Genomic DNA, 69,991 nt, shown 5'->3' on the forward strand with positions numbered 1-69,991 from the left:
TCTTGAACTCCTGTCCTCTCGGCTGATCCACCCGCCTCAGCCTCCCAAAGTGCTGGGATTACAGGCATGAGCCACCACGCCCAGCCTTGTTTGTTTGTTTATTTATTTATTTAGAGACAGAGTCTCACTCTGTCCCCCAGGCTGGAGTGCACTGGTGAGATCTCGGCTCACTCAATCTCCGCCTCCCAGGTTCAAGTGATTCTCCTGCCTCAGCCTCCCTAGTAGCTGGGATTTCAGGAACGTACCACCATTCCCAGCTAGTTTTTTTTTTTTTTTTTTTTAGTAGAGATGGCGCTACTGCACTCCAGCCTGGGTGACTACTGAGACCTTGTCTCAATAAATAAGGCCAGACGCAGTGGCTCACATCTGTAATCCCAGCACTCTGGGAGGCTGAGGCAGGCAGATCATCTGAGTTCAGGAGTTCGAGACTAGCCTGGCCAACATGGTGAAACCCTGTCTCTACTAAAAATATAAAAAATTAGCTGGGTGTGCTGGCGGGCACCTGTAATCCTAGACACTCAGGAGGCTAAGGCAGAAGAATTGCTTGAATCTAGGAGTTGAAGATTGCAGTGAGCTGAGATTGAGCCACTGTACTCTAGCCTGGAGGACGGAGCGAGACTCTGTCTTAAAAAAAATAAGGCTGGGCGCGGTGGCTCAAGCCTGTAATCCCAGCACTTTGGGAGGCCGAGTCGGGCGGATCACGAGGTCAGGAGATCGAGACCATCCTGGCTAACCCGGTGAAACCCCGTCTCTACTAAAAAATACAAAAAACTAGCCGGGCAAGGTGGCGGGCGCCTGTAGTCCCAGCTACTCGGGAGGCTGAGGCAGGAGAATGGCGTAAACCCGGGAGGTGGAGCTTGCAGTGAGCTGAGATCTGGCCACTGCACTCCAGCCTGGGCTACAGAGCGAGACTCCGTCTCAAAAATAAAATAAAATAAAATATAAAAATAAAATAAAATGTTTAAATAGGGTGGGCACAGTGGCTCACACCTGTAATCCCAGCACTTTGGGAGGCTGAGATGGGTGGATCACTTGAGGTCAGGAGTTTGAGACCAGCCTGGCCAACATAGTGAAACCCTGTCTCTACTAAAAATACAAAAAAATAGCTGGGTGTGGTGGTGGGCACCTGTAATCCCAGTTATTTAGGAGACTGAACCAGGAGAATCGGTTGAACCCAGGAGGTGGAGGTTGCAGTGAGCCGAGATCGAGCCACTGCACCCAGCCTGGGGGACAGAGAGAGACTCCGTCTTAAAATAAAAATAAAATAAAATAAAATGTTTACATAGGCTGGGCACAGTGGCTCATGACTGTAATTCCAGAACTTTGGGAGTCCCATATAGGAGGATCCCTTGAGCCCAGGAGTTTGAGATCAGCATGCACAACGTCGGGAGACGCTCGCTGTATGCTGTCACTATTTGTTTTTTATTGGAGATGGAGTCTCCCTCTGTCGCCCAGGCTGGAGTGCAGCAGCATGATCTAAGCTCAATGCAACCTCCATCTCCTGGGTTCAAGCGATTATCCTACTTCAGTTTCCCCACTTGCTGGGATTACAGGTGCGCCCCATCACACCTGGCTATTGTATTTTTAGTAGAGATGGTGGCTCTCGCCTGTAATTCCAGCACTTTGGGAGGCTGAGGCGGGCAGATCACGAGGTCAAGAAATGGAGACCATCCTGGTCCATATGGTGAAACACCGTCTCTACTAAAAATACAAAAATTAGCTGGGCGTGGTGGCGCCCACCTGTAGTTCCAGCTACTAGGCAGACTGAAGCAGGAGAATCACTTGGACCTGGGAGGTGGAGGTTGCAGTGAGCTGAGATCGCGCCACTGCACTCCAGCCTGGTGACAGAGCGAGACTCCATCTCAAAAACAAAAAAGTACAAAGGCTACCAGGGAAACAAGGCCAGTAGTGTGAGATTTCAAATTCCAAATTCCCCAATTTTTTTTTTTTTTTTTTTTGAGACGGAGCCTCTGTTTCCCAGGCCGGAGTGCAGTGGTGCGATCTCGGCTTACTGCAAGCTCTGCCTCCGGGGTTCACACCATTCTCCTGCCTCAGCCTCTGGTGTAGCTGACAGTACAGGTGCCTGCCACCACGCCCGGCTAATTTTTTGTATTTATTTTTTAAATTTTATTTATTTATTTGAGACAGAGTCTTCCTCTGTCACCAGGCTGGAGTGCAGTGGCATGATCTTGGCTCACTGTAACCTCCGCCTCCCGGGTTCAAGCCATTCTCCTGGCTCAGCCTCCCGAGTAGCTGGGATTACAGGCACACACCACCACGCCCAGCTAATTTTTGTATTTTTCGTAGAGACGGGGTTTCAGCATGTTGGCCAGGATGGTCTCGATCTCCTGACCTTGTGATTCACCCGCCTCAGTCTCCCAAAGTGCTGGGATTACAGGCGTGAGGCACCGCGCCCAGCCATTTATTTATTTATTTATTTAAAACGGAGTCTCGCTCGGTCTACAGGCTGGAGTGCAGTGGCGCGATCTTGGCCCACTGCAATCTTCGCCTCCCGCGTTCAAGCGATTCTCCTGCCTCAGCCTCCCCAGTAGCTGGGATTACAAGGCATGCGCCACCACACCTAATTTTTTTTTTTAGTAGAGACGAGGTTTCACCATGTTGGCTAGGCTGGTCTGGAACTCCTGACCTTGTGACCTGCCCGCCTCAGCCTCCCAAAGTGTTGGTATTATAAGCCTGAGGCACTGCGCCCGGCCCCATCTTTATTTATTATTTATTTATTAATTTATTTATTTAGAGATGGAGTCTCGCTCTGTCCCCCAAGCTGGAGTGCAGTGGTGTGATCTCGGCTCACTGCAAGCTCCGCCTCCCGGGTTTACGCCATTCTCCTCCCTCAGCCTCTTGAGTAGCTAGGGGTACAGGCGTCCGCCACCTCTCCTGGCTAGTTTTTTGTATTTTTTAGTAGAGACAGGGTTTCACCGTGTTAGGATGGTCTCGATCTCCTGACCTTGTGATCCGCCCGTCTCGGCCTCCCAAAGTGCTGGGATTACAGGCTTGAGCCACCGCGCCCGGCCCAATCTTTACTTTTAAAAAGCCAAGACAGGCCTCTGCGGGAACCAGAGACTTTTGGGGGGCAGAGGTTTTCATCCCACAACGGTTGGGTGGGGGCGCGCCCTCTAGTGGTGACAAGAGTTAAGTTTCACCTCGCCGACCTGCAATGTCACATGCTTGTCACTCATTGCTGTCTCTCCCATAGTTATTCATTCAACAAAAAAATTACTGAGCACCGATTGTATGCAGAGGAATATTCTAGATGCTAAGGGTAGAGCTGTGAAGCTGATAGTAAAGGTCCCTGCCCCGGAGCTGACCTCCTAGGAGACATTCCCTAGCACAGTCCTGCATACACCCCCACCTCACCTCTGCTCCCCAAAATTGGCCTTCCAATGCTCCAACAGCTAAATATCCCTGCTTCAGGGTCTTGGCATGAGCAGTTTCCCTGGAAAGCTAGATCCTGTCTGCATGGCGGGCTCTGGTCTCAGCTTAAATGTGACCTAAGTCAGAAAGGTGTGACCTTGCTTATTTCCTGCCCCTCTCCACACCCCACTATAATATTCGGGCCAGGCCGGGCGCAGTGGCTCACGCCTGTAATCCCAGCACTTTGGGAGGCCGAGACAGGCAGATCACGAGGTCAGGAGATCGAGACCATCCTGGCTCACATGGTGAAACCCCCGTCTCTACTAAAATACAAAAAAAAAAAAAAAAAAAAAAAAAAACTAGCCAGGCGTGGTGGAGGGCGCCTGTAGTCCCAGCTACTCGGGACGCTGAGGCAGGAGAATGGCCTGAACCTGGGAGGCGGAGCTTGCAGTGAGCTGAGATCCGGCCACTGCACTCCAGCCTGGGCGACAGAGCGAGACTCCGTCTCATAAAAAAAAAAAAAATATATATATATATATATATATTTGGGCCGGGCGTGGTGGCTCATGTCTGTAATCCCAGCACTTTGGGAGGCCGAGGCGGGCGGATCAACTGAGGTCAGGAGTTCGAGGCTAGCCTGTCCAACATGGCAAAAATCCGTCTCTACTAAAAATACAAAACTTAGCCAGGTGTGGTGGCGGGCGCCTGTAATCCCAGCTATGCAGCAGGCTGAGGCAGGAGAATCGCTTGAACCAGGAGGTGGAGGTCGCAGTGAGCCAAGATCGCGCCATTGCACTCCAGCCTGGGCGACAAGAGCAAAATTGTCTCAAAAAAAACAAAAACAAAAACAAAATATACACACACACACACACAAACACATATATATAAAATACTCAATGAAGGCTTTCATTTTCCTGGAATCCCTCAGCATAGCACTTAATAGTTGCTCAGAAGACACTTGCTGAATAGGTTTGAAGATTCACTGGTTTAAAAAATATCAGGAGGCTGGGCACGGTGGCTCACGCCTGTAATCCCAGCACTTTGTGAGGCTGAGGCGGGCGGATCACGGTCAGGAGTTTCAGACCAGCCTGGCCAACATGGTGAAACCCCATCTCTACTAAAAATACAAAAATTAGCAGGGCATGGTGGCGGGCGCCTGTAATCCTAGCTACTAGGGAGGCTGAGGCAGGAGAATCGCTTGAACTGAGGAGGTGGAGGTTGCAGTGAGCCCAGATCGCATCACTGCACTCCAGTCTGGGCGACAGAGCTAGACTCCGTCTCAAAAACAAACAAACAAACAAAAAAACCAGGAACCGGTCACCTCAATACGTATCAGATGCTGGTGAACACAGGTGGACAAAGTGGTCAACAGACCAAAAATCCCTACCCTAAAAAAATAAAAGAAAAACCTCCCTGCCCTGAATCCGAGTATTTTAAAATTAAAATTGCAGCCCCCGCACTACCCACCTCCTTCAGCCCGCTTTATTTTTTCTCCACCTTTTCACCTTCTAAACTATTATAAAATCGACTCATTGGTGTTTGTGTGTCTTCCCCTACAGAATGCAGCCTCCAAGAGGGCATGGAATTTTGTCCATCTCGTTCATCACCCTACCCAGCCTCAGCACCTAGACCAGTGTTGGCACCCAGTGGGCGCCAAATAAACACTGACGGCTTGAACTCTAGACCTCGGCCGCTCTTTTTCCTACAGACCTTGAACCACCTTGTTCCAAAGGGGATATTGGCCTCAGGAGGCGCCCAGAGGTGACCTCAGGCGGCCCGACCCAGGAGTCCAAGCTCCGGGAGCAGGGCCACAGGAGCAGCTGCGGAGAGGGGCGGTGCCAGGAGCCGGAACGGGCAGTCGGGCGTTTCCTGGAAGAGGTGCGGACGGCGGCGAGCCAGTGACCGTGGGCGGTGCCGTCTGAGCGGGCGGGTCACGTGACGCCCACAACAACGCCCACCTCCTGGTGGGCGGGGCACAGGTGGGCGGGGAGCATGCAAAACAGCCCAGGGCGGCGGCCAATCGCGGCGCGCGCCGGGGGTCCCAGCTCCGGGGATCCGGGACGCCACCCTCGCGCAGTCTCGGGTCGCTGTAGCCCGGGGGCTTTTGCCAGCGGCGCCGGGGAACTGTGTGCTGGGGCAGCGGGCGCTCCCTTGACCTCGTCCTCCTCATCCTGTGCGGCCGGCCGGGTGAGGCCGGGCCCGCGTAGGGGGCAGGCGGCGGCTGCCTCCGGCGGAGGTGCCTCGCGGCTCCCGGGCGGGCCCGCGCCTCGGCGGCGTGCTCCATGCATCCGGAGCCCGCCCCGCCCCCGAGCCGCAGCAGCCCCGAGCTTCCCCCGAGCGGCGGCAGCACCACCAGCGGCAGCCGCCGGAGCCGCCGCCGCAGCGGGGACGGGGAGCCTCCGGGAGCCCCGCCGCCGCCGCCGCCGCCGCCTGCTGTCACCTACCCGGACTGGATCGGCCAGAGTTACTCCGAGGTGATGAGTCTCAACGAGCACTCCATGCAGGCGCTGTCCTGGCGCAAGCTCTATTTGAGCCGCGCCAAGCTCAAAGCCTCCAGCCGGACCTCGGCTCTGCTCTCCGGCTTCGCCATGGTGAGCTCGGGCCACCTTGCCCTCCCCTTTCTGCTGTCCCGGCTGCTCCCTCCCGCAGCCCCGACGGGGCCCACTGGGGAGCGGGCTGGGCGGGCCGGGCGGGCCGGGGTGAGGGGAAGAGCTGGGAGAAGCCGTCGTGAGCGCTGCGCAAGGGGCAGAGGTGCTGCTGGACGTGAGCACTAGTGGGCGCCGAGTACTCCGATCTGGGGTGGTGACAAGCCATACCAGAGTCCGGGCTTTGGGGGCTTGGGTGCCTCCACATGGACTTGCCTGCCCCAGCAAGAGTGGTAGATGGCATCCCGAAGTTAGCTCTGTAAGAAGCCCGCCCCACGTGCGTTCAGTGGGGAAAGAAGGGACTCAAAAACTAACCCAGCTGGGGGCGTCAGGAGGTGGGGACGAGGACCAAGACCTTGAGCTGTCTTGTGCCCCCGCACCCGAGGCCGGAAGGGTTAGCCCTGTTCTTTTATCAACTCGTAGAGGGGATTTCCTGACACCCCTTTTCCACCGCATTTTCCGAGAGCCTCAGCCTGGGGGTTTGACAACCAGTCCGCACCCTCAGTTTTTCCTCCAGAAACTTGCCACTGAGTCACTGAGTGTGAGGGAGTAGAGAGGGACGTGTTCCCGTTGAATGGGCTCTTTATTTTTTCTTTTTTCCAAGACGGAGTCTCTGTCTGTCGCCCAGGCTGGAGTGCAGTGGTGCAATCCCGGCTCACTGAAACCTCCACCTCCCGGGTTCAAGCGATTCTCATGCCTCAGCCTCCTGAGTAGCTGGGATTACAGACACCACGCCCAGCTAATTTTTGTATTCTTAGTGGAGACAGGGTTTCACCGTGTTGGCCAGGCTGGTCTTGAACTCTTGACCTCATGATCTGCCCACCTTGGCCTCCCAAAGTGCTGTGATTACAGGCGTGAGCCACCTCCCCCGGCCCAGTGGGCTCTTTCTTGATCTAGGGGATAGGCTTGCTTTCCTTTCCCTACCATCCTAAGGAGCTGGAGTGGGAAGCCTCTGAGGTGTGGGGTGGGTGAGGCTGCCGATGGGCCTGAGAAGTGGCTCTGGGGATACCCTCAGGCTTGGCATATTGAAGTTTCTCCGGAAGCAGGGGACTACATAATAACTACATTATTACCACTTTCGGTGATATCAGCCTTTGTGAATGGACTCAGCCCCCGCCCCCCAGTTCTGTAGACCAGAGCACTCCTGCCCCCGCCACCAGTGAGCTAAGCCCTTGGCCTTGAGGGAGGGAGTGGCTGCACCCTTCGTGTTTTCTTGGGAAGGGAGTGTGTCTGGAACTCTCCCTGCTTTGCCTTGCAGCAGAGCCTGAATTTTTTAAGGCCCAGAGCGGGCTGGGCCACGTGGAAAGGCCGGGAGATGGGGAGTGGGCAGCAGCCCTCCCTGCTCAGCGACTTGCTGCCTGTGTGACCTCAAGCAACCCACTCTCCCTGTCTCGCCTCAATTCCTGAATGGATCAAAGAAGGCTGCTACTCCAGAGTTTCTGTTTGGGAATACAACTGAGGGAGCGCCTGAGAGGGGATCAGGGAGTGTGTGTATAGACAGCACTCTCAGTTTTAGTTTATACGGCAGGGAATTCTGCTCTGTTAGTTTCAAATCCCGAGAGACCAGGTTCTGCCTCGTGCCTGAAGAATCTCTAAACGCAGCCGGCATCTACTAAACACTCAGTGCTAGGTGCCTTATCTCCTGGGCTTACTCCTCAGCAACCCTCTGTGATGGTTTTGTCAAAGGGCTTTCCCAAGACCGCACAGCCAGTCCGGTGGAGCAGGATTTGAACCCGGGTCTGTTAGTGTTCAGAACTTGCTCAGGCACTTGTACCCATTGCGGTGTATAGGCACTCTGATGTCCAGCCAGGGACATGTTAAGACAGGCCTAGGAAATGAGAAATAGGGCAAAAGAGTTTCTTTTAAGCCAAAGAAAGTTTTATAGTTGGTGGTGGGCAGGGAGCTACCAGCTGTCAGCTTTTCCCTGCAGGCTCTGGGTTTAACATAATGGCTCCCCCTTTTCTTACGGTCATGAGTTTATAGCTGCCCCAAGCTCCTTCTCACTCCTGAGGGGTGAGATCCAGATGAATGACATTTTCCTGCCTTCTCAAGTCCCCTCTTCCTTTCAAAGACAGGCCTCAGGCCTCATGGTCAAATGTCACCTCCTTCCTCTTGCTAAAAACAGTGTGAGGAAGTCAGGAGACTGGGGCAGCCAGTGACTTGGAGTGGGCTTTGGCCCACCCTGTCTGTCTCTTGGGGACTTTTCTTTTCCCCTTCCTGGGTGGAGAAGGCTTGCCGGCTCTGCCGATGGAGTCCCCAAAGTTCTGCAGGCAGGGAAGGACCAAACCCCAGGATGCTCTCCATTCTGCCGTTACAAGAGGGTAACTGCATGTGCCATGAAGCTGGAAATCTACAGGAGGGATGGGATTGGGTGCAGGGTCTGACCATGCCCCACTCCCACTTAGACACCCAGCCTGTAAGTGAGCTTCAGAGAGGAGGGGGTGCCAGCAGCCCCAGCGCCATGGTAACAGAGCGACAAGTTTCCTGAATGACTCTCCCTTGGCCTGTGAGTCAGCATAACCAACTTCCTGCCCCCAGAGGGCTTCCTTCCCAGAGACCTGGAAAGTCAAGGGATGGGGTCACCAGGTGAGATTGAGGGAGGGTCTCCCACAAAGCCTGGAGGGGATTGAGAGGTTCCCCACTTCACAGGTAGAAGGGTCTGGCCAGGTGGCCAGGAAGTGTTGGGGATGGCCGGTGAGTGACCTCAGGCAAGAGGCTTTACCTCTTTGAGGCCAGTTTTCTTTTCTTTTTTTTTTTTTCCTTTGAGACGGAGATTCCTCTTTGTTGCCCAGGCTGGAGTGCAATGATGTGATCTTGGCTCACTGCAACCTCCGCCTCCTGGGTTCATGCGATTCTCCTGTCTCAGCCTCCTGAGTAGCTGGGATTACAGGCACACGCCACCTCACCCGGCCTCTCATTTTTGTATTTTTAGTAGAGATGGGGTTTCACCATGTTGGCCAGGCTGGTCTCAAACTCCTGACCTCAGGTGATCCACCTGCCTTGGCCTCCCAAAGTGCTGGGATTACAGGTGTGAGCCACCGCACCTGGCTGAAGCCAGTTTTTTTTATGTGTACGGAGATGGCACATATCCTGCTCTCCCATGGACTTGCATGAAGATTCATTGTAAGACCAGACCGGGCCCATGAAACACAGAGGAATTTTCAGGGTCTGATGACGCACACCTTGCCTGGACCCTCTCTGATCTGCAGATGAGATTCTTGCTCCAGACGGCAATTCTAGGAACAGCAGGCCTCAGGCGCGCCATCCTCCAAACTCTAACGAGAGATACAAAGCAAGGCGGCCTGGACGTAGCATGGGATCAACATCCTGTAGAGCTCCTTAAGCCCACAGTACTCTTGTGGGCTTTGAATCACGCCCTCTGTGCCTCAGTTTACACTTCATTGAGAGGCAGCCAGCCTCAGCCTGACCCCGTCCCCTGCAGGACTGGTGAGCATATGTGGTGATCTCGTCTGCTGGGGAAGGCAGGCTGTAACATTAGCCTAAGCAGAAGATAATTAGGAAGGTCAGTCTGCTGCTGTAAACAAAATGCTTTCCATGACCTGGGATCAATTATTTTTGGATTATCTGCCTCCTCAGTTCTCTGCCTGCCAGCACCCTTTTGTTCCCAAGTTCTAGAGCTGGTTCAGAAGTTGCCTGTAATTTCTTTTCTTTTTTTTTTTTTTTTTTTTGAGACGGAGTCTCGCTCTGTCGCCCAGGATAGAGTGCAGTGGCCGGATCTCAGCTCACTGCAAGCTTCACCTCCCAGGTTTACGCCATTCTCCTGCCTCAGCCTCCTGAGTAGCTGCGATTACAGGCGCCCGCCACCTCGCTCGGCTAGTTTTTTGTATTTTTTAGTAGAGACGGGGTTTCACTGTGTTAGCCAGGATGGTCTCGATCTCCTGACCTCGTGATCCGCCCGTCTCGGCCTCCCAAAGTACTGGGATTACAGGCTTGAGCCACCGCGCCCGGCCTAGAAGTTGCCTGTAATTTCTATGAAAATGAGTTGAAAGGGAAAGACTCAAATCATAAGACACTGAGCCTCTGTGACATGTTCCGAGTTCAGGGACCATGTCAATGAGCAAGAAACTGCTATTACTGTTCCTAGTACTGATCACCGATAGTAATTATTATTGCTGTTGTTGATTGGGCTGTTGCCGTAGGCTAGATGGTGTCCCACGTAGCATGTTGTGTGATCTTCCTATAACCAGGTGAGTATAGGTGGTCATTGAGAGGAAAGACTTGCCCATGGTCACCTGGCTGGGAAGCTGCAGAGCCCTGTGGCTGTGGTGTAGCACCCTTGCTGTGGGAGAGGAAGCATCAGAGAGTGTAGGAGAACAGAGCTGAGAAGGTCAAGCAGAGCAAGGTCAGAACAGACACCTGAGCAAGACAAGTTGGTTCAGATCCCAGCTCTACCTCTTATAAGGGCAAGACCTTAGGTAAGTCATTTAACCTTTCTCGGTCTCAGTTTCCTCATCTTTAAAATGGAGTACAGCTGGGCACTTTGGCTCACACTTGTAATCCTAGCACTTTGGGAGGCTGAGGCGGGTCAATCACCTGAGGTCAGGAGTTGGAGACCAGCCTGGCCAATATGGTGAAACCCCATCTCTACTAAAAATACAAAAATTAGCCGGGTGTGGTTGTGCATTCCTGTGATTCCAGCTACTTGGGAGGCTGAGGCAGGAGAATTGCTTCAACCCAGGAGGCGGAGGTTGCAATGAGTAGAGATCGCACCACTGCACTCCAGCCTGGGCAACAAACAGAGTAAGACTCCATCTCAAAAAAAGAAAAAAAATTGCAAAGCACTTACAGTATCTGACCCAAGTATCCCAGATACTTGCTTACCCTTTTTTCCATGGTGTTAGGGCTACTAAGGGTTAACTGAGTTAAAATAATCTGGTTCTTGCCGAGCCTTGAGTGTGGTGGAGTTAGGACTTGAGAAAGAGCCTTCAAGTCACAGGAAATGGCAGGAACAGTTAAAGATGAGAAATGACAGGGCCTAGGGGAAAGGTACAGGGGCTGTGGTTGGGGTTGAGGGTCTTCAGGAAGTAGTAGAGAACGGTGAATTTAGCCAGGCAAGATGATGGAGGGCCTTGATTGGGTGGGAAATTTGAACTCTTGGATCAGCAGCAGGGAGCCATTGAAGGTTTTAGACAGGAGTTACATGATGAATTCTATGATGGTGGTGGTGGTGGTTGTGGTTACTGTTTACTGAAACCCTGTCATGCCAGGCATGAGCCTGAACGCTCTTCTTTCATTCTTACTGAATCCTCACCATAGCTCTTAAAGTATGTACTATAAACAGGAAAACGAAGGCTCCTAGAGGTTAAGATTCTCCAGCTAGTAGCATTCAAGCTCTGGTCTGTCTGGCTGGGAGCCATTTCCACTTTACCACCCTCTGGTTTCCACCACCCATGCAAGTTATTAACTGGGCCTTTGAGATCTTCCAGACGTGAGACTCGGCGTGCTGGATTTGCACGCTGGGCTATGGAGAAAGGGAATTATGCTGTGTTCCCCAAGGGGAGGGTGCTTCCTGCCTAGCAGAGAAGACGTTTGTAAAATTTCACAAGTGCCTGTGGCACATTTTTGGAATTTTGACCAAGAGCAGTGTTGAGCTCCACTGACTGCCCGGTCCCTGGCTAATGAAGGATAACTCTGAGTAGGTTTCTAAGACAGCCCTAAGGGAATCAGTGTGGGGTGGGGGTGAAGGGTAGAGTTCCTGTAGAGAAATAAAACTGAATATAAAGTTTAAACATTGACAGCAGGCCAGGTGTAGTGGCTCACGCCTGTAATCCCAGTACTTTGAGAGGCCAAGGTAGGAAGATAGCCGGAGCCTAGGAGTTGGAGACCAGCCTGGGCAACATAGGGAGACCCCGTCTCTACAAATAAAAAAAAAAAAATTAGTCAGGCATGGTGGCAGATGCCTGTGGTCCCAAGTACTTGGGAGGCTGAGGCAGGAGGATCACTTGAGCCCAGAAGGTCGAGGCTGCAGTGAGCTGTAAGGGTGCCACACTCCAATCTGGGTGACAGAGTGAGACTCTATCTCACAACAAATAAAATAAACATAGACAGCAGATTTCTCTCTGATGGGGTTTCTAAGGGTTCTTTAATATGATCTCTGGAAGGAACATCTCAGACTGCTAAGACCACAGACTTTTCTTCAGATGGTAATCTTGTGGGACTATTATTTGATAGCCCTCTTTGGGGATCATTGATGTCACCCAGGGGTCAGCTGGCTTTTTGTGGAAAGGAGCCGCCAGGTCTCAGTGGTAACTCTTCAACTCTGCTGTTGTAGCTGGAAAGCAGCACGGATAATAGGTGAGTGAGTGGGCATGGCTGTGTGCCAATAAAACTTAATTTACAAAAACTACTGTCTTGGCCGGGCGCGGTCGCTCAAGCCTGTAATCCCAGCACTTTGGGAGGCCGAGACAGGCGGATCACGAGGTCAGGAGATCGAGACCATCCTGGCTAACACGGTGAAACCCCGTCTCTACTAAAAAATACAAAAAAAAACTAGCCGGGCAAGGTGGCAGGCGCCTGTAGTCCCGGCTACTCGGCAGGCTGAGGCAGGAGAATGGCGGGAACCTGGGAGGCGGAGCTTGCAGTGAGCTGAGATCCGGCCACAGCACTCCAGCCTGGGCGACAGAGCGAGACTCCGTCTCAAAAAAAAAAAAAAAAAAACTACTGTCTGCAGGCTCTAGTTTGCTGACCTCTGATCTAAGCCCATCTTTTTTTTTTTTTTGAGACTGAGTTTTGCTCTTGTTGCCCAGGTTTGAGTAGAATGGTGCGATCTTGGCTCACTGCAGCCTCTGCCTCCTGGGTTCAAGCGATTCTTCAGGCTCAGCCTCCCGAGTAGCTGGGGTTATAGGCAGGCGCCACCATGCCCGGCTAATTTTGTATTTTTAGTAGAGATGGGGTTTCTCCATGTTGGTCAGGCTGGTCTCGAACTCCCAGCCTCAGATGATCCGCCCAGCTCGACCTCCCAAAGTGCTGGGATTATAGGTGTGAGCCACCGTGCCCGGCCCTGTCTCCAAACTTTTGAGCTTATACCCTTATCAAAAAATATTTATGGCTGGGCACGATGGCTCACACCTGTAATCCCAGCAGTTTGGGAGGCTGAGGCTGGCGGATCCCGAGGTCAGGAGATCGAGACCATCCTGGCTAACACGGTGAAACCCCGTCTCTACTAAAAAACACAAAAAATTAGCCGGGCGTGGTGGTGGGTGCCTGTAGTCCCAGCTACTTGGGAGGCTGAGGCAGGAGAATGGCGTGAACACGGGAGGCGGAGGTTGCAGTGAGCTGAGATCGCACCACTGCACTCCAGCCTGGGTGACAGAGTGAGACTCCGTCTCAAAAAAAAAAAAAAAAAATTAACCAGGCGTGTTGGTGTGTGCCTCCAGTCCCAGCTGTTTGGGATGCTGAGATGGGAGGATCACTGAACCCGAGAGGTTGAGGCTGCCGTGAGCTGTGATTACCCAATTGCACCCCAGCGTGGGCGACAGAGTGAGACCCTGCCTCAAAAAAAGAATTAGCCGGTTGAAGAGAAAGTCTGGGTCTGTGCCCCCCGACCCTGTATGCAAATTCAGCCTATTCATGGCTTGTAACAAATTTAGTAAGTTGCAACCAGCACATTTTGTTGTTTCTTTCTTTTGATAACTTTGGTACCAAGCTCCTGGCCGTTTTTAGAATGAGATAAGGATGAAATGAAACAAAGCCGCAGCACACATTGCATCTTGCAAGACCTTATTGGCCTGCTGTAAGGCTAAATGTTGACTGGCGAAACTTTTGTTTCTGTTATAAACGCATGTGTGTCTATTTATAGAAACGTGGAGTCCTGGACTGTCATGGTCAAGACTTTGTAAACCACTGCACACTAGACCTCAATACCCTCTTCAGAGATGGTTTGCGTTTGAGGTGGGGCCGGCAGGCTCAGACAGCTCCGGGTGACCCTGCATGATTGCGGCTTAGAGGCCCTCATGTTCCAGGCTGCAGCCACCCACCCTCCTAAAAGGGTGGTCAAGAAAAGAACTAGGCCAGGGGAGGGAAGGCTGTGGGAGCTGAGGTCAGGCCCAGCATGGGAGGGCTGCCTCAGAGGGCCTGGACTTGCAGGTGCCCGGTGCCCAGGGTCTCCATGGAGCCCAGCTATCGCTGGCACTCGGGCGAGGTGGGCTGACGCCTGGTACAGTCTGCCAGGGCCACCCAGGCCCTGCCCTTCGCAGAATTATGTAACCCTCTTCTTGGCCCTTGCTAAGGTTTGGCATCTCTAGCCAAAATCCTCCTGGGGGATCCATGGACTAGCGTGAGGTGGGGCTGGTGGTCTTTCGCCTCTCCTATCCCTTATAGGGTTTGCCTCGCCAGGTTCAGGCGGCCAGTGGCTGGCTGGGGGCTGTTTATTTTGGGCTGACGGGCTATATTTACCTTGTGAAGCTGCATGCGATCTGATCTGATCCAACCTCGCTGGGGCTCAGCTGGGGATCTGGCAGTCAGCTGCCAGATCTGCAGGGCCCCTGGGCCCTCACCCTCCCCACCCGAGGGGAGATTTCCAGAGCAAGAAGTATCCTGGAAAAAGTGGTGGTATTTATTCCTGTGAATTTTTCATCCAGCTCCGTGACACGTACCAGCCGTTCCTTTCTTCTCACTTTGAATCATTCTTTTACACAGCCCCCTGAACCCTGTGGCATTGAACTTGGTCCCAAGTGTGGGCACATACAGCCTGCCTATGTGCATGGAGTTGCAGGAATCGTAGGGTCCAGTGAGGGTAATGGGGTTTCTTCCGGAGCCGGGCAGCAGGCCCTTTCTTCTCCCTCGGAGAGCCTCTCCCCTCTCCGCAGCCCAAGACCTCAGAGAGAGCTGGCGACTGTGGGTGTCCCCGGGCCGTGTGCATCCCCACAGCTACACTGCTTTCTGGCCCTGAAGCCTGTGGGTGTGACTAACAGTGTGGAACATGGTGGTCTGTGTCCTATGGAGGCAGCCATCAGGCCAGGTGTGGCGTGGGGTACACATCCTTGTGGCTGGGATTTGGAGCTGGAACTGCCTCTAAATATAGCAAGTGAGGTCCAGAGTCGGGGTTGGAAGGTGGGCATATGGGGTCCCTGTCTCCAGCCTGAGCTGAGGGTATCCAGGCACTATTTCTCTTCCATGGACTTCAAGCTCTGTTTTTCTCCTTTTTTCTTTTCTTTTCTTTTCCTTTTTTTTTTTTTTTTTTTTTTGAGACAGAGTCTCGCTCTGTCGCCGGGGCTGGAGTGCAGTGGCCGGATCTCAGCTCACTGCAAGCTCCGCCTCCCGGGTTCACGCCATTCTCCTGCCTCAGCCTCCCGAGTAGCTGGGACTACAGGCGCCCGCCACCTGGCCCGGCTAGTTTTTTTGTAGTTTTAGTAGAGACGGGGTTTCACCGTGTTAGCCAGGATGGTCTCGATCTCCTGACCTCGTGATCCGCCCGTCTCGGCCTCCCAAAGTGCTGGGATTACAGGCTTGAGCCACCGCGCCTGGCCTCTTTTCTTTTTTTTTAGAGATAGAGTCTTGCTCTGTTGCCCATTGTGTAGTGTAGTGATGCGATCATAGCTCACTGCAGCCTCGAACTCCTGGGCTCAAGGGATCCTCCTGCCTTAGCCTCTCAAGTAGCCGGGACTGGCTGGGCACAGTGGCTCACACCTGTAATCCCAGCACTTTGTGAGGCTGAGGCAGGGAGATCATCTGAGGTCAGGAGTTTGAGACCAGCCAGACCAACATGATGAAACCCCATCTCTACTAAAAATACAAAAGTTAGCTGGGCATGGTGGCAGGCGCCTGTAATCCCAGCTACTCAGGAGGCTGAGGCAGGAGAATTGCTTGAACCTGGGAGGGGCAGGTTGCAGTGAGTCGAATCATGCCACTGCACTCCAGCCTGGGTGACAGAGTGAGACTCCATCTCAAAAAAAAAAAAAAAAGGTAGCTGGGGCTACAGGCATGCCCACTATACCCAGCTAATTTTTTTTCTGTGTGTGTGTGCAATAGGGTCTCACATTAGCGCTGCCATGCCCAGCTAATTTTGTATTTTTAGTAGAGACAGGGTTTCTCCATGTTGGTCAGGCTTGTCTCGAACTCCCAACCTCATGTGATCTGCCCGCCTCACCCTCCCAAAGTGCTGGGATTGCAGACATGAGCCACCGCGCCCAGCCCTGTGTTTTTCTTTTTAACCAAGATTTGTTGAGCTGCTGTAGCTGGCGCTATGCTAAACATCTAGCTATGAAAACTACATTTAATCTCAGCCACCATGTGAGGGAGGTGCTCCTTTGCCCCCTTCATACCCGGGCTGTGGAGCCAAGTAGACTTGGTTTTGAATCCAGCAGCAGAGTAACCTTTTGGACAGCGGACATCACCTTTCTGAGCCTCAGTCTCCTTGTTTGTGAAAGAAGAATAATGGTATTAATAACTCATGGGATTCTCTTTTTTTTTTTTTTTTTTTTGAGACAGACCATGCTCTGTCACCCAGACTGGAGTGCAGTGGTGCTATCTTGGGTCACTGCAACCTCAGCCTCCCAATTAACTGGGATTCCAGGTGCCCACTACCACACCCCAGCTAATTTTTTTTTTTTTTTTTTTTTTTTTTTTGTTGGAGATGGTGTCTCACTCTGTTGCCTACGCTGGAGCGCAGTGGCATGATTTCAGCTTACTGCAACCTCCACCTCCAGATTCAAGTGATACTTGTGCCTCAGCCTCCCAATTTTCTGAGATTACAGGTGCGTCCCACCACACGCAGCTAATTTTTTTGTATTTTTAGTAGAGGCGGGGCTTCGCCATGTTGGCCAGGCTGGTCTTGAACTCCTCACCTCAAGTTACCTGCCTGCCTCGGCCTCCCAAAGTGCTGGGATTACAGGCATGAGCCACCGCGCCTGGCCCACGCCTGGCTAATTTTTGTATTTTTAGTAGAGACAGGGTTTCACCATGTTGGCCAGGCTGGTCTGGAACTCCCGGCCTCAAGTGATCCGCCCGCCTGAGTTTCCCAATGTGCTGGGATTACAGGCATGAGCCACCACGCCTGTCAGCCTCTATTTTATAGATGTGGGAGCTGTGGTACAGAGAGGTTGAGAACCTTATCCAAGGTCAATAGCTGTGTAAGTGGAGGAGCCAGTTTGCAGCCAGCCGTGTGGTGTGCTCTGTGGTCCTGTCTGCATAGAGGGGGAGAGACACTACCTTGAGGGTGGCTGGGGCGCAGGTGAGGCACCAAGTAGGAAGCAGAGTAGGACTGTAGACCTGTGTACAGGCCCCTCATACACACCCCAGCGGCCAGCTCAGGGCCTAAGACACCTAAAGGCTCAGACATTTCCAGTGAGTGGATCAGTAGCAGTGGACCTGGGGCAGCTCACTAACAGCCGCTGCTGCTTGTCCTGTCTCCGGTTTCAGGTTCCGGGGTGGCAGACCAGAGCAGGAAGAGGAAGTGCTGGGGGTGGGGAGGTGGCAGGAGACACTGGCTGCTGGAAGGGGCTCTCCTCTTCCAGGTGTGGGCAGACCCGGGTGCAGAGACAAGGGAGCTGCAGGATGTGGCCCTCCACCTGCTGTGGCCTGGTGACCTGTGCCACGTCTTGTGTCCAGCACCCACATGTGCTGAGACACCCTCACCCGCATGGACTCAGAATTCTCAGGGCTGGCTTTCGGCCACCAAAGATCTTAAACACGGTAGAAATCCTGATGGCATTGCCCCAAATTTATATGAGTTTGAAATGTTTTGTAAACGCCTGGACTAAAAAGTACATACTGACGTCCACTGAGGGCATTCTTAGACAAAAGCCTGCGAATCCCATTGAAATTGTCAGAAAAGTCCTGTCAATAAATGATACTTGGCTGTTTTAAGGAGTGTCAAGGGCCAGGCGCAGTGGCTCACACCTATAATCCCAGCACTTTGGGAGGCCAAGGCGGGTGGATCACGAGGTCAGAAGTTCGAGACCAGCCTGGCCAACATGGTGAAACCCCATCTCTACTAAAAATACAACAATTAGCTGGGCGTGGTGGCAGGTGCCTGTAATCCCAGCTACTTGGGAGGCTGAGGCAGGAGAATCACTTGAATCCATGAGCCAGAAGTTGCAGTGAGCTGAGATTACACCATTGTACTCCAGCCTGGGCGGTAGAGTGACTCCATCAAAAAAAAAAAGAAAAGGATAGTGTCCACCATCTTCAGATTCTCAGAGGTATCCGACCCCTGAAGATCCAGACTGTGACCTTCATCTCACTGCATCCCCTTCTTTTATGGGTGGAGAGGAGGGTCTTGGCCAAGGTTACGGGTGAACAGGCGGTTATGGAGCTGGACCATGGGTTTGCCGATTTGACCTGGCGTTCTTTCTGCCTGAGCGTTCCCCTCTGCAGGAGGGTAGAAGCCCCAGGAGGATGTTATAAAGAGACTGTGGGGTGGGGATGAGGTTCCTAAACTGGGTAATAATAAAGCTCGCTTTTATTGAGGGTTTGTTGTGTGCCAGACACTACCTGTTTTACATGGATTGACTCTTAATCCTCACAAGAAGCCTTCGAGGCTTGTCCCATTTATTCCCATTTTACAGATGTGGAAACAGAGGTGCAGAAAGTTGAGAGCTTGCCAGAGTCATACGGCCTAATCAAGGGCAGGGGAGTCAGGGTCGAAGCCAGGCAGACTGTAAAAGGAGAGCAGTGGGGAAGGAAGGAGCCCACACCCCTACCTAGTGCAGGAGGGGTGAGGACGGGAATTCCCTACTTGCTGGGGGCCAGGCTGGTGTGCGGCTAATGGAGAAACTTCCACATTAGGCTGTCCGCTCTGAGCCTGCCACATACATAGCAAACACCTTATGAAGAGTCACTGTCCTTGATGGAATGACTGCCATAGGTACCGCCATCTCCCTACCCCCGTCCCTCCAGCCCTCATGGGTTGACCGTGGTTGTGTGCCCACTGCTGGCTGTTCCCAGCCCAGGTCTGATGAGCTGGCTCCTTTGCATGGGGGTGACTTGCAAGGCCCAGGTGAGGAGCAGCAGGTGTCTGGCCCGGAGCATGCTTCTGGTGACCTCGGGTCCACAGGTCTCCAGGAACTGGGGACAGCTGGTGGTCAGCCCTGCAGCTGGGGAGGAGACAGCCCCAGGGTGTACTGGCGACCCAGCCTGCACCAGCTGAGCCCGTCGCTTCTGGGAAGCCTGCTCTGTACTTCTCAGGTCGTGCACTGTGTTCTCAGAAGGGCCTGGGTGTGCCCTGGGAGAGCAGCCACCACCCCTCTGCATGTCCCCAGAGCAGGGCATGAAGGAGAGGCCTCTGCTTGGGTGTGAGGATGTGGGGCCAACAGGAATGGTGGCTGGTGATTGCTTTTTTAAATGCTTTTATTTTAACCATAGTAAAACACGCATAACAAAATTTACCATTTTGACCACTGATAGTGGTTAGTGTTAATTTTAATTTAATTATTTAATTGTTATTATTATTTTTGAGTTAGAGTCTCACTCTGTTGCCCAGGCTGGAGTGCAGTGGCACGATCTCAGCTCACTGCAACCTCCACTGCCCGGGTTCAAGTGAGTCTCCTGCCTCAGCCTCCCAAGTAGCTGGGATTACAGGCGCGTGCCACTACGCCCAGCTATTTTTTTTTATTTTTAGTAGAGATGGGGTTTCACCATGTTAGCCAGGCTCGTCTCCAACTCCTGACCTCAGGTGATCCACCCACCTCAGCTTCCCAAAGTGCTGGAATTACAGGCATGAGCCACTGGCCCCGGCCTGATTTTATTTTTTTTAGAGATAAGGTCTTGCTCTGGTGCCCAGACTGGAGGGCGGTGGTGCGGTCATAGCTCACCACCACCTCAAACTCCTGTGCTCCAGCAATGCTTCTCCGTCAGACTCCCAAGTAGCCAGAACTACAGGTGTACACCACCACCCCCAGCTAATTTAAAAAAATTTTTTGTAGAGGTGAGGTTTCTCTGTGTTGCCTGGCTGCTCTCTAACTCCTGGCCTCAAGCAGTCCTCCCACCGCGGCCTCCACAAAGTGTAGAGATTACAGGCGTGAGCCACTGTGCCTGTCCTGCGGTTGGTTTCTAATACCTGACCAGGTGGTAATAGCCGTGATTTGGGAGGTGGTACCATGTGCCAGCTCTCATTTAATTTTTTTTTTTTTTTTTTTTTTGAGATGGAGTCTCGCTCTGTCGCCCGGGCGGGAGTGCAGTGGCCAGATCTCGGCTCGCTGCAAGCTCCGCCTCCCAGATTCACGCCATTCTCCTGCCTCAGCCTCCCGTGTAGCTGGGACTACAGGCGCCCGCCACTTCGCCCGGCTATTTTTTTTTTTGTATTTTTTAGTAGAGACGGGGTTTCACCGTCTTAGCCAGGATGGTCTTGATCTCCTGACCTCGTGATCCGCCCGTCTCGGCCTCCCAAAGTGCTGGGATTACAGGCTTGAGCCACCGCGCCCGGCCTCATTTAATTGTTAAAATAATTCTATGAATTGGCTGGGTGTGGTGGCTCATACCTGTAATCCCCGCACTTTGGGAGGCTGAGGCGGGCAGGTGGATCACCTGAGGTTGGAAGTTCGAGACCAGCTTGCCCAACGTGGTGAAACCCTGTCTGTACCAAAAGTACAAAAAAGTAGTCAAGTGTAGGCACATGCCTGTAGTCCCAGGTACTTGGGAGGCTGAGGCAGGAGGATCACTTGAACCCAGGAGGTGGAGGTTGCAGTCAGCCAAGATCGCACCACTGGGCTCCAGCCGGGGCAAAAGAGCACGACTCTGTCTGGGGGGAAAAAAAATCCTATGAACTAGTATTATATCCCTATTTCTACAGATAAGAAAGTTGAGGCTTAGAGAGGTTAAGTGACTTTCCCAGGGTTGCACAGTGAGTGAGTGCCAGGACTGGGATTCAGATCCAGGCGGCCTTGGCTCCTGCTTTCTGTAGGACTTTATGCCACTCTCATCCCCAGGTGAATAGGCCTTACTATCCCCATTATAGATAAATGAAAACTAAGGCTTGGAGAGGCCACGCGACTGACCAGGGTCGCAGAGCCTGACAGGAGGAGAGCCAGGACTGAAGATTAGCAGTGGGGGCTGGGACTGCTGGCACTCATTCCGCCTGTCCCCCTGCAGGTGGCGATGGTGGAGGTGCAGCTGGACGCTGACCACGACTACCCGCCAGGGCTGCTCATCGCCTTCAGTGCCTGCACCACGGTGCTGGTGGCTGTGCACCTGTTTGCACTCATGATCAGCACCTGCATCCTGCCCAACATCGAGGCGGTGAGCAACGTGCACAACCTCAACTCGGTCAAGGAGTCCCCCCATGAGCGCATGCACCGCCACATCGAGCTGGCCTGGGCCTTCTCCACCGTCATCGGCACACTGCTTTTCCTGGCCGAGGTCGTGCTGCTCTGCTGGGTCAAGTTCTTGCCCCTCAAGAAGCAGCCAGGCCAGCCGAGGCCCACCAGCAAGCCCCCCGCCAGTGGTGCAGCCGCCAACGTCAGCACCAGCGGCATCACCCCGGGCCAGGCAGCCGCCATCGCCTCGACCACCATCATGGTGCCCTTCGGCCTGATCTTTATTGTCTTCGCCGTCCACTTCTACCGCTCACTGGTCAGCCATAAGACGGACCGACAGTTCCAGGAGCTCAACGAGCTGGCGGAGTTTGCTCGCTTACAGGACCAGCTGGACCACAGAGGGGACCACCCCCTGACGCCCGGCAGCCACTATGCCTAGGCCCATGTGGTCTGGGCCCTTCCAATTCTTTGGCCTTACGCCCTTCCCCATGACCTTGTCCTGCCCCAGCCTCACGGACAGCCTGTGCAAGGGGCTGGGCTTCAGCAAGGGGCAGAGCGTGGAGGGAAGAGGCTTTTTGTAAGAGAAATTTCTGCACTTTGAAACTGTCCTCTAAGAGAATAAGCATTTCCTGTTCTTCCAGCTCCAGGAAGAGCCGGAGGGGGCCAAAGTGGGGCCACACACTCGCTGTGTCCCCTCTCCTCCCCTGTGCCAGTACCACCTGGGTGCCTCCTCCTGTCCGTCTCAACCTCCCTTCCGTCCAGCGTTGAGTGTGTACATGTGTGTGTGACACATAAATATACTCATAAGGACACCTCCTTCCTGTGTCTTGTTTTTATTGGGCCTGGACTACTGGTATTATGCCTCACCCTGATTAGGTGAGCCTCTATGAAAACTTAAAACAAATTTTAAGCCAGGTATGGTGGCACACACCTGTGGTCTCAGCTATTCAGGAGGCCAAGGCAGGAGGATCTCTTTTTTTTTTTTTTTTTTTTTTTTGTATTTTTTTTAATTTATTTATTTGGCAGGAGGATCTCTTGAGCCCTAGGAGTTTGAGACCCCATCTCAAACAAAAAATACAAAAATTAGCCAGGCATCGCACCTGCAATTCCAGCTCCTTTGAGAGATTGAGGCAGGAAGATTGCCTGAGCCCAGGAGGCCAAGGCTGCAATGAGCTATGGTAACACCACTACACTCCAGCCTGGGCAACAGAGGGAGACGCTCTTAAAAAAAGGAAAACTTTGCTCGGCACGGTGGCTCACGCCTGTAATCCTAGCACTCTGGGAGGTCGAGGCGGGCAGATCATCTGAGGTCGGGAGTTCGAGGCCAGCCTGACCAACATGGAGAAACCCCATGTCTACTAAAAATACAAAATTAGTCATGCGTGGTGGCGCATGCTTGTAATCCCTGCTACTCTGGAGGCTGAGGCAGGAGAATCGCTTGAACCCGGGAGGCGGAGGTTGCGGTGAGCCGAGATCACGCCACTGCCCTCCCACCTGGGCAACAAGAGTGAAACTCTGTCTCAAAAAAGAAAAAAAATTCAACATTTTATTTTGAGAAATTTCAAACCTACAAAAAGTTGCATGAATAGTGTCTATCTGAAATACATATTCAGTCTTTTCTTTAGAAGTCTTTTTTTTTTTTTTTTTTGAGACAGAGCCTCACTCTGTCACCCAGGCTGCAGTGCAGTGGCGCAATCTGTAAAGTCACCATGAACACTGACTTAGCACATACCGAACCATCGCTCCTAGGAGAAATACAGGGTTGCGTTCCTGTGAGCTTTGGTCATGATATTTTCATCAGCTGATCAATATGTAATCTTGTTTTATGTGTATTTCTGTTTAAAGAAATATACATACATACATACATATATATATATGGTTGAGTTGTTACCATTGAACTCACAGCCCGCAGGACTAGAACACATGCCTAAATAAAGCTTATCTAACATACCTATTTTCTCCATATGTGTGTCCATCATAACCGTCTTGCATTGAGGAATACTAGACAGCATTCTAGTATTACACTTGGGGACAATTTTGTTTATTCTACTTAATTTTATGTGTGTGTGTATATATATGTATATGTGTATACACACATAAATATATACATATGTACACACATAAATATATATGCATATATACGTGTGTGTGTGTGTATATATATATATATTTTTTTGAGACAGAGTTTTGCTCTTGTTGCCCAGGCTGGAGTGCAATGGCACTATCTCAGCTCACTGCAACCTCCACCTTCTGGCTTCTTTCTTCTTTTTTTTTTTTTTCTTTGAGACAAAATCTCACTTTGTTCCCCAGGTTGGAGTGCAGTGGCACAATCTCCGCTCACTACAACAAACTTTGCCTCCCAGGTTCAAGTGATTCTCCTGCCTCAGCCTCTTGAGTAGCTGGGATTACAGGCATGCACCACCGTACCCAGCTGATTTTTGTGTTTTTAGTAGAGACGGGGTTTTACCATGTTGGCCAGGCTGGTCTCGATCTCCTGACCTCAAGCAGTCCACCTACCTTGGTCTCCCAAAGTGCTGGGATTATAGATGGGAGCCACTGCACCCAGCCCACCTTCCGGTTTCAAGCGATTCTCCTGCCTCAGCCTCCTGAATACTTAGGATTACAGGCACCTACTACCACACCCAGCTAATTTTTTGTATTTTCAGTAGAGATGGGGTTTCGCTAAGTCGGCTGGTCTGGAACTCCTGACCCCATGATCCACCTGCCTTGGCCTCCCAAAGTGCTGGGATTATAGGCGTGAGCCACTGTGCCCGGCCATATATATATATATATATATATATATATATATATATATATACATATACTTTTTTTTTTTTTTTTTTTGAGATGGAGTCTTACTCTGTTACCCAAGCTGGAGTGCAGTGGCACAAGCTACTGTGCCCAGCCATGTCCAGCTAATTTTTCTAAAATATTTTATCAAGATGGGGTCTCGCTGTGTTGCCCAAGCTGGTCTTGAACTCCTGAGCTCAAGTGATCCTCTTTCCTTGGCCTCCCAAAGCAGTGGGTTTATAGGCACGAGCCACTGCACCCAGCTGGGAACCATTATAAACGGCAAAATCACCAACAAAAAGCATAAAAATGTGGAAAATGTGACACTAAGTAGACCATGAAAAGGACACTTGTTTGCAGTATGAGAGCTGAGACAAGAAAGCAGAGTGTCCTCGTGCTCTACCCCTCAGGAAACTGGCAAACTCACAGACACTGACTGAAGGCTGAGGAGGGACTGTCTTCCCTGAGCCATGTGCTGTAGTTACGCATATGGTCCTTCATGCCTAAATACTCCTCCTAAAACTAAGGACAGTTCCCGATGTAACGACAATCCAGTGATGAAATCCAGGCAATTATCAGATACAACATTCCTGTTCAGTTTCCTAAATATCCCAGTAATGTCCCTTCCAGCCACATTTTTTCCACTTGAGGATTGTGTATCACAATGAGATGTCACTTCCTAGTCTCCTTTATTCTTTTTATTTCATTATTATTTTTTGAGACAGAGTCTCACTTGTCGCCCAGGCTGGAGTGCAGTGGCATGATCTTGGCTCACTGCAAACTCTGCCTCCTAGGTTCAAGTGATTCTTCTGCCTCAGCCGCCCGAGTAGCTGGGATTACAGGTGCCCGCCACCACACCTGGCTAATTTTTGTATTTTTAGTAGAGAAGATGTTTCACCATGTTGGACAGGCTGGTCTCAGACTCCCAGCCTCAAGTGATCCACTCGCCTTGGCCTTCCAAAGTGCTAGGATTACAGGCATGAGTCACTGCGCCTAGCCTTAGTCTCCTTTAATTTGGAACAATTCCTCAGCCTTTTTTTTTTTTATTTGTTTGTGTTTGAGACAGGGACTTGCTCTGTCACCCACACTAGAGTGCAGCCTCAGCCTCTTAGGCTCAAGCAATCCTTCCATCTCAGCCTCCTGAGTAGCTGAGTAGCACATGCCACTATGTCTGGATAATGTTTGTATTTTTTGTAGAATCAGGGCCTCTCTCTTGTCCAGGCTGGTCTTGAACTCCTGGCTTCAAGGGATCCTCCCACCTTGGCCTCCCAAAGTGCTGAGATTGCAGTTGTGAGCCCCGGCACCCAGGCTAGCCTTTGTCTTTAAATTTCTTTCTTTCTTTTTTTTTTTTTTTGAGACAGGATCTTACTCTGTCACCCAGGCTGGAGTACAGTGGCATGATCACAGCTCACTACAGCTTTGACCTCCCAAGCTCAAGCGATCCTCTCACTTCAGCCTCCCAAATGGCTAGTACTACAGGTGCCCGCCACCATGCACAGCTAATCTTCATATTTTTTGTAGAGACAGGGTTTTGCCATGTTGCCCTGGCTGTTTTTTTTCACTTTTTGTGGAGACAAGGACTGACTGTGTTGCCCAGGCTGCTCGCAAACTCCTGGCTCAAAAGATCTATCCTCCCATCTTATTACAGGTATGAGCCACCATACCTGACCCAGATGTTGTCTCATTATTATAATCAGATTGTGCATTTGGGCAGGAATATTATGTAAGTGAGATTTTTATCAGGATTTGTTTAAAATAACAAAATAAGCAGGGCATGGTGACTCACTTGTGATCTCAATACAGAGAGGCTGAGGTGGGAGGATCGCTTGAGCCCAGTTGTTCAAGACCAGCCTGGGCATCTTGAGACCCTGTCTCTACAAAAAACAAAAAGATTGCCTGGGCCTGGTGGTAGTGCATCTGCAGTCCCAGCTATTTGAGAGGCTGAGGTGGGACGACTGCATGAGCCTAGAAGGTAAGGCCTGCAGTCAGCAGTAATGATGCCACTGCACTCCAGCCTGAGTGACAGAATGGGACTCCGTCTCAAAAATAACAACATGAGAATATCGGCTGGGCACAGTGGCTCACGCCTATAATCCCAGCACTTTGGGAGGCTGAGACGGGCAGATCACTTGTAGTCAGGAGTTCAAGACCAGCCTGGCCAATATGACGAAACCCTATCTGTAATAAAAATACAAAAATTAGCCAGGTGTGGTAGTGCACAGTAATCCCGGCTACACAGGAGGCTGAGGCAGGAGGATCACGACCTCAGGAGGTGGAGGTTGCAGCGAGCTGAGATCACGCCACAGCACTCCCACCTGGACAACAGAGGAAGATGTCTTAAAAAAAAAAAAAAAGGCTGGGCATGGTGGCTCACACCTGTAATCCCAGCACTTTGGGAGGCCAAGGCTGATGGATCACAAGGTCAGGAATTCAAGACCAGCTTTGGCAACATGGTGAAACCCCGTCTCTACTAAAAATACAAAAATTAGCTGGGCGTGTTGGCACATGCCTGTAATCCCAGCTATTCGGGAGGCTAAGGCAGGAGAATTGTTTGAATCCAGTAGGCAGAGGTTGCAGTGAGCTGAGATTACACCACCGCACTCCAGCCTGGGCAACAGAGCAAGACTCCATCTCAAAAAAAAAAAAAAAAGGCCAGGCGCGGTGGCTCAAGCCTGTAATCCCAGCACTTTGGGAGGCCGAGATGGGCGGATCACGAGGTCAGGAGATCGAGACCATCCTGGCTAACATGGTGAAACGCCGTCTCTACTAAAAATACAAAAAACTAGCTGGGCGCGGTGGCGGGCGCCTGTAGTCCCAGCTACTCGGGAGGCTGAGGCAGGAGAATGGCGTGAACCCGGGAGGCGGAGCTTGCAGTGAGCTGAGATCCGGCCACTGCACTCCAGCCTGGGCTACAGAGTGAGACTCCGTCTCAAAAAAAAAAAAAAAAAAAAAAAAAAAAAAAAAAAAAAATCATTATGTGCAGTTGCTATTCTACGCACTATGCATCAACTCATTTCACCCTCGGCACCCTTATATGGTGGGTACTATTATTAGCTCCACTTTGCCGAAGGTAAAATTCATGCCTGTGGAAGTTAAGTAAATTGCCAGGATTTGAACCTGGATAGTCTGACTCAGAGCCTAGGCCCTCACAAAGATCTTACCTGGGCTGATTCTGGCTTTGTTTGAAATGGGCGGCCGGGCATGGTGGCTCACACCTGTAATCCCAGCACTATGGGAGGCTGAGGCAGGCAGATCACCTGAGGTCAGCAGTGTTTGAAACCAGCTTGACCAAGTGAAACACCATCTCTACTAAAAATACAAAACTTAGACAGGCGTGGTGGTGCGCACCTGTAATCCCAGCTACTCGGGAAGCTGAGGCAGAAGAATCACTTGAACCTGGGAGGCGGAGGTTGCAGTGAGCCAAGATCGCACCATTGCACTCCAGCCTGGGCGATGAGCAAAATTCAGTCTCAAATAAATATATAAATACATACATATACACATTACATACATACATACATACATTAAAGAAATGTTGGAAGCCCCAGCTGCATGGGACCACCTTCTTACAGAGCAACAGCGAGCAGCAGCTGCACTGCAGCCACACTCTCCCCAGGGCCTATTTTTTCCACAGTCCCCAGCACTCCCTCTTTTTTTATTTTTTTATTTTTGAGATGGAGTCTTGCTCTGTCGCCCAGGCTGGGGTGCAGTGGCCGGATCTCAGCTCACTGCAAGCTCCGCCTCCCGGGTTTACGGCATTCTCCTGCCTCAGCCTCCCGAGTAGCTGGGACTACAGGTGCCCGCCACCTCGCCCGGCTAGTTTTTTGTATTTTTTAGTAGAGATTGGGTTTCACCATGTTAGCCAGGATGGTCTCGATCTCCTGACCTCGTGATCAACCCATCTCGGTCTCCCAAAGTGCTGGGATTACAGGCTTGAGCCACCGCGCCCGGCCCCCAGCACTCCCTCTTACCAGGCCAGCTTCACTCATGTGACTTTCTTGGCCTCATTAGGCCTTTGAGTTTGAGATTTTTGTCTGTCCCAAACACCTAATATATAAAGTGGTTATGCTCATGCCTGTAATCCCAGCACTTTAGGAGGACGAGGCAGGTAGATGACTTGAACCCAAGAGTTTGAGACCAGCCTGGGCAACATAGCGAAACCCTGTCTCTACACAAAATTCAAAAATTAGTTGGGCGTGGAGGCACGCGCCTGTAATCCTAGCTACTCGGGAGACTGAGGCGGGAGGATTGCTTGAGCCTGGGAAGTAGAGGGTGCGGTGAGCCTTGATTGTGCTACTGGGCTCCAGCCTAAGTGAGAGACCCTGTCTCAAAAAAGAACAGTTTAAACCAATTTTTAAATTAGTTTTTTTTTTTTTTTTTTTTTTTTTTTTTTTTTTTTTTTTTTTTTTTTTTTTTTTTTTTTGAGACGGAGTCTTGCTCTGTCCCCCAGGCTGGAGTGCAGTGGCGCGATCTCGGCTCACTGCAAGCTCCGCCTCCTGGGTTTACGCCATTCTCCTGCCTCAGCCTCCCGAATAGCTGGGACTACAGGCGCCCGCCACCTCGCCCGGTTAGTTTTTTTGTATTTTTAGTAGAGACGGGGTTTCACCGTGTTAGCCAGGATGGTCTCGATCTCCTGACCTTGTGATCCGCCCGCCTCGGCCTCCCAAAGTGCTGGGATTACAGGCTTGAGCCACCGCGCCCGGCCTTTAAATTAGTTTTATAAAATAATGTAGTCTGGCTGAAGTGAAATGTGGGTGGAGCATCGGCAGGCCGGATATTTCTCTTTCTCCTTTTTTTTTTTTTTTTTTTTTTTTTTTTTTTTTTTTTTTTTTGAGACGGAGTCTTTCGCTCAGTCACCCAGGCTGGAGTGCAGTGGCCAGATCTCAGCTCACTGCAAGCTCCGCCTCCTGGGTTCATGCCATTCTCCTGCCTCAGCCTCCGAAGTAGCTGGGACTACAGGCGCCCGCCACCTCGCCCGGCTAATTTTTTGCATTTTTAGTAGAGACGGGGTTTCACCGTGTTAGCCAGGATGGTCTCGATCTCCTGACCTCGTGATCCGCCCGCCTCAGCCTCCCAAAGTGCTGGGATTACAGGCGTGAGCCACCATGCCCGGCCTCTCTTTCTCCTATCATTGTTGTCCCAGGTGCTTCACAGAACCCCAAGACTCTGGAGAAACACAATTTGGAAAGTGTGGCCTTGAGTTCTTGTCCTGTGTGGACTGGGACACAGTGAACGGCAGCTTCATAGTCTGGATGGGGAAGGGGACCCTCCTTTTCCCTCCAGCAGCATCTGGAGTCCTGTGTCACATGCTCCGGGATCCACACTTCTTTTTTTGTTTGTTTGTTTTGTTTTGAGATGAAGTCTCATTCTGTCACCCAGGCTGGAGTGCAGTGGCGAAATCTTGGCTCACTGCAACCTCCGTCTTCCGGGTTCAAAGGATCCTCCTGCCTCAGCCTCCCAAGTAGCTGGGATTACAGGTGCACATTACCACGCCTGGCTAATTTTTTTATTTTTTGGTACAGATGGAGGTTTCACCATGTTGGCCAGGCTAGTGTTGAACTCCTGGCCTCATGTGATCCACCTGCTTCAGCTTCCCAAAGTGTTGGGACTACAGGTATGAGCCACCACGCCTGGCCTAATCCACACTTCCGAAGGGTATCAAGTAGGATGGGGGAGGGACCTCTGTGAATCTTCGCTGCTCCCCAGAGAAGTCCTGGACATTTTTTTTTTGAGACCAAGTCTCACTCTGTTGCCCAAGCTGGAGTACAGTGGCACGATTTCAGCTCACTGCAACCTCTGCCTCCTGGATTCAAGGGATTCTCCTGCCTCAGCCTCCCAAGTAGCTGGGACTACAGGCATGACCCACCACGCCCGGCTAATTTTTGTATTTTTAGCAGAGATGGGCTTTCACCACGCTGGCCAGGCTGGTTTCCAATTCCTGACCTCAGGTGATCCACCTGCCTCAGCCTCCCAAAGTGCTAGGATTACAGGCGTGAGCCACCATGCCCGGCTGTTGAAGGGATGGCCTGCCCCTCCACACCTGTGGGTGTTTCTCATTAGGTGGAACGAGAGACTTGAGAAAAGAAATAAGACACAGAGACAAAGTATAGAGAAAGAAAAGCGGGGCCCAGGGGACCGGCGCTCAGCTTACAGAGGACCCACGCCGGCACCGGTCTCTGAGTTCCCTTAGTATTTATAGATAATTATCTTTACCATCTTAAAGATAAGGGAGTGGCAGGACAATAGGATCGTTTTTAGGGAGGAAATCAGCAGTAAGACATGAGAACAAGGATCTCTGTGACATGAATAAGTAAAGGAAAATCCTGTGCCTTGAGATAAACCTTTGAGCAGCATTGTTTCATCCTATCACACGGGGATAAACCTTGGACAATACCTAGCTTTTCTAGGAACAAAGACACACCCTGCACGCCCAAAATCCATTAAACCTTGAGTTACCACAGCACAGGTCTCTTGCAAGGACAAGGTTGGGGGTAGGGTCACAGATTAATAGCATCTCAAATACAGAACAAAATGGAGTCTCTTATGTCTACTTCTTTCTATATAGACACAGTAACAGGCTGATCTCTTTCTTTTCCCCACAGCCGTCCTGGACATCTTTTACGTATTCCCCTAAGACAGCCACCTCCGTACTTCTGCAGGGATGTGAGATCCAGCTAGAATCATTTCTGAGCTAGGATCCTGTTGTCCTGGGTTCTTGTTGCCAAACTGTCCTGGACTCAAGACTCATCAGCCTGGCTTGTCAAATGCAGGTTTCGAAGCCCTTGGATTCTGATTTAAGTAGCTCTGGGTGTGTCTTTGGAATCTATTTCTAACAAAGCACCCGAGGTGCTCTCACACCCAGGCAACTTAGACAAACACTCCTAGCTAGGAGCACAGTCTCTTTAACTTCATTTTTTTAACATTTTGAATACATAATACATTCACATGCTTCCAAACACAACAGAGAAAAGTTGTTCTTCAGCTCCTGTTCCCAAGTCCCCAGTTCTCCCTGGAGACAACCATCTTTGCCAGTTTTTTGTGTTCAAATCTAGGGACATTTTATACATAAACAAGCACACCCTCTTCCCACTCTGTTGCCCAGGCTGGAGTGCAGCAGTGTGATCTCGGCTCGGCGTGATCTTGGCTCACCACTACCTCCGCCTCCTGGGTTCAAGTGATTCTCCTGCCTCAGCCTCCCTTGTAGCTGGGATTATAGGCGTATGCCACCACGCCCAGCTAAATTTTGTATTTTTAGTGGAGACAGGGTTTCACCATGTTTTTCAGGCTGGTCTCGAACTCCGGACCTCTTGATCCACCTGCCTCAGCCTCCCAAAGTGCTAGGATTACAGGCATGAGCCACCATGCCCGTTCCTCACTTTTTTTTTTTTTTAAATGGTAACCCTTTATATACACTCTCCTGCATATTTAGAGCAGCTAGACCTAAGTTTAAGCACAGTACTAGCTTGATGACTTGTGATCCTCCCTGAACCTCAGTTTCCTCCTCTAAAATGGCAGGAATAGCAAGACACCTCACTGTTGTCGGGGAGTCCCAGGAGAGAATGCTTGCCGCGAAGCTGTCAGCACAGGGCCTGGAATAGAGTGAGTGCTCCGTATCTGGAAGTTATGATTAGTTGTGCATTCTAGGGTGGCCAGGCAGGGCTTCCCAGTGCCAGAGGTACAGACTGAGAACCACACCCTTGGTGAGGCCACCCACTTATGACTTAGGGGGCAGAGAGAACCTCAGTAAGGTCAGTGGTGTTTATTGAGGCTTTACTATGTGCTATGTGCCTCTTGCTGAGTTCTTAGCTAGAATCGTGGTATTTCAGGGTTTTTCAACTTTTTTTTTTTTTTTTTTTTTGATATGGTGTGTCTCACTGTGTCACCCAGGCTGGAGTGCAATGGCGCGATCTCAGTTCACTGCAACCTTTGCCTCCCAGGTTCAAGCGATTCTCCTCCCTCAGCCTCCCAAGTAGTTGGGATTACGGGTGCTGATTTTTTTTTTTTTTTTTTTGGTAGCATGGTGACATTGCACCATGCTTAACAACATCCCTGGTCTTTACTCACTCAATGCCAGTAACCTTCTTCCTGCCTGTTGTGACATCAAAAATGTCATACATTGCCAAATGTCCCCAAGAAAGAGTGGGGCTGAGGGGGGACAAAATCCTACCCACAGTTAAAAACCACAGCCTTATCTCATCCTCACAGTAACTAACTACAGTAACCCCAGGTGGCAAGTACTGTTAATGCCCCATATTGCAAGTGAGGAGACCTACAGAACAGTCTGGGTGACATCCCCAAGAAAACACAGCTCCGAGATTCACACCCAGGCAGTGTGACTCCAGAGCTCACCTGCCCATTATGCAAGAGAACATCTGATCTCTCAAGAATGTTGCCCTGTTTGGTCGGGAGCGGTGGCTCACACCTGTAATCCCAGCATTTTGGGAGGCCAAGGCGGGCAGATCACAAGGTCAGGAGATCGAGACCATCCTGGTCAACATGGTGAAACCCTGTCTCTATTAAAAATACAAAAAATTAGCCGGGCATGGGGGCGGGTGCCTGTAATCCCAGCTACTCAGGAGGCTGAGGCAGGATAATCGCTTGAACCAGGGAGGCGGAGGTTGCAGTGAGCTGAGATTGTGCCACTGCACTCTAACCTGGGTGACAGAGAGACTCCGTCTCAGAAAAAAAAAAAAAAAAAAAAGAGGCCAGGCTCGGTGGCTCACTCCTGTAATCTCAGCACTTTGGGAGGCCGAGGTGGGCAGATCACAAGGTCAGGAGTTCGAGACCAGCCTGACCAACATGGTGATACCTCATCTCTACTAAAAATACAAAAATTAGCTGGGTGTGGTGGTGTGCACCTGTAATCCCAGCTACTCAGGAGGCTGAGGCAGGAGAATTGCTTGAACCTGGGAGACAGAGGTTGCAGTGAGCCAAGATCGTACCACTGCACTCCAGCCTGGGCAACAGAGGGAGACTACTGGAAAAAAAAAAAAAAAATTACCTGGGGAATTTTCTGAAAGCTCAGGCCTCACCCCGGATGAATTAGATGTGAATCTCTGGGCATGGGACCTGGGCTTCCACAACTTTGTAAAGTTTCCATGGGATTTCAAGGTTGAGAGCCCTGTGTTAGGTTGAGAAATGGTCAGGAAATTTTATAATCTCAAATCTTGGCAGCCAGTGTGGCAGGATGCAGACCTTCTCTCTGGGTTATCTGGGTTATCTCACAGGGGACCTGCCATTTCTTTCTCTTTTTGTTTTCCTTTCTTTTATATTTAAAATTTTTTTTTGTAGAGTCAGGGTCTTGCTATGTTGCCTAGGCTGATCTCGAACTCCTGGCCTCAAGCAGTCCTCTTACCTTGGCTTCCCAAAGTGCTGGGATTACAGGAATGAGCCGCTGCACCTGGCCTAAGACCTGCCCTTACTCCCCCAAGCTAAGCCCAGGCAGCCCAGCCAAGGCAGGTCTTCCCTCTTCTAAACCTGAAACCCCTCCTGAGCCCCCTCGAGTGCCCCATCCTTACCCCATAGGCCCAGGCTTATACCACCTGGTTATTCTTTATTCTCATGCACTCCAGGATGAGATCAGAGAATGAAGAGGGTCTTGAGGCCAGCCTGGGAGAGAAGCAGCAGCCTTCCTATTGGCAAGGAACGACCCAGTGCTGGGGGGAGTGAGGGGCCCTCTGAGGGTGCCAGGGGCATGCCGGGAGCCGCTGCTGACTCCTCCAGACAGAGCCGCACTGGTCTGAGCGATCAGGTGACTCAGGCTCGAATTTCTCCTGAAGCGTTTTTTTTTCTCTGCAGGGGAGAGGGGGATAGTGGAGCTGGCATTTGAAAGACTCTGTACCAGTGTCCTCTCCTCAAACCCTCACATCGTGCTCAGGAGGGCTTGGACTGGACAAGACCCCACTGGACAGATGTGCAAATGGAGGCTGAAGGCCAACTGCCTTACTCAAGGGTGTTCAGAAGCCAGACCACCTCCTTTCAACCCCGTGCCCAGCCCAGTTATGTGGCCCAGGGTGCAAACAGAAGGTTTCGAGCAGGACTGGAATGTACTGGTCTTCAGTGAAATGTTTTTTTTGTTTGTTGTTTGTTTGTTTGAGACAGAGTCTTGCCCAGACTGGAGTGCAGTGGCACAATCTCAGCTCACTGCAACCTCCACCTCCCGGGTTCAAGCAATTCTCTGCCTCAGCCTCCTGCGTAGCTGGGATTACAGGTGCCTGCCCCCACGCCCAGCTAATTTTTGCATTTTTAATACAGATGGGGTTTCACCATCTTGGCCAAGCTAGTCTTGAACTCCTGACCTCGTGATCCACCCACCTCGGCCTTCCAAAGTGCTGGGATTACAGGCGTGAGTCACCATGCCCAGCGAGTTTTGTTTTTTTGAGACGGAGTCCCATTCTGTCACCCAGGCTGGAGTGCAGTGGTGTGATCTCAACTCACTGCAAGATGGAGACCTCCCGGGTTCAAGCGATTCCCCTGCCTCAGCCTCTCGAGTAGCTGGGACTACAGGTACCTGCCACCATGCCTGGCTAATTTTTGTATTTTTAGTAGAGACAGGGTTTCACCATGTTGGCCAGGCTGGTCTTGAATTCCTGACCGCCTGCCTTGGCCTCCCAAAGTACTGAGATCACAGGCAAGAGCCACCATGGCCGGCCGAAAGGGGTTTTGAAAAGGAAGAGTCAAAAAGGACACCTGGACTATAGGAGGCAAGAAGCCTGCCCTCTCTGATCTTGCTCCCCCGCTCCCCTACCCCAAGCCCTTTGGAGACCCCAGGAGATCTGTGCATTGTTCCAGGCCCTGGAGCAGCCTCAGCCACATCAGAACGTGGCAGGCGTGCCCACCTCTTACCTGGCATCAGTCTCCTTCCTCTGTCTTCTTGAACATGGCCAAGGCTTGCGCCAGGACACCATCAGGGTCTAGGATTTTGACCTGGAGGGAAATACCAAGAAGTTGGTTTGGAGAACATGGAGGGCCCAGGCTGCCAGCCTTGACGGGTGCTGCCTGCCCAGTGGGGAGCTGCCAGCCTCATCAGGAGCCACCTCTCTTGCTAGGGATGCCCTGACTGAAAACAAAACCTTATCTGTTCCCTGTCTGGGCTGGGCTGGCCTGGCAGGTCTGGGCTGGGCATGGCTGGGGGTGCTGGCTTCTGTCTCTGTCTGGGTGTGGCTACAGGGCTCTGGTGAGGGCTGCCCACCTCAGGAATGGGGAACTGAGTGGGCTCAGGGGCCTCGTCACGGCCAAAGTCGATCATCGTCCCGCACTTGGCCATATTGTCCACCCAGAAGCCTTCAAACAGCTGGCCGTGGTCCAGATGGAAGAAACGCCCCGGCCCGTTCTTCATGCCTCTCTCCCAGCAGCCCTCGTAGCGGTTCCCGTTCTCTGGGGGGAAAGGACAGGGAGGTGTGGTGCAGGGTACACCAAACTAAACTAGACCCCCAGGGGTCGCTCTTCCAGAGCTCCGTGCAAATCTCAACATATTGGGAGGACAAGATGGGAGGCTCATAAGCCCTGGAGATCAAGACCAGCCTGAGCAATATAGTGAGACCCCATCTCTGCAAAAACAATTTTTTTTTTCTTTGAGACGAAGTCTCGCTGTCCCCCAGGCTGGGGCGCAGTGGCCGGATCTCAGCTCACTGCAGGCTCTGCCTCCCGGGTTTACGCCATTCTCCTGCCTCAGCCTCCCGAGTAGCTGGGACTACAGGCACCCGCCACCTCGCCCGGCTAGTTTGTTTGTTTGTTTGTTTGTTTGTTTGTTTATTTATTTATTTATTAGTAGAGACAGGGTTTCACCGTGTTAGCCAGGATGGTCTCGATCTCCTGACCTCGTGATCCGCCCATCTCAGCCTCCCAAAGTGCTGGGATTACAGGCTTGAGCCACCACACCCAGCCTGCAAAAACAATTTTTTAAAAATTAGCTGGGCATGGTGGTGTGCACCTATAGTCCCAGCTACTCGGGAGGCTGACGTGGGAGGATGGCTTAAGTTCAGGAAGTTGAGGCTTCAATGAGCTGAGATTGCCCCACAGTACTCCAGCCTGAGTGACAACCTCTGCCTCCTGAGTTCAAACAATTCTCCTATCTCAGCCTCCCAAGTAGCTGGGATTATAGTTTCGTGCCACCATGCCCGGCTAATTTTTTGTATTTTTGTAGAGATGGGGTTTCTCCATGTTGGCCAGGCTGGTATTGAACTCCTGACCTCAGGCCTGCCTCGGCCTCTCAAAGTGCTGGGATTACAGGCGGGAGACACCGCACCCAGTCTGTTTTTATTTTTAAAATTATTTTGAAATGTTTTTTAAAATTTTTTTCAGATGGAGTTTCGCTCTTGTAGCCCAGGTTGGAATGCAATGGCCCAGTCTCGGCTCACCGCAACCTCTGTCTCCCAGGTTCAGGCGATTCTCCTGCCTCAGCCTCCTGAGTACCTGGGATTACAGGTGCCTACTACCACACCCAGTTAATTTTTGTATTTTTTTTTTTATTTTTTTTTTTGAGACGGAGTCTTGCTCTGTCGCCCGGGCTGGAGTGCAGTGGCCGGATCTCAGCTCACTGCAAGCTCCGCCTCCCGGGTTTACGCCATTCTCCTGCCTCAGCCTCCCGAGTAGCTGGGACTACAGGCACCCGCCACTTCGCCCGGCTAGTTTTTTGTGTTTTTTTTTAGTAGAGACGGGGTTTCACCGTGTTAGCCAGGATGGTCTCGATCTCCTGACCTCGTGATCCGCCCATCTCGGCCTCCCAAAGTGCTGGGATTACAGGCTTGAGCCACCGCGCCCGGCCAATTTTTGTATTTTTAATATAGATGGGGTTTCTCCATGTTGGTCAGGCTGATCTCAAACTCCTGACTTTATGATCTGCCCGCCTCTGCCTCCCAAAGCGCTGGGATTACAGGCGTGAGCCACTGCGCCCGGCCTTTTTTTAAAAATTGAGATATAAGTTCATATAACATAAGTTGACCATTTTGAAGTGTATAGTTCAGTGGCATTTAGTACATTCACAATGCTGTGCAACAATTACCCTCTATCTACTTTCAAAACGTTTTAGTCACCCCAAAAGGAAACCCCGTGCCCATTAAGCAGCCATTCCCCACACCCGCTAACGTCACCATTCCCATAGTCCTAGGCAACCATTAGTCTATTTTCTGTCTCTATGGAGTTGCATGTTCTAAAAATTTCATATAAATAGAATCATATATATGTGACCTTTAGTGACTGAAGGGAGGGATAGGGTCCTCTTCCTCTCTTGTCCCACATTGGCACAAGGGCCAGTGTGGGACAAGAGTGTGGGGTGTGGCCTGTCTCTGTGGGACCAGATGGGCGTGGCCAGCTCGCTGCCGGGGGCGTGGTCATGTGGGCGGGGCCGACGGGGGCGGGGTACTCACTCAAGCGCAGCATGCCGTCCCCGTTGGGCTTGTCGTTCTCCCACTGTCCCTCGTAGATGTCACCGTTGCTGTAGTACATGCGGCCCCACCCACTGCGCTGGCTGCCACACCACTCACCCTCATAATACTCCTTGGGTCCGAAAAACTGGATCCCATAACCCTGAAACCACCAAGATGCTACTACTCAGGCCCCACCCCCCCTCCACCCCCCTCTTCAACCCCCCCCCCGCCGCCAAACCAGGAAAGCCCGCTGTCCTCCCAGGCACCCCCAGAGCCACATGTCCCAGCTTCTTCCTTCTTCCTCAGCCCTACGTCCAAGCGGAGGGTCGTGTCTTAGCGGAGGTTCGTGTCTTCTTCTTTTTTTTTTTTTTTGAGATAGAGCCCCGCTCTGTCACCCAGGCTCGAGTCCAGTGGTGTGATCTCGGCTCACTGTAACCTCCGCCTCCCGGGTTCAAGTGATTTTCCTGCCTCAGTCTCCCGAGCAGCTGGGATTACAGGCACGCACCACCACGTCCTGCTAATTTTTGTATTTTTAGGAGAGACAGGGTTTCATCATGTTGGCCAGGCTGGTCTTGAGCTCCTGACTTCAAGTGATCTGCCCGCCTCAGCCTCCCAAAGTGCTGGGATTACAGGCGTGAGCCACAGTGCCTGCTGATAATGTCTTGAAGGATCTCCCCATGCTCTGTTTCTCTTTGTCCCTCTGCAGTCGCCTCCATGCAGCCGGTCATTAAACTCCCTTCTCACTGACCTACCCTCTCCTCTCTCATCCCCACCCCACCATGCATCATGCAGCCCTTACAGCGCCAGAGGATTCTTTAAATCGCCCATCTAGGCTGGGCGCTGTAGCTCACTGACTCACTTTAGGAGGCCGAGGTGGGTGGATCACTTGAGGTCAGGAGTTTGAGACCAGCCTGGCCACCATGGTGAAACCCCATCTCTACTAAAAATACAAAAAATTAGCTGGGCGTGATGGTGGCACCTGTGATCCCAGTTACTCGGGAGGCTGAGGCAGGAGAATCATCTGAACCTGGGAGATGGAGGTTGCAGTGAGCTGAGATCCTGCCACTGCACTGTACCCTGGGTGATGGAGTGAGACGCTGTCTCAAAAAAAAAAAAAAAAAAAAAAAATTTCGCCCATCTGATCATGCTCGCCCCCCTCCAACTCTTCTTTTGACCCAGAAAAATGAACATAAATACCATACTTAGCCTGGCGCGGTGGCTCATGCCTGTAATCCCAGCACTTTGGGAGGCTGAGGCAGGTGGATCACCTGAGGTCAGGAGTTTGAGACCAGCCTGACCAACATGGCAAAACCCTGTCTCTATTAAAAATACAAAAAATTAGCTGAGTGTGGTGGCCGGCGCCTGTAATACTAGCTACTTGGGAGGCTGAGACAGAAGAATTGCTTGAACCCAGGAGTCGGAGGTTGCAGTGAGCCAAGATAGCGCCATTGCACTCCTGCCTGGGCGACAGAGCGAGAGACTGTCTCAAAACAAAAAACAAAAAACAAAAAAACACCACACTTAGTGTCCAACAGCAGGGAAACAAGGTCTGTTTGCAGATCACACCCGAGGAGGTTGGGTTGAGAAGCCACATCTGCTCCTCAAAATCCTGATTTCCCACATATCCCTGAGGGCCCCTGCAACTCTTCTCCTCACTCCTGCCCCAGGGCAGACACACTCTGCTGTTTTACATCTCCTTCCCTTTGCTATTTTTTGCCTCCCATCTTTCTCCCTTTTTTTTTCCTGGTTAACTCCTAGCATCTTTAGTGTCACCTCCTACAGGAAGCCTGCCCTGAATTCTCTCTTTTTGAGACAAGTCTTGCTCTGTTGTCCATGCTGGAGTGTGGTGGCACCACCATAGCTCACTGGAGCCTCAGCCTCCTGAGATCAAGCAATCCTCCTGCCTCAGCCTTTTGAGAATTTGGGACTACAGATGTGCACCACAACATCTAGCTAATTATTATTATTATATAGTTTTATTTATTTATTTTGAGATGGAGTCTTGCTCTGTTGCCCAGACTAAAGTGCAGTGGCACGATCTCGGCTCACTGCAACCTCTGCCTTGCGGGTTCAAGCGATTCTCATGCCTCCATCTCCCCAGCTGGGACTACAGGTGCACACCACTATGCCCAGCTAGTTTTTTTGTATTTTTATTTAGTAGAGACGGGGGTTTCACCATGTTGGCCAGGCTAGTCTTGAACTCCTGACCTCAAGTGATCCACCCCCGTTGGCCTCCCAAATTGCTGGGATTACAGGCGTGAGCCATTGTGCCTAGCCTTCTGCCCTGAATTCTCTAGGCTGGGCTTAATGATCTTCCTCTGGGCACCCTGTGAAAACATCCCTCCTAACACCCTAACACCATATTCTTTTTTTTTTTTTTTTTTTTTTTTTGAGACGGAGTCTCGCTCTGTCGCCCAGGCTGGAGTGCAGTGGTGTGATGTCCGCTCACTGCAAGCTCCGCCTCCCGGGTTCACACCATTCTCCTGCCTCAGCCTCCCGAGTAGCTGGGACTACAGGTGCCCGCCACCACGGCCGGCTAATTTTTTGTATTTTTAGTAGAGACAGGGTTTCACCGTGTTAGCCAGGATGGTCTCGATCTCCTGACCTCGTGATCTGCCCTCCTCGGCCTCCTAAAGTGCTGGGATTACAGGCGTGAGCCACCACACCCGGCCCTAACACCGTATTCTATGTAAACTGGTTATTTGGGGCTTTCTCTTCCTACTTTGCCAATAAACAATTTGGGAGCAGAGAATATGAAACCCTGGGCTCTACCACTTGCTAGCTGTGTGACTCCAGGCAAGACTGAAACTGCCTTTGCAAAATTACGACTGAGACAGTGAAAGAGATTTAACTTAACTGACTCCATCTTGCTTCTAACTTCTAAGCTGTCCGTGTCCATTCCTGAGCTTAAGCTGAACTAACTTTGGGAGAAACTTAGTTTATAGTTTATAGTTTAAACAAAGACAGTAACAGCCCTTTCCCAAAGACCTCCTTCTTGCCTGGGGACTACATTGCCTTTGTAGGATTAACATTAGCTACAAGATTATAAATTATGGTTTAGGAGTCATGCAGCTGGAAACTACAAGATTCTGACCCTCCCTAAACTGCTGCTAAGATCAGTGCTGAAGATATTTTGCAGAACTTGCACTTGATGGATCAGCTGGCACCACCCAGATCAATAAACTGACTTATGTGATCTTGTGGCCCCTACCCAAAAACTCAGGGCAAAAAGATAGTTTTGACTCCCTGTGATTTCATCTCTGACCAATCAGCACGCCGGACTCACTGTCTTTCCCCCACCCACCAAGTTATCCTTTTTTTTTTTTTTTTGAGATGGAGTCTCGCTCTGTCGCCCAGGCTGGATCCTGGCTCACTGCAAGTTCCACCTCCCGGGTTCACACCATTCTCCTGCCTCAGCCTCCTGATTAGCTGGGACTACAGGTGCCCGCCACCACGCCCAGTCAATTATTTTGTATTTTTGGTAGAGATGGGGTTTCACTGTGTTAGCCAGTATGGTCTCGATCTCCTGACCTTGTGACCCACCTGCCTTGGCCTCCCAAAGTGCTGGGATTACAGGTGTGAGAAACCACATCCGGCCCTCAAGTTATCCTTAAAACCTCTGCAGCCAGAATGTTTGGGGAGACTGATTTGAGAAATAATACAACTCAGGGCCAGGCGTGGGCAAGGTGAACCCCTTGGGTAGTTACAAGACACCTCATCTCTTCAAGCTTGTTTGCTTATCAATAAAACGGGCATGATCATGATGATGAGCTGTTGCTGTGAGAGTTAACTGAATATTAAATATGTGTTTCAGGCTGGGCGTGGTGACCAGGCGTGAAACCCCGTCTCTACTAAAAATATAAAAAATTAGCTGGGCATGGTGGCGGGCACCTGTAGTCCCAGCTACTCGGGAGGCTGAGGCAGGAGAATGGCATGAACCTGGGAGGCGGAGCTTGCAGTGAGCCAAGATCACACCACTGCACTCCAGCCTGGGCAACACAGTGAGACTCTGTCTCAAAAAAAAAAAAAAAAAAGTTTTAAATATGTGTTTCAGGCTCACAATAGTAGTTGCTCAGTTGCAATACTGTTTATTATTGTGTCTCCATGACTGATGGTGAGGATTCCTCCACACTGGTGGGAGTAGGTGGAGGTAACCTGTGCCCAGCTTGGGTGTTTCTGGGCTGAGCACGTGCCTCTGGCTGGCTTCGGCCCCTTGGGACGCTCCTTTCTTGTCCTCTGCCCTCTTGCTCCCACTTTTCCTACCTCCCCTTCTATCCAGTCCCAGCAGAAGGGAGATTCTCAGAAAGAGATGCCTGGGGAAAAGAAAGCCAGGAAGCGAGGGGGAAGAGGGTGGAGGCAATTTTGTCCCCACAAGCCCGGCTGGCTCCTTGCAACCACAGGGTTTTGTGAGCTCCTCCCTGGCCTTCCCTTGCTTCCTGTTTCCTGGATTTTGTTCTGAGAAACTTTGCAATTCCCCCACCCCTTCCTTCTCCCACGCACACCACAACCTTGTCCTCCTCCCTGTAGACCTCCCCTCTTTTTTCTCCCAGGCCTCTCTCGGCTCTCCCTACACATACACATACACACACACACACACACAGCCTGGCTGGCAGCCCTCCTCACCGATTTCTTATCACCTTTCCACCAGCCTGAGTAGACTCTTCTGCATTTTCCTGTCTGTTGATCAGGAAGGCTGAGGGTGCCATAGCCGTCGCGCTTCCCAAACTTCCAGTCCCCTTCATAGATGGCTCCGTTCTTCTTCCAGACCTGTGTTCCTTTCCCTGGTGACACACAGATGGGCAATGCTGCAGACGTGGCCGCCAGGGGTGGGGGTGGTGTGCCTGCCTGAGCCTCAGGGGTCCCCGACTGGATGAATCTTGAGAGCTGGGACAGGCTCTACGCATCATCCTAGACACCCAGTACCCAGGAGAAGGCCAAGAAAGTTCCATTTTTTTTTTTTTTTTGAGACAGCATCTCTCTCTGTCACCTAGGCTGGAGTGCAGTGGCACCATCTCAGCTCACTAAAACCTCTGCCTCCCAGGTTCAAGAGATACTCCTGACTCAGCATTCAAAGCGGCTAGGACTATAGGCGCGAGCCAACATACCTAGCTAATTTTGTGTTTTAGTAAAGATGGGGTTCCATGTTGGCCAGGCAGGTCTCAAACTCCTGACTTCAAGTGATACGTCCACCTTGGCCTCCCAAAGTTCTGGGATTACAGGCATGAGTCACTGCATCAGGCCAGAGGTAATTCTCTTTGTTTATTGATTAGTGTCGCATGTCTGTCTTTTCCAGGAGAATGTGAGCTGCAGGAGGGCACAGACTTTGGTCTGTTTCGTTCACTGCACTGAAAACCTGTGCCTGGAGACTGGGCGCAGTGGCTAATGCCCGTAATCCCAGCGTTTTGGGAGGCTGAGGTGGGTGGATCACCTGAGGTCAGGAGTTCGAGACCAGCCTGGCCAATATGGTGAAACCCTGTGTCTACCAAAAATATAAAAATTAGCTGGGCATGGTGGCAGGCATCTGAAATCCCAGCTACTCAGGAAGCTGAGGCATGAGAATCACTTGAAACTGGGAGGCGGAGGTTGCAGTGAGCCGAGATGGCGTCATTGTGCTCCAGCCTGGGAAACAAGAGCGAAACTCCATCTCAAAAAAAAAAAAACAAAAAAACAAAACTGTGCCTGGCATGTTCTTGCGGGAAATCAGGGATCCTGAACAGAGGGACCAGCTGAAACCATGGCAGAAGAATGTAAATTGTGAAGATTTCATGGATATTTATTAGTTCTCCAAATTAATACTTTTATAATTTCTTACACCTGTCATTACTGCAATCTCTGAACATAAATTGTGAAGATTTCATGGACACTTACCACTTCCCCAATCAATACCCTTGTGATTTCCTATGCCTGTCTTTAATCTCTTTTTTTTTTTTTTTTTTTTTTGAGACGGAGTCTCGCTCTGTCGCCCAGGCTGGAGTGCAGTGGCCGGATCTCAGCTCACTGCAAGCTCCGCCTCCCGGGTTCACGCCATTCTCCTGCCTCAGCCCCCCGAGTAGCTGGGACTACAGGCGCCCGCCACCTCACCCAGCTAGTTTTTTGTATTTTTTTTAGTAGAGACGGGGTTTCACCATGTTAGCCAGGATGGTCTCAATCTTCTGACCTCGTGATCCACCCGCCTCGGCCTCCCAAAGTGCTGGGATTACAGGCTTGAGCCACCGCGCCCGGCCTTACTTTAATCTCTTAATCCCACCATCTTCGTAAACTGAGGAGGATGTATGTCGCCTCAGGACCATGTGATGATTGCATTAACTGCACAAATTGTTTGTAGAGCATGTGTGTTTGAACAATATGAAATCTGGGCACCTTGAAAAAAGAACAGGATAACAGCAATGTTCAGGGAACAAGGGAGATAACCTTAAACCTTAAACTCTTACTGCTGCTGAGCTGGGAAGAACAGAGCCATATTTCTCTTCTTTCAAAAGCAAATAGGAGAAATATCGCTGAATTCTTTTTCTCAGCAAGGAACATCCCTGAGAAAAAGAATGCGCCCCTGAGAGTAGGCCTCTAAATGACCCCTTTGGGGGCAGCTGTCTTTTACGGTCGAAGCTGAAGGGACGAAATAAGCCCCGGTCTTCTGTAGTGCTCCCAAGCTTATTAGGATGAGGAAATTCCCGCCTAATAAATTCTGGTCAGACAGATTGTCTGCTCTCAAACCCTGTCTCCTGATAAGATGTTATCAATGAAAATGCATGCCTGAAACTTCATTACCAATTTTAATTTCGCCCCATCCTGTGGTCCTGTGATCTCGCCCTGCCTCCATTTGCTTTGTGATATTTTATTACCTTGTGAAGCATGTGATCCCTGTGACCCACAACCTATTTGTACACTCCCTCCCCTTTTGAAAGTCGCTAATAAAAACTTGCTGGTTTTATGGCTCAGGAGCATCACGAAACCTGCCGACATGTGATGTCTCCCTCGGACACCCAGCTTTAAAATTTCTCTTTTTTGTACTCTTTCCCTTTATTTCACAGACCAGTTGACGCTTAGCGAAATGAAAAAGAACCCACGTTGAATATCGGGGCGGGGGGTTCCCCCGATAGCATGTTGTAGGTGACTAATACCTGTTAACTTTTTTTTTTTTTTTTGAGATAGAGTCTTGCTCTGTCACCCAGGTTGAAGTGCAATGTTGTGATCTGAGCTCACTGCCACCTCCGCCTCCTGGGTTCAAGAGATTCTCCTGCCTCAGCCTCCCCAGTAGCTAGAATTACAGGCGCCTGCCACCATGCCCAGCTAATTTTTGTATTTTTAGTAGAGATGGGATTTTACCATATTGGCCAGGCTGGTCTCTAACTCCTGACATTGTGATCCACCTGCCTTGGCCTCCTGTAATGCTGGGATTACAGGCATAAGCCACCATGCCCAGACTTTTTTTTTTTTTTTTTGAGACGGAGTTTTGCTCTCATTGCCCAGGCTGGAGTGCAATGGCTCGATCTTGGCTCACTGCAACCTCCACCTCTCAGGTACAAGCGATTCTTCTGCCTCAGCCCACCTAGTAGCTGGGATTACGGGAATGCACCATCACACCCGGCTGATTTTGTATTTTCAGTAGAGACAGGGTCTCTCCATGTTGGTCAGGCTGGTTTCAAACTCCCAACCTCAGATGATCCACCCGCCTCGGCCTCCCAAAGTGCTGGGATTACAGGCATGAGCCACTGCCCCGGCCTTTTTCTTTTTTGTTTTTAGACAGGAAAGGACTGGCTGTATTGCCTATGCTAACGTGCACAGCTCACTGCAGCCTCAACCACCCAGGCTCAAATGATCCTTCCACCTCAGCCTCTTGAGTACCTGAGACCACAGGTGCATGCCACTCTACCTGGCTAATTAAAAAAAAAAAAATTTGGCCGGGCGCGGTGCCTCAAGCCTGTAATCCCAGCACTTTGGGAGGCCGAGACAGGCGGATCACGAGGTCAGGAGATCGAGACCATCCTGGCTAACACAGTGAAACCCCGTCTCTACTAAAAAATACAAAAAACTACTGGGCGAGGTGGCGGGCGCCTGTAGTCCCAGCTACTCCGGAGGCTGAGGCAGGAGAATGGCGTAAATCTGGGAGGCGGAGCTTGCAGTGAGCTGAGATCTGGCCACTGCACTCCAGCCTGGGCCACAGAGCCAGACTCCGCCTCAAAAAAAAAAAAAAAAATTTATAGAGGTTGAGTCTCTCTATATTGCCCAGGCTGGTGTCAAACTACTGAGCTAAAGCAATCCTCCTGCCTAGGCCTCCCAAAGTACTGGGATTACAGGTACAAGGCACCATACCAGGCATTTCTTTCTTTTAGAGATAGGGTCTTGCTATGTTGCCCAGGCGAGTCTTGAACTCTTGAGCTCAAGAGATTCTCCCTTCTCAGCCTCTTGAAGAGCTGGGAATACAAGCACACACCACTGCACCCAGCTTAATACATATTTAATGAAAGGATGAATAAAATATTTGTGGAGTACCTATATTGGCCAATTCAAGTCTGGGTCCTTGGTAACCCAGCAACAATTTCAACATTTTCCTTCTGAGCTTTGTGACCTTAACCAAGTAAGCTAATTCCTTGGGTCCCTCTGAGCCTCAGATACCTCTGCTGTAAAATGGGTGTAAGAATATCTTATGGGGGGGTTGGGTGCAGTGGCTCACACCTGTAATCTCAGCACTTTGGGAGGCTGAGGCTGGTGGATTGCCTGAGGTCAGGAGGTCGAGACCAGTCTGGCCAACACAGTGAAACCCCATCTCTACTGAAAATATAAAAAATTAGCTAGGTGTGGTGGTGGGTGCCTGTAATCTCAGCTACTTGTGAGGCTGAGGTGGGAGAACTGCTTGAACCTGGAAGGTGGAGGTTACAGTGAGCTGAGCCGAGATCACACCATTGCACTCCAGCCTGGGCAACAAGAGCGAGATTCTCTCTCTCAATCTCAAAAAAAAAAAAAAAAATCTTATGGGGACTGGGAGCAGTGGCTCATGCCTGTAATCCCAGCACTTTGGGAGGCCGAGGCAGGCTGATCACTTGAGGTCAGGAGTTCGAGACCAGCCTGGCCAACATGGTGAAACCTGGTATCTACTAAAAATACAAAAATTAGCTGGGCGTGGTGGTGCACGCCTGTAATCCCAGCTGCTCTGGAGGCTGAGGCAGGAGAATCACTTGAATCTGGGAGGCGGAGTTTGCAGTGAACCGAGGTCGCGCCACTGCACTCCAGCTCAGGTGACAGAGTGAGACTCCAAGAAAGGAAGAAAGGGGGTGAGGGGGAGGGAGGGGGGAAGGAAGGAAGGGAAGGAAGGAAAGGGAGAAAGAAAGAAAGAAAACGTGCCATTTGTGACAACATGGATAAATCTGGAGGACATTATGCCAAGTGAAATTAAGCCAAGCACAGAAAGACAAATACTACATGATTTTACTTGTATGTGGAATCTAAAAAAGTCAAACTCATAGAAACAGTAAAATAGCAGTTACCAGGGGCTGGTGGGGTGGGGAAAATGTGGAGATGTTCTGTCAAAGGGTGCATACTTTTTGTTATAAGATGTACAAGATTTGGAGACCTAAGGCTGGGCACGGCGGCTCACCCCTGTAATCCCAGCAATTTGGGAGGCTGAAGCAGGTGAATCACTTGAGGCCAGAAGTTCGAGACTAGCTTAGGCAACATGGTTAAGCCCTGTCTCTACTAAATAGACACAAATTAGCCTGGTGTGGTGGTGCGTGCCTGTAATCTCAGCTACTCAGGAGGTTGAGGTAGGAGAATTGCTTGAACTTCAGAGGCAGAGGCTGCAGGGAGTAACATTGCACCACTGCACTCCAGCCTGGACAGAGTGAGACTCTGTCTCAAAACAAACAAACAGGTCGGACACAGTGGCTCATGCCTGTAATCCTAGCACTTTGGGAGGCTGAGGCAGGTGAATCATGAGGTCAGGAGATCGAGACCATCCTGGCCAACATGGTGAAACCCCGTCTCTACTAAAAATACAAAAATTAGCTGGGCATGGTGGTACGCATCTGTAGTCCCAGCTACTTGGGAGGCTGAGGCAGGAGAATGGCTTGAACCCGGGAGGCGGAGGTTGTAGTGAGCCGAGATGGCAGCACTGCACTCCAGCCTGGGCGACAGAGCACAACTCTGTCTCAAACAAAATGAAACTAGATCAGCAAGTGAAGAGGATTCCTCCATCCTGTCACTAAGATGCTGATAGACATGTGTATCATGCAGAGGTATAATTGCAGGAAGAGAGGAAAAAAAGCCAGCCAGGGAGAAGCAGAAATAAGATGGAAAAGTTGGCCGGGCGCGGTGGCTCAAGCCTGTAATCCTAGCACTTTGGGAGGCCGAGACGGGCGGATCACGAGGTCAGGAGATCGAGACCATCCTGGCTAATATGGTGAAACCCCGTCTCTACTAAAAAATACAAAAAACTAGCCGGGCGCAGTGGCGGGCGCCTGTAGTCCCAGCTACTCGGGAGGCTGAGGCAGGAGAATGGCGTGAACCCGGGAGGCGGAGCTTGCAGTGAGCTGAGATCCGGCCACTGCACTCCAGCCTGGGCGACAGAGCGAGACTCCGTCTCAAAAAAAAAAAAAAAAAAAAAAAAAAAAAAGATGGAAAAGTTGTTCTAAACCTTCCCTGAGGTTGGCTCCACTCCTGCCTTTCTAATAATTTGCTTTTATGGGGTGCTTCGTTCTCCTGATTTGCTGACACTGTCGTCTCGCACGTGGATGTCTGCAAGGGCCTCTGAGGGGTCTTGCTGCCCCCACCTCATTCACAACAAAATAGCCAGCATGGGTGTTATAGGATATGAATCAGATCATGTCATTCCTCTGCTGTAAATCCTCTCTGTGTCACAGAGTCAAATCCAAAGTTCTTACCGTGGTTGACAGGGTCCTGTATGATCTGACTACCCTTCTTTAGCCCACAACTTTTTTTTTTTTTTTTTTTTTAGATGGAGTTTCGCTCTTGGAAACTCCCAGGCTGGAGTGCAACGGTGCGATCTCAGCTCACTGTAACCTCCTCCTCCCAGGTTCAAGCAATTCTCTTGTCTCAGCCTTCCAAGTAGCTGGGATTACAGGCACCTGCCATCACACCTGGCTAATGTTTGTATTTTTAGTAGAGATGGGGTTTCACCATGTTGGCTAGGCTGGTCTTGAACTCCCGACCTCAGGCAATCTGCCTGTCTCAGCCTCCCAAAGTGCTGGGATTTCAGGCATGAGGGACCACGCTGGGCCTGTTTTTTTTGAGGCAGAGTCTTGCTCTGGCACTCAGGCTGGAGTGCAGTGGCATGATCTTGGCTCACTATAACCTCCACCTCCCGGATTCAAGCGATTCTCCTGTCTCAGCCTCCCTAGTAGCTGGGATTACAGGCGTTCACCACTTGACCCAGCTAATTTGTTGTATTTTTAGTAGAGATTGGGTTTTGCCACGTTGGCCAGGCTGTTGTGGAACTCCTGACCTCAAGTGATCTGCCCACCTCGGCCTCTCGAAGTGCTGGGATTACAGGCGTGAGCCACCATGCCCTGCCAGCCCTCAACCTCTCTGACCTCCTCCTCTTCCTCACTCTGTTTCACCCACACCGTCCTCCTGGCTGTTCCTTGAACACCCCAGGTATGTTCCTCTGCTCCAGCTGGTCATGCCACCTTCTATCCTAGTCCCTGCAAACATCCGCTCAGTTATTCCCTCTCTTCCAAAATCTCTTTTTTTTTTTTTTCCCCGAGACAGAGTCTGGCTCTGTTGCCCAGGCTGGAGTGCAGTGGCGTGATCTTGGCTCACTACAAGCTCTGCCTCCCGGGTTCACACCACTCTCCTGCCTCAGCCTCCCGAGTAGCTAGGACTACAGGCTCCCGCTAGCACGCTCGGCTAATTTTTTGTATTTTTACTTGAGACAGGGTTTAACCATGTTGGCCAGGATGGTCTCGATCTCCTGACCTCGTGATCCACCCACCTTGGCCTCCCAAAGTGCTGGGATAACAGGCGTAAGCCACCGTGCCTGGCCCTCTCCTCCAAGTCTTGACTGAGAATTCATCTGTTCACTGAGTTGAGACCACCATTTAATTCTGCAAACTCAGATTACCCTATTCTGTTTTTCTGTTTTCATACATGTATACCTACCACCTCTAACATAGTATATTATTTACTTATTATATTTATCATTTGTTGGTATCTTTGTTTTCTTCACTGCTACATTTCCACAGAGTTTAGCATAGTTCCTGGCACATAGTAGGTACTCAATACAAATTGTGAAGTCGGTGTGAACTCCTAATTCCTAATTCATGTGGACTCACTATTCATGCTACACATATTTGGTGCACCCCTCCCCGCTGGGTGTTAGGATGGTGAGGATATAAGCAGTGACCAAGCATGGCACCCCCCCCTTTTTTTTTTTTGAGAGAGAGTCTCACTCTATTGCCCAGGCTGGAGTGCAGTGGCGTGATCTCGGCTTAATGCAACTTCTGCCTCCTGGATACAAGCGATTCTCCTGCCTCAGCCTCCTGAGTAGCTGGGATTACGGGCGTGTGCCATCATGCCTGGCTCATTTTTTGTATTTTTAAAATAGAGACAGGGTTTCACTGTGTTGGCCAAGCTGGTCTCAAACTCCTGACCTCATAATCTGCCTGTGTCGGCCTCCCAAAGTGCTGGGATTACAGACGTGAACTACTGTGCCTGTCCAGCCCCCACTTTTAAGCCATTTGCTGCTTGCCTCTGGGATAAAGGCAAATGTTATCACAGCCCGTGAGACCCTATATGGTTGGTGTTACTGACTTGCCCGCTCTCTCTCCCCTTGCTCACTCTATTGCAGCCACACTGGTTTCCAGTCTCCTTTTTTTCTTTTTCTTTTTTTTTCTTTTCTTTTGAGACAGGGTCTCACACTGGAGTGTAGTGGCACAATCATGGCTCACTGCCGCCTCTCTTAACTCCTGGGTTCAAGCGATCCTCCTGCCTCAGCCTCCTGAGTAGCTGGGACTACAGGAGTATACCACCATATCTAGCTAATTCCTTAAGTTTTCTATTTTCTAAGGCCGGGCGCGGTGGCTCATACCTGTAATCCCAGCACTTTGGGAGGCCGAGGCAGACGGATCACCTGAGGTCAGGAGTTCAAGACCAGCCAGGCCGACATGGTGAAACCCCGTCTCTACTAAAAATACAAAAATTAGCTGGGTGTGGTGGCACATGCCTGTAATTCCAGCTACTCAAGAGGCTGAGGCAGGAGAATCAGGCTTGACCCAGGAGGCGGAGGTTTCAATGAGTCAAGGTCATGCCACTGCACTCCAGCCTGGGTGACAAGAGCAAAACTTTGTCTCAAAAAAAAAAAAAAGTATTCTATTTTGCAGAGATGGGGTCTGGCTATGTTGCCCAGGCTGGTCTCCAATGCCTAGCCTCAAGCAATCCTCCCGCCTCACCCTCCTGAGTAGCTGGAACTACAAGTATGCACTGCCATGCCCAGTACCCTCTCAGTCCTCCAGAGCATCCCCCAATTCTGGCTGCACTGCCTAGCAGGCATGCCCCCTGCCTGGTGAACTCATTCACCTCCTGTTTGGTTCAGCTGGAACATCACCTCTCCCACTGTCTGTGTTCTCATGGCTCCTTCATGTCTCCTCTCTGGTCCCCTTCATATCCAGATGCCTCACCTGTAGCCCCTTGACCTTGAGTAAGTTACTTCCTCTCTCTGAGCGCCATGTGCCTCATCTGTAAAATGAGCATGTTACCTTCCTGGGCAGGTTCTCTGCAACACAGTAAGCTCCCTGAGGGCTAGGATTATGCTGGATGCCCCACACAGGGCCTGGAATGGATTGGGAGCTCAGTAAGTGTTTGTGGAGTGAATGAATGAGCGGTGCGGGGACCCACCAGGTCACTCTGTCCTCAAGTTCTGTGACGACTGTCTTGACCGCTTCCCATCTGCTTATACCACAGCAACTCACTTCAGCTTGGTCAAAGCATGTGTCTTGAAGAGAGGGGGCCTCAGTTCTCTGATGTCTGCTTTCTGCAGCTCCTGACCCATTGGCGTTAGGTCTATACCTCCAAAGTCTAAGGGACGGCAAGACTCACACAGATGGAAGCCCACTGTCCCATCACAGATGAGGAGGCCAAGACCTGGTGAATGGGAAATGACTTACCTGAAGCTTCACAACTGCTCTGCAGTACAGCTGGGTTGTGCAGTGTACAGGGCTCTGTCCACAACATATGCCACCCACAAGAACTGAAAAATACACTCAGGCACTTTTTTTTTTTTTTTGACGGAGTCTCGCTCTGTCACCCAGGCTGGAGTGCAGTGGTGCACCGCACCTGGCTCCGCCTGGCCCATTTTTGTATTTCTTTAGTAGAGATGGGATTTCGCCATATTGGCCAAGGTGGTCTTGAACTCCAGACCTCAGGTGATCTGCCTGCCTCGGCCTCCCAAAGTGCTGGGATTACAGATGTTAGCCACTGCACCCAGCCTGGAACTGGGATCCTAACCCGGGTTTATTTGACTCCAAAGCACTTAACCCAGCAAGGCAGGAGAGCAGGGTGGTTAAGAGCACAGAATCGGGCCGGGCTCAGTGGCTCACACCTGTAATCCCAGCACTTCGGGAGACCAAGGCGGGTGGATCACTTGAGGTCGGGAGTTCGAGACCAGCCTGACCAACATGGAGAAACCTCGTCTTACTAAAAATACAAAATTAGTTGGGCATGGTGGCGCATGCCTGTAATCCCAGCTACTCTGGAGGCTGAGGCAGGAGAATCACTTGAACTCAGGAGGTGGAGGTTGTGATGAGCCAAGATCGTGCCATTGCATTCCCGCCTGGGCAACAAGTGTGAAACTCCGTCTTTAAAAAAAAAAAAAAAAAAAAAAAAAGCACAGAATCTAGCCAGGCACAGTGACTCCCACTTGTAATCCCGGCAATTCAGGAGGCTGAGACAGGAGGATTGAGCCCAGGATCTTGAGGCTGCAGGTCTCGAGGCACCGCTGCACTCCAGCCTGTTTTTCTGAGACAGAGCAAGGCCTTGTCCTCTCAAAAAAAAAAAAAAAAGAGTACACAGTCTGGAATTGCAAGACTGGAGTGAGCAGCAGTGCCACATTTAAAAATAAAAGCCTTTTTTCTTTCTTTTTTTCCCCCAATCAGGATTTAGTTTGTATTAACAGGACCCCTTTGCCCCCTGCTGGTCAGACTTGAGCCCCGGCTCCTCCTCGGGGGATGGAGTAGGGGGTCCTCCCTTGTGCCTGGAGCTCAGCCCTCTGCGGAGCATCACAGATGAACGCAAAGCCCAGAACCCCGTGGCAAGCTGGTTTCGGGGGGATTGGCTTTTCTTGTTGCCAGCCAGCCCAGTGCTTAACCCAAGTCTCAGAAGGCAGGAACTGAGCCCCCTAGGTCCCAGAGCCCCGGGGACAGGCCAGTTTCTCAAGACCCTCTGTCCACTGCTGGTCCTGAGACCCTCACTCTGTTGAAGTCAGGGCTGAGTTTGTTCAGAAGCCCCAACACGTGGAGGCCCCCAGCTGGCCTGGGCCAGCATTCATCCTGGGGGAGCCTTGGGGACACATCTCATGTCCCCAGTGAGCTCTGCACGCTGCCTTCCTGGCCCTGTTGCCCACTGTGGCTACGGCCCCACTCTGGCCGCCCGTCCTGGAGTCCCACTCACCGTGTTTCATGTTGTCCTTCCACTCGCCCACATAGTAGTCGCCATTCACAGCGTAGACCTGGCGCCGCAGGCCGTTCTTCTGGGCCTTCCGGTCCCACCCCTTCCACAGGGACTCCGACTTTTTCGGGCACTTAGAGACTGGCATGGTGGCTGCTTCTGCAAGGATGGAGGGTGCTGGAAAGGGGTTAGGAACATCTGGGGCTCAGCGTGCCCCGCGTAATGCTGGGATCCTGAGCTCAAGTGGGGCGAGTCATGTGTGTTCTGAGTTCCCGGGGCAGGTGAACGGCCCTTGGTGGGGATCCTTTAGTGCTGGACTGACCTTTGGCTGGCCCCTCCCTTGCCTCTCCCAGGGGGCCCCTCCCAGGGGGTCTGATGGCACAATCACTTGGGAATCTAGGGAGACCAGTAGAGCAGGAGGGTTTGTGATGGCATCAGGGAGAAGCCGCCCCCAGGGAGGGGGTGGCGGTCATGTATACGTGTATATATATATATATATTTTTGATGTCTTCTAAATATTTTTATTTATTTATTTATTTATTTATTTAGAGATGGAATCTTGCTTTGTTGCCCAGGCCGGAGTGCAGTGGCGCCATCTCAGCTCACTACAACCTCTGCCTCCTGGGTTCAAGTGATTCTCCTACCTCAGCCTCCTAAATAGCTGGGATTACAGGTGCCCACCACCACGCCTGGCTGATTTTTGTATTTTTAGTAGAGACGGGGTTTCACCATGTTGGCCAGGCTCGTCTCGCATTCCTGATCTCAAATGATCCACCCACCTCAACCTCTCCAAGTGCTGGGATTACAGGCATGAGCCACTGAGCCAAATATGAATCCAAAATATGAACCCAAAATATGGGTTACGTATTTTGACAATCACACCTAGGAGTACGGAAAAATCATTCCAGGCAAAGAAAACAGGCAGAGCAAAAACTGGGAGTGGGGAAACAATCTCAGGTCCCAAATTCTATGCCGTTGGGATTTTTTCCCCTCCCATTTCCAAATATCACATGTACTATTATTAATCTTTATATGTAAATTAACTCACTTGGCAGAGGTTGCAGTAAGCCGAGATCATGCCACTGCACTCCAGCTTGGATGACAGAGTGAGAACTTTTCTCAAGAAGAAAATAAAAATAAGTTAACTCACTTTAAAAAATCAATACATATATTGAAAAACGGAGGGCCAGGCGCAGTGACTCATCCCTGTAATCCCAGCACTTTGGGAGGCCGAGGCGGGTGGATCACCTGAGGTCAGGAGTTCGAGACCAGCCTGGTCAACATGGTGAACCCTTGTCTCTACTAAAAATACAAAAATTAGCCGGGCCTGGTGGCATGCGCCTATGTAATCCCAGCTACTCAGGAGGCTGAAGCAGGAGAATCACTTGAATCAGGGAGGCGGAGGTTGCAGCCAGCTGAGGTGGCGCCACTGCACTCCAGGTTGGGTGACAGAGGGAGACTCAATCTTAAAAAATAATAAGGCCAGGTGCGGTGGCTCACACCTGTAATCCCAGCACTTTGGGAGGCCGAGGAGGGTGGATCACAAGGTTAGGAGACCGAGACCATCCTGGCTAACACTATGAAACCCCATCTCTACTAAAAATACAAAAAATTAGCTGGGCGTGGTGGTGGACGCCTGTAGTCCCAGCTACTCAGGAGGCTGAGGCAGGAGAATTGCGTGAACCCAGGAGTTAGAGACCAGCCTGAGCTTTTAGTGAGCTGAGATCGCACCACTGCACACCGGCAGGGTGACAGAGCGAAACTCTATCTCAAAAAAAAAAAAAAAAAATTAATAATAATAATGATAATAATAATAAAATAAGTTAACTCACTTTAAAAAATACATATATTGAAAAAAGGAGGCCCAGGTGCAGTGGCCCATGCCTGCAATCCTAGCACTTTGGGAGGCTGAGGCTGGTGGATCGCCTGAGGTCAGGAGTTTAAGACCAGCCTATCCAACATGGTGAAACCTGGTCTCTACTAAAAATATAAAATTAGCCAGGTGTGGTGTCCCATGCCTGTAGTCCCAGCTATTCAGGAGGCTGAGACAGGAGAATCGCTTGAACCCGGGAGGAGGAGGCTGCAGTGAGCCGAGATTGCACCACTGCACTCCAGCCTGGGCCAGGCAGAGTGAGACTCTGTCTCAAAAAAAAAAAAAAAAAAAAAAAAAGGCCAGGCATGGTGGCTCACACCTGTAATCCCAGCACTTTGGGAGGCCGAGGCGGGCAGATCACAAGGTCAGGAGATCGAGACCATCCTGGCTAACACGGTGAAACCCCGTCTCTACTAAAAATACAAAAAAATTAGCCTGGCGTGGTGGCTGGCACCTGTAGTCCCAGCTACTTGGGAGGCTGAGGCAGGAGAATGGGGTGAACTCGGGAGGCGGGGCTTGCAGGGAGGCGGAGCTTGCAGTGAGCCAAGATCGCGCCACTGCACTCCAGCCTGGGCCACAAAGCAAGATTCCGTCTCAAAAAAAAAAAAAAAAAGAAGAATGGAGACTTTACGTATCATTATTATAAATAGAAAACCAGTAGCAGGTACCCTAAGGCAACGATAAATGTAAAAATAAAAACATTGAACGAACCAACTTAAGTCTTAGCTAGATGCTATGGCTTAGAGTAGATTGAGCTCCAAGGTCTCTGTTAAAAATAGGAATTAGTAAGGTTGGGCGCGGTGGCTCACACCTGTAATCCCAGCACTTTGGGAGGCTGAGGTGGGCAGATCACGAGGTCGGGAGTTTGAGACCAGCCTGGCCAACATGGTGAAACCCCGTCTCTACTAAAAATACAAAAATTAGCGGGGCGCAACACCTGCAATCTCAGCTACTCGGGAGGCTGAGGCAGGAGAATCCCTTGAAACTGGAAGGAGGAGGTTGCAGTGAGCTGACATCCCGCTACCGCACTCAGCCTGGGCGAAAAGAGCAAAACTCCTTCTCAAAAAAAAAAAAAAAAAATTAGTAAATGTTAAAAGAGGTGTTAATGTCATGTAATCACCAAACTGACTCTCCTTGGCTTACTCAGAATTGTAAGAGAACCCAGACTCTAATAACTTTCTCATGATGTCATTGGATGTTACTTCACACCTCATAAGTGTAACCTAAAATCACCCTCCATCCCACAGTTTAGGGAACATAGGTTCTACTCCACGGAGGCTGTGGTCTTAACACGTGGGCTGTTGACAGGAAATGAAAGTCGGCCCAGGTGGTTTTGGTGCTGAGTAACAGACCACCCTGGCGGCACGGGGGCTGCAGCCTGCAATCCCAGCACGTTGGGAAGCTGATGTGGCAGGATCGCATGAGTCCAAGAGTTGGAGACCAGCCTGGGAAACCATAGTGAGACCTTGTCTCTACAAAAAAAAAAAAGAAAGAAAGAAAGAAAAAAAAAAAGAAAAAAGAAAAAAAATTAGCTGAGCATGGTGGCGCAGGCCTGTAGTCCCAGCTATGCGGGAGGCTGAGGTGGGAGGATGCCTTGATCCTAGGAGGTCGGGACTGCAGTGAGCTATCATCCGGCGCCACTGCATTCCAGCCTACCGGACAGAGGGAGACCCTGTCTCAAAGGGAAAAACAACAACAACCCACAATGGAAGGGGGAGGAACCGGGCCTGCCCCACATGCGCCCGGCTCACCTGCGCTCACCTGCGGGATCGCAGCCTTTAGCTTCAACTTACTGCAGCTGCGGGCGCCCCGGGCCCGGCCGGGGTCGCTATGGCAACGCGCCGCCCCAGCCTAGCAACCAGGCAGTGCCCGCCCCTTCCTGCAGAGATCCGGTAGCGGCAAAATTTGATCGTCAAACTTACGTCACACTTTTTTTGTTTTTTATGTTTTGTTTTGTTTTGTTTTTTTGCGATGGAATCTCACTCTGTCGCCTAGGCTGGAGTGCAGTGGCGCGATCTCGGCTCACTGCAACCTTCGCCGCCCGGGTTCAAGCGATTCTCCCTGCTTCAGCCTCCCAAGTAATAGTATTATAGGCGCCCACCACCACGCCCAGATAATTTTTTGTATTTTTAGTAGAGATGGGGTTTGGCTAGGCTGATCTTGAACTTCTAACCTCAAGTGATTCGCCCACCTCATCTCCCAAAGTGCTGGGATTAGAGGCGTGAGCCACTGTGCCCTACCGTCACATTGGTCCTTAGCCTTATAGGAGTCTGGACTGCTTTGAGCGTCTCATGGAAGCTCTAGAGACCTCCCCAAATCCTGAAGGGTGCCTTCTCATTACCCTACACAAGTCGGCTTCAGTCACTCTTGGCTCACACCCTCCAGGGGCTCCCTTGGTCACTCAGGGTAAAAGTTGCAGCCCTTCCAGTGGCCTTCAAAGCCCTGGTGATCTGCCAGCGCCTCCCCTTTCCAATCAGACCTTGTCCCCCCCACTCCTGGCACCCCGTCTCTGCTCCAGCCACATACTTGCTTCATTGCTGTTCCTGGAAAATACTGGGCATGTTCTGGCCTTGGGGCCTTTGCCTCTTTTGTGCCTGCTGCCAGGACATCTGTTCCTCCGGAAAGCAGCCTGGATCATTCCCTTCTTTCCTTCAGGGCTTTATTCAAAAATCACCTTCTCAGTGAGGAGTTCCTGGAATCACCCTATTTAAAGTTGGAATTTCCATATACACTTGCCAACCCCCTCATTTCTGTTTTATGTCCTCTTTAGCACTTGGCACCACCACACATACACCCCTTATTTATTGTCTGTCTCTTGGAAGACAAACATTTTTTTCTTCCAACTTCTATTTTCAATAAAAATTTCAAACACAGAAAAAAAAAATAACTACAATGAACACCTGTTACTGCCTCTGCCTATTTTTACCAATTACTGGCATTTTGCCCTATTTGAAAGCAGAAAAGTTTTTGTGCTTTCTTACTGCCATCTCTGTAGGACCTAGAAGTGTGCCAGACACACAAATTTGTTCAGTATTTGTTGGATGAATGAATGAGTGAATGAATGAATGAGGCGCTTTCAGGGACTCCCACTGTGGGAGTTGGTGGTCCTCAGGTTAAGCATTCCTTCTACCAGTAGCGAGTCTTGCTCTGTTACCCAGGCTGGAGTGCAGTGGCACAGTCTCAGCTCACTGCAGCCTCTGCCTCATGTGTTTAAGCGATTCTCCCACCTCAGCCTCCAGAGTAGTTGGGATTACAGATGCTGGTCACCATGCCCGGCTAATTTTTGTATTTTTAGTAGAGGTGGAGTTTTACCATGTTGGCCAGGCTGGTCTGCAGCTCCTGACCTTAGGTGATCTTCCCACCTCGGCCTCCCAAAGTGCTGTGATTATAGGCGTGAGCCACCGCACCTGGCCTTATTATTTTTATTTTTTGTTTTATTTATTTATTTTTATTTCTTGAGACAGAGTCTCACTTTGTCACCCAGGCTGGAATGTAGATCAGCCGTTACCTGTGGGTCACCTGGAGGGTGTCAGCTCTGGGCACTCACAGCTGTCTACCCAAACAGGTGAAGTGGCTTCAGTAACTCAGGGACTTACAGTCTACTGGGAGAGAGAAAGGTGCACCCCATGAATTAAATATAAATGATGCAATAAGGCCGGGTGTGGGGGCTTGTGCCTGTAAACCCAGCACTTTGAGAGGACTTACTTCGAGGCCACACAGACTTCGAGGTGATGTTTTTCCTTTTTTTTTTTTTTTTTTTTTTGAGACAGAGTCTCGCTCTGTCACCCAGGCTGGAGTGCAGTGACGCGATCTCAACTCATTGCAAGCTCCACCTCCCGAGTTCACGCCATTCTCCTGCCTCAGCCTCCCAAGTAGCTGGGACTACAGGCGCCTGCCACCATGCCCGCCTAAGTTTTTTACATTTTTAGTAGAGACGGGGTTTCACCATGTTCGCCAGGATGGTGCCGATCTCCTGACCTTGTGATCCCCCTGCCTCGGCCTCCCAAAGTGCTGGGATTACAGGCGTGAGCCACCATGCCCGGCTGAAGTTTTTCCTTTTTTTCTTTTTGGTGATTTCTTATTCTGGTAGTATATACATAACATTAAAGTTACATTTTATTTTTGTCGCAGCTACAAACTTATATTTTAATCATTTTTAAGTGCACAGATTGGGGCATTACGTACATTGACAATGTTCTACAACCATCACCTCCCTCCATCTCCAGAACTTTCTCATCTGCCAAACACTCAGTCTCTATTCAATACTAACTCCCTGTTCCCCCTCCCTGTCCGCAGCCCCTGGCACTCACCATTCTGCTTTTTTTTTTTTTTTTTTTTCTGAGACAGAGTTTCACTCTTGTTGCCCACACTGGAGTGCAATGGCGCATCCTCTGCTCACCGTAACCTCTGCTTCCCAGGTCCAAGCCTTTCTTCTGCCTCAGCCTCCTGGGTAGCTGGGATTACAGGTGACCGCCACCACGCCCAGCCAATTTTTGTATTTTTAGTAGAGATGGGGTTTCACCATATCGGTCAGGCTGGTCTCGAACTCCTGACCTCAGGTGATCTACCTGCCTCGGCCTCCCAAAGTGCTGGGATAAGTGGCATGAGCCACCATTCCTGGCCAGTGCTACACATTTTTTAAACAATCAGATCTTATGAGAACTCACTGTCCTGATGACGGCACCAAGAGGGATGGTATTAAACATGAGAAACCGCTCCCATGATCCACTCACCTCCCAGCAAGCCCCACCTCCAGCATTGAGGATTACATTTCAATATAAGATTTGGGCAAGGGCGCAGATCCAAACCATATCATAGAAGTAGGGTCTCATTCTGTCACCCAGGCTGGAATGTAGTGGCGCGAACATGGCTCACTGCAGCCTCAAATTCCTGGGCTCCAGTGATCTTCCTGCCTTGGCCTCCTAAGAGCAGGGATTACAGGCACACACCACCACACCCAGCTAATTATCTTATTTTTTGTAAAGATAGGGGGTCTCACTGTGTTGCCCAGGATGATCTCAAACTCCTGGGCTCAAATGACCCTCCCGCCTTGGCCTCTCAAACTGCTGGGATTACAGGCATGAGCCCCCACACCCGGCCTTATTGCATCATTTATATTTAATTCATTGGGTTTACCTTTCTCTCTCCCAGTAGACTGTAATTGATGCATAGAAAACTTCCTCAGTGTATCTTCCTGCTTTATACAAGGTTCTTTGGTTGCCAGTAGAGAAAGCTTTTTTTTTTTTTTTTTTTTTTTTTTTTTTTTTTTTTTTTTGAGACGGAGTCTCGCTCTGTCGCCCAGGCTGGAGCGCAGTGGCCGGATCTCAGCTCACTGCAAGCTCCGCCTCCCGGGTTCCGGTCATTCTCCTGCCTCAGCCTCCCGAGTAGCTGGGACTACAGGCGCCCGCCACCTCGCCCGGCTAGTTTTTTGTATTTTTTAGTAGAGACGGGGTTTCACCCTGTTAGCCAGGATGGTCTCGATCTCCTGACCTCGTGATCCGCCCGCCTCGGCCTCCCAAAGTGCTGGGATTACAGGCTTGAGCCACCGCGCCCGGCCTGTAAGAGAAAGCATTTCATATTACCCCAAAAGGGAAATGTATTACTAGGATATAAGAGTCTTTCGTGGAGTCTATAACAGGAAATTCAGCTGGAGTTTACAAGGAAGTGGACTTCAGCGTTGGACACCTGTCTACAACAAAGCCTCTCTCTCTCTCCTCAGTCTGTCTTGTTCTGCGAATCAGTTTCTCATGCTCATGGTGGGAAGCAGCTGCCCCTTTTATCACCTCAGTTCCAATCACTCACAGAAACTAACTGGCTGCTTCTGAATTCCAGTTCCTAAACCCTGATTGGCCCAGCTGGGTCTGGGGTCTGCCCCTGGCCAGTCATGCTGCTGCCACTGTGGTTCTTCTCATGAAATTTTCCTTTTCTCCTTAGGTGCGTAGCCAGCAGCCCCGGCCAGTCTTCAACCCGGTACAAACTATCTCTTGGCTGGTGGCCTGTCCAGAGCCACCCTGCCACCCGTTGAGGGGTGCCTCATGGCCTGGAACCTTCTCTCTCCCTTGACCAGGCTAAGACACAGCCCCAAGCCTCAGTCCCAACATGGTAAAGAGCTCATTCGCAGCCCCTAATCAGACCCTGGCTCAGAGGAAGCCAGGACTGCCCCATCGAGAAGAATCTGGGGCAAATTAGGGTCATCTGCATCTGCAGGCCAGCTGGAAGAGCAGGTTACACAAATCTATGAGATTATTCTCCCTATGGGGTCAGAGTTGGGTAACATTATTCACAACAACTGAGTAGGTGGTTCAGGCTGGCCCCTCCCAGATACTGACATGCCAAGAACATCAGGCCTCGGGGCTCCTGTCCCAAATACCCTTCGGATAATCACTTCCAGAGTGGTGAGGATATGGCTGAGCGCCATATTCAAAGATCCTGTTTACAGCTTGGGGTAAGAGGAGTTGCCCTGTGTAGTCTGGGGCAAGAGGGACACCCCTCAACGCCCACAGATAAATGTCCCCTCAATCAGCAAGCAGCAAGGCATGGCCTTGTTGACCCTCTCCTGGGCACAGAGCGTTAGCTTCCTTCCTGGATGTTCAGCCTTGGCAGGGAGTCCTAAGATTTCCTTTTTTTTTTTTTTTTTTTTTTTAAATACACAGTCTCGCTCTGTCACCCAGGCTGGAATGCAGTGATGTGATCTTGGCTCACTGCAACCTCCACTTCCTGGGTTAAAGCGATTCTTGTGCCTCAGCCTCCCAAGTAGCTGGGACTATGGGCACTGCCACCATGCCCGGCTAATTTTGTATTTTTAGTAGAAACAGGGTTTCACCACGTTGGCCAGCCCGGTCTCCAACTCTTGACCTCAAGTGATTCACCTGTGTTGGTCTCCCAAAGTGCTGGCATTACAGGCATGAGCCATAGCACATAATAGACAAAAGGTGGAGACAATCCAGATATCCATCAATAAATGGGCGGATAAACAGAAGGCACTCTGTCTATGCCATGGAATCTTATTTGGCTATAAAAAGGAATTAAGTTCTTTTTTTTTTTTTGAGACCGAATCTGGCTCTGTTGCCCAGGCTGGAGTGCAGTGGCGCCATCTCGGCTCACTGCAAACTCTGCCTCCCGGGTTCACGCCATTCTCCTGCCTCAGCCTCCTGAGTAGCCTGGGACAACAGTTGCCCGCCACCACACCCAGCTAATTTTTTTGTTGTTGTTGTATTTTTAGTAGAGACGGGGTTTCACCATGTTAGCCAGGATGGTCTCGATCTCCTGACCTCGTGATCCACCCGCCTCGGCCTCCCAAAGTGCTGGGATTACAGGTGTGAGCCACCACGCCCGGCTTTTTTTTTTTTTTTTCTTTTTTTTTTTTTTTGAGACGGAGTCTTGCTCTGTAGCCCGGGCTGGACTGCAGTGGCCCGATCTCAGCTCACTGCAAGCTCCGCCTCCCAGGTTTACGCCATTCTCCTGCCTCAGCCTCCGGAGTAGCTGGGACTACAGGCGCCCGCCACCTCGCCCGGCTAGTTTTTTGTATTTTTAGTAGAGACGGGGTTTCACCGTGTTAGCCAGGATGGTCTCGATCTCCTGACCTCGTGATCCGCCCGTCTCGGCCTCCCAAAGTGCTGGGATTACAGGCTTGAGCCACCGCGCCCGGCCTTTTTTTTTTTTTTTCTAAGACAGAATCTCTCTTGCCCTTGCTGAAGTGCAGAGGTGCAATCGCGGCTCACTGCAACCTCCTCCTACCAGGTTTAAGAGAGTCTCTCACTTCAGCCTCCAGAGTAGCTGAGATTACAGCTACAGGCGTCTGCCACAACACCCAGCTAATTTTGTATTTTTAGTAAAGACAAGGTTTCACTATGTTGACCAGGCTGGTCTCGAACTCCTAACCTTAAGTGATCTGCCCACCTTGGCCTCCCAAAGTGCTGGGATTACAGGCGTAAGCCACTGCACCCGGCCTAGGAATGAAGTTCTGATACATGCTACAACATGGTGAACCTTAAAAATGTAATGCTGGGCTGGGTGCTACTAAAAATACAAAAAAAAAATTAGATGGGCGTAGTGGCAGGTGCCTGTAGTCCCAGCTACTCGGGAGGCTGAGACAGGAGAATGACTTGAACCTGGGAGGCAGAGCTTGCAGATCACGTCACTGCACTCCAGCCTGGGCAACAAAATGAGACTCTGACCCAAAAAAAAAAAAAAAAAAAGTAATGCTGGTGGCTGGGCGCGGTGGCTCACACCTGTGATCCCAGCACTTTGGGAGGCCGAGGCAGGTGGATCACCTGAGGTCAGGAATTCGAGACCAGCCTGGCCAACATGGTGAAACCCCATCTCTACTAAAAATACAAAAAATTAGATGGGCGTAGTGGCAGGTGCCTGTAGTCCCAGCTACTCGGGAGGCTGAGACAGGAGAATGACTTGAACTCGGAAGGCAGAGCTTGCAGATCACGCCACTGCACTCCAGCCTGGGCAACAAGAGTGAAACTCCGACTCAAAAAAAGAAAAACAAAAACAAACCCAAAAAAACCCATAATGCTAAGTGCGAGTGCATAAATGCTAAAAGGCCACACGGTATGTAATTCCATTCATTTGAAATGTCTGGCATAGGCAAAGACACAGAGACAGGCGGTAGATTAGTGCTTGTCAGGGACTAGAGAGGAAAGTGATAGCTCAGGAGTACAGGCTTTCTTTTGAAAATGTTCTCAGTTTCACCGTGCTGATGGTTGCATAACTCTGTGGACAGACTAAAAACCACTGAATTGTATACTTTATTTATTTATTTGAGATGGAGTCTCGCTCTGTCGCCCAGGCTGGAGTGCAGTGACGTGATCTCGGCTCACTACCACCTCTGCCTCCCAGGTTCAAGCGATTCTCCTGTCTCAGCCTCCGGAGTAGCTGGGACTACAGGCGCCAGCCACTACACCCAGCTAATTTTTGTATTTTCAGTAGAGAGGGTGTTTCACCACATTGGCCAGGACGGTCTCGAACTCCTGACCTGTGATCAGCCCGCCTCAGCCTCCCAAAGTGGTGGGATTACAGGCGTGAGCCACCGCGTCCGGCCAAAATTCACTCATTTACAGTGTACAGCCGGGCACGGTGGTTCACGCCTGTAATCCCAGCACTTTGGGAGGCCGAGGCGGGCAGATCACCTGAGGTCGGGAGTTCAAGACCAGCCTGACCAACACGGAGAAACCCCGTCTCTACTAAAAATACAAAATTAGCCAGGTGTGGTGGCGCATACCTGTAATCCCAGCTACTCCGGAGGTTGAGGCAAGAGAATCGCTTGAACCTGGGAGGTGGAGGTTGCGGTGAGCTGAGATCACGCCATTGCACTCCAGCCTGGGCAAGAAGAGCAAAACTCAGTCTCAAAAAAGAGAGAAAAAAAAGAAAAAGTCTCTCATGCAGAATGAGCGCCCTCTAGGGGCTGTCAGGTGTCCAGAGTGAGTCACAGACTTTTTTTTTTTTTTTTTTGGAGACTTCTGCTAAATTGAAAACCAGATAAATGTCAAAAGAAGGTAACATAGAATGGACTAAATTTTGTTTAACTTTTTATGGAAGTGTAAAATGCATATAGAAAAGTGGGGCCAGGCATGGTGGCTCACCCCTGTAATCCCAGCACTTTGGGAGGCCCAAGTAGGAGGATTGCTTGAGGTTAGGAGATCAGACCAGCCTGGGCAACATAGTGAGACCCCCCATCTCAAAAAAAATAAAAACAATTGTAAAATAGCCGGATGTGATAGTGCATGCCTGTAGTCTCAGCTACTCAAGAGGTTGAGGTGAAAAGATCACTTGAACCCAGTAGGTCGAGAGGCCGAGGCTGCAGTGAGTGGTGATCACACCACGGCACTTCAGCCTTGGTGACAGAGCAAGACCCTGTCTCAAAATAAAAAAAAGAAAAGAAAAGAAAAAAAAAAAAGAAAAGGGCCAGGATCAGTGGCTTACACCTCTAATCCCAGCACTTTCAGAGGCCAATGCAGGTAGATTGCTTGAGGCCAGGCATTTGAGACTAGCCTGGGCAACATGGCTAAATCTTGTCTCTACAAAAAAAAATTTTTTAATTAGCTGGGCAATGTGGAGAATGCCTGTGGTCCCACCTAATCCAGAGGCTGAGGTGGGAGGATCACCCAAGCCCCAGGAAGTGAGGCTGCAGTGACCAGTAATCATGCCTCTGCACACCAGCCTGGGTGGCAAAGTGAGACTCTGTCTCAAAAAAAAAAAAAAAGGTGGAAATATCATAAGTGTATAGCTTGATAAATTTTATTTCTTTTTTTGGGGGGTGGGTGGGGGACAGAGTCTTGCTCTGTTGCCCAGGCTGGAGTGCAGTGGCACGATCTTGGCTCACTGCAAGCTCCGCCTCCTGGGTTCACAACATTCTCCTGCTTCAGCCTCCCAAGTAGCTGGGACTACAGGTGTCTGTCACCACACCCTGCTAATTTTTTGTATTTTTAGTAGAGACAGAGTTTCACCGTGTTAGCCAGGATGGTCTCAATCTCCTGACCTCGTGATCCGCCTGCCTCGGCCTCCCAAAGTGCTGGGATTACAGGCGTGAGCCACCACACCCAGCCAATTAGCTTGATAAATTTTCACAAACTGAACACAGGATTTTGTCAAAACCAATAGTGTGTGGGACCGTCTCTCTTGGGAACAATGCCAAAAGTCTAAATTTGAGTCCTTCTCTATGTGTGAGGACGCTCCTGAGTCGATTTTGTAGGCCCCCTTTTTTTTCCTCTCCTTTTCCCCCTTATTTTTCCAAAGGAAAATGAGGTGCCATCAATGAGGTGGCTATTTTTGTTTATTTATTTATGTATTTATATTATTATTTTTAGAGACAGGGGCTCACTGTGTTGCCCAGGGTGGAGTAAAGTGGCCTGATCATATCTCACTGCAGCTTTGAACTCCTGCCTCAGCCTCCCTTGTATTTATTTATTTATTTATTTGTGAGACAGAGTCTCACTTTGTTGCCCAGGCTGGAGTGCAGTGGTCTACTCATGGCTCACTGCAGCCTCAACCTCCTGGGCTCAAGTGATCCTCCCACCTCAGCCTCCCAAGGAACTGGGACACAGGTGTGCACCAACACACTCGGCTAACTTTTGTATTTTTTATAGAGACCAGGTTTCATTGCGTTGCCCAGGTGGGTCTCGATCTCGTAGGCTAGAGTGATCCTCCTGCCTCAGCCTCCCAAAGTGTTGAGATTACAGGTGTGAGCCATCGTGCCTGTCTCCTCCCTTGTATTTGAATTTAAATTTAAGTTAGATAAATGTAAAAATTCCTCAGTCACAGCAGCCATGTTCCAAGTGTTTTGTGGGCACATGCTGGACCATACGGGACAGACAGATGCAGACACTGTGGCACCCTCGCCAGTTCTACTGGACAGAGCTGCTCTAGGGACGAGTTTTCACTGTAACCTCAATTCCTTCTTTGGAGAGTTTCCTTTTGCTTCTCTCTCTCCCCCAACCCTCTTTCTCCAGAAAAAAGAAAAAAAAAAAAAAAAAAGATCAGGCCGGGTGCTGTGGCTCACGCCTATAATCCCAGCACTCCGGCCCGCCTGGTCTTGGCCTCTCAAAGTGCAATTTGAGCTTAGGAGTTTGAGACCAGCCTGGCCAATATGGTGAAACCTTGTCTCTACTAAAAATACAAAAATTAGCCAGGCATGGTGGCAGGCACCTGTAATCCCAGCTACTCCAGAGGCTGAGGCAGGAGAATTGCTTGAACTCAGGAGGCAGAGGTTGTAGTGAGCCGCGATCGCACCATTGCACTCCAGCCTGGGCAACAGAGCAAGCCTCCGTTTCAAAAAAAAAAAAAAAAAAAAATGGTCAGCAACATGCTCTGGCAGAACCTAACATCATGTCTGCAGGGATAAGCCGTGAAAATTACAGTGTTTGAAAATAGTTGTTAGGCAAAGAAATAAAGCTAATAAATCATCCCAAGGAAAAATGCAATGCATGGCCTCACTAGAATTAAATAAATGAAAATTAAAATAACCCTGCCATACTATTACATAGTGTCTAGACTAGGAAAAATGTATAAAAATGATGGCCTGCGATATTGGAAAAAGAGACACCATTACACGTGGCTAGCCATCCTTGCAATTAGGTAAATCTTCCTGAAGAACCATCTGGAACTGTTACAGGAACTATAAAACCGTTTTCTGACTGAATAATTCTGCTTAATAACTATTTGTTCAACATATATAGCTGGCATGAGGCACAGTACTTGGCACTTCACATATTTTTTTGTTTGTTTTTTGTTTTTTTTTGAGATGGAGTCTCGCTCTGTCGCCCAGGCTGGAAGTGCAGTGGCACAATCTCAGCTCACTGCAAACGCTGCCTCCTGGGTTCAAGAGATTCTCCTGCCTCAGCTTCTTGATTTCGCACGGCTCAGCTTCCTGACTTCACACGTACTTTTTAAAGAATTTACTTTTCACAACAATCCTGTGAGATTGGTAGGTATTCTGATTCTTGTTTTAAAAAGCAGCAAACTGTCCAGGCGAGGTGGCGCACGCCTGTAATCCCAGCACTTTGGGAGGCTGAGGTGGGAGGATCACTTGAGGTCAGGAGTTCAAGACCAGCCTGGCCAACACAGCAAACCCCATCTCTACTAAAATTACAAAAATTAGCTGGGCGTGGTGGCTGAGGCGGGTGGATCACTTGAGGTCAGGAGTTCACGACTAGTCTGGCCAACATAGTGGAACCTCGTCTCTACTAAAAATACAAAAATTAGTTGGGTGTGGTGGTGCACGCCAGTAATCCCAGCTTCTCAGGAGGTTGAGACAGGAGAATCACTTGAACACCTGGGAGGTGGAGGTCGCAATGAGCCAAGATCATGCCACTCACTGCACGCCAGTCTGGGCGACAGAGTGATACCCTGTCTCAAACAATAAAATATAAACATAAAAGTAAAAAGCAACCAACTGTTAGGTTCACAGAAGTTAGATGACATATCCACAGTAAAAGAGCAAGGAAGTGAAAGAGCCAAAATTCAGTCGCAGGCCTCTTAACCTGGGAAGACCTGCCCAGAACCCCACATTGCCTCCCATTCCAGAGAATTGCCTTCAGGCAGGTCATCCCAGTGCTTTGAGAGGCCAAGGCAGGAAAATCGCTTGAGGCCAGGAGTTCCAGTCTAGCTTGGGCAACAAGACCATGTCTCTACATCGTCCTGGCAACTTGGGAAGCTGAGGTAGGAGGATTGCTCGAGCTCATGAATTAGAGGCTGCAGTGAGCTATGCACTCCAGCCTGGCAGACACAGTGAGACACTATCTCAAAAGAAAAAAGCCAGATGTGGTGATGCGCACCTGTAGTACAGCTACTCGGGAGGTTGAGGCAGGATCGCTTGAGCCCAGGAGATGGAGGCTGCAGTGAGTTATGATCTCGCCACTGTATTCCAGTCTGGACGGCAGAGTGAGACTCTGTCTCTTAAAAAATAATAATAAATAAAAATAATTTTAAAGAGAGGCCGGGGTCCCGCATGGTGGCTCACACCTGTAATCCCAGCACTTTGGGACGCCGAGGCAGGCAGACCATGAGGTCAGGAATTTGAGACCAGCCTGGCCAACATGGTGAAAACCCGTCTCTACTTAAAAATACAAAAAAATTAGCCGGGTGTGGTGGCAGGTGTCTGTAATGCCAGCTACTCGGGAGGCTGAGGCAAGAGAGACTCGCTTGAACCTGGGAGGTGGAGGTTGCAGGGAGCCGAGATCGCGTCATTGCATGCCAGCCTGCGCAACAAGAATGAAACTTCCTCTCAGAAAAAAAAGGGGATTGCCACCAAAGGAATAGTACATTGGGGTGGAGGAATAAATTTATGCAAAAATATACATATGAACATAATTATTACATATTATTACAGGAGGAAAAATTGTAAAATGCACACAGCAATGTAAGTTTGGTTTACATATAGTAGGTGCTCAATAAATGCTTAGTATAAAAAAGCAATTCGGTTGTATCTACAGCTAACAATATACTATATGATACATTTTAAACACTGTTGAGGGTAAATCTCATGTCAAGTATTCTTACCACAATAAAAGAAAATTATTTTAAAAACCCCAAACCAAAAAATCCACAATTCGGAGGAAGAGGGCCCTGGCCCTTTAAAAGCCAGAGGCTGGTTATGAGAGAAAAGAGGCGGGTCCTGGAACTCGTATAATAAACTTCTTGCCTTATTTAAATAAGCATGCGTGAAGGTCTCACCGGTGCCAGAGCCACGTTCCTGCACCCAATGCGCCTGCGCTTCCTGAAGCCAGACTGGGCCCTCGGCTCCGCCCGCCTATTTAGGTGGGCGGAGACAGTCGCGTGACTTCAGTGGACCCACAATCTCCCGCGCAATTAACCAGACCCGCCCCTTTACACATGCGCATACGTCAGCACTTGACAGCTTGCTGAAGGACGCCTGGAGTTGCGCCTGCGCTGTGGACGCTCCCGCCGGAAGTGGGCGGGATAGCGTTCCAATGCGGAAAGGGCAGTGAGAGCGCGGCGGAGGCGCTGGTGGCCGAGTGTGGGGTGGGGACTGTCCCCAATGCGCCGCAGCAAGGTTACTAGACCTAAAAATGTCACGACTGGGAATATGATCACAGAGAACTTACTCTTCAATTTAGAAAAGATTTGGGCCGGGCGCGGTGGCTCACACCTGTAATCCCAGCACTTTGGGAGGCCGAGGCCGGTGGATCACCTGAGGTCAGCGGTTCGAGACCAGCCTGGCCAACATGGTGAAACCCCCGTCTCTAACTAAACAAAATACAAAAATTAGCTGGGCGTGGTGGTGGGCGCCTGTAATCCTCGCTACTCGGGAGGGTGAGGCAGGAGAATCTCTTGAACCCAGTAGGTGGAGGTTGCAGTGAGCTGAGATTGCACCATTGCACTCCAGGCTGGGCGACAAGAGTGAAACTCCGTCTCAAAAAAAAAAAAAAAAAAAAAATTTGGCCGGGCGCAGTAGCTCACGCCTGTAATCCCAGCACTTTGGGAGACTGAGGCGGGCAGATCACCTGCGGTCGGGAGTTGGAGACCAGCCTGATCAACATGGAAAAACCCTGTCTCTACTAAAAATACAAAATTAGCCTGGCGTGGTGGCACATGCCTATAATCCCAGCTACTCAGGAGGCTGAGGCAGGAGAATCGTTTGAACCCAGGAGG

General features: G+C 50.5%; 2 protein-coding genes and 1 long non-coding RNA gene across 4 annotated transcripts in view; 2 read left to right on the plus strand and 1 right to left on the minus strand.

The window, feature by feature from the left end:
- Positions 1-5,397: 5,397 nt before the first annotated feature.
- On the plus strand, positions 5,398-22,046 carry LOC103239286 (calcium release-activated calcium channel protein 1). Its single transcript, XM_008005002.3, has 2 exons — positions 5,398-5,963; positions 21,066-22,046. Exons 1-2 carry the CDS (start codon positions 5,655-5,657, stop codon positions 21,666-21,668), a joined length of 912 nt encoding a protein of 303 aa, XP_008003193.1. The 5' UTR covers positions 5,398-5,654; the 3' UTR covers positions 21,669-22,046.
- Positions 11,623-53,441, minus strand: MORN3 (MORN repeat containing 3). 2 transcript variants are annotated; one of them, XM_037995944.2, is made up of 6 exons: positions 53,002-53,441; positions 42,010-42,167; positions 37,387-37,546; positions 35,211-35,395; positions 34,865-34,945; positions 11,623-12,309 (listed from the first exon to the last, which is right to left on the minus strand). In XM_037995944.2, exons 1-5 carry the CDS (start codon positions 53,144-53,146, stop codon positions 34,871-34,873), a joined length of 723 nt encoding a protein of 240 aa, XP_037851872.1. In that variant the 5' UTR covers positions 53,147-53,441; the 3' UTR covers positions 11,623-12,309; positions 34,865-34,870. The 2 variants fall into 2 exon arrangements, with proteins under 2 accessions (XP_037851872.1, XP_072877273.1); XM_073021172.1 differs by lacking the exons at positions 11,623-12,309; positions 34,865-34,945 and having other exon boundaries at positions 35,059-35,395.
- Positions 53,442-69,296: 15,855 nt separating this feature from the next.
- The window catches only part of LOC119620572 (uncharacterized), a 7,113-nt gene continuing 6,418 nt past the window's right edge, over positions 69,297-69,991 (plus strand). Inside the window, exon 1 of the long non-coding RNA XR_012094610.1 lies at positions 69,297-69,392. This is a non-coding gene — a long non-coding RNA (uncharacterized lncRNA). The remainder of the gene's footprint in view (positions 69,393-69,991) is intronic.

This window comes from Chlorocebus sabaeus, chromosome 11 (genome assembly GCF_047675955.1).
Source record: "Chlorocebus sabaeus isolate Y175 chromosome 11, mChlSab1.0.hap1, whole genome shotgun sequence".
Lineage (NCBI taxonomy): Eukaryota > Metazoa > Chordata > Mammalia > Primates > Cercopithecidae > Chlorocebus > Chlorocebus sabaeus.

Coding starts and splice junctions, on each gene's coding strand:
- MORN3 (XM_073021172.1), bottom strand. CDS start 53,146: ATGCCAGTCTCTAAGTGCCCGAAAAAGTCGGAGTCCCTGTGGAAGGGG. Junction 42,168..53,001: donor GAAGGACAACATGAAACACG/GTGAGTGGGACT, acceptor GTGTGTCACCAG/GGAAAGGAACACAGGTCTGG. Junction 37,547..42,009: donor GGAAAGGTGATAAGAAATCG/GTGAGGAGGGCT, acceptor TGGTGGTTTCAG/GGTTATGGGATCCAGTTTTT.
- LOC103239286 (XM_008005002.3), top strand. CDS start 5,655: ATGCATCCGGAGCCCGCCCCGCCCCCGAGCCGCAGCAGCCCCGAGCTT. Junction 5,964..21,065: donor TGCTCTCCGGCTTCGCCATG/GTGAGCTCGGGC, acceptor GTCCCCCTGCAG/GTGGCGATGGTGGAGGTGCA.